This window comes from Triticum urartu, chromosome 6 (genome assembly GCF_003073215.2).
Source record: "Triticum urartu cultivar G1812 chromosome 6, Tu2.1, whole genome shotgun sequence".
Lineage (NCBI taxonomy): Eukaryota > Viridiplantae > Streptophyta > Magnoliopsida > Poales > Poaceae > Triticum > Triticum urartu.
The window spans coordinates 572362541-572433586 of NC_053027.1; the positions used below are offsets into that span (position 1 = coordinate 572362541).

The following is a 71046-nucleotide window of genomic DNA, read 5'->3' on the forward strand; positions in this document are numbered from 1 at the left end:
GGCAAGTTTGTGCTTTGATGAACCATCTCAGATGATATTTCTTATTCTAGCAAAATGATATTTCATGCAGTACTATTGGCAATCTAGACGACTTGGACATTATGTTGCAATAGGTGTTTTTTTCATGAGCGGTCCCAAAAACATTTTTGATGAGGTAGGAGGGGGGAGACAATGATATAAATTGTTTTTAAAATAAAATCAGGAGATTTTCATATGTTTTCTAAAATTGTGAACATATTTTATTGAATTTCTAGAAATTTAGTAGGTGCATGGCCTGCACACGTGTCCACGCCTGGTTTTCTGTCATTCTGCCCAGCATATGTATTTTATATTTTGTGTCTGCATATAACTGTTTTTTAGGATACAATATTTTTTTGTTGCGGTTGTGCTTTTCTACAAGTATTATTTTTTAGAAGCTTCTACAACTTAGTCGCACTGATGCGCAAAAAAAAACTTAGTCGCACTGGCATTTTTGAGGGCTTTTTTTCGAGAATCAATTTTTTTTGAGGGGGTAGGTAGTCGCATTGGCATTTTTGAGGGCTTTTTTTCGAGAATCAAATTTTTTTTTTGAGGGGGTAGGTAGTCGCACTGGCATGATACGCTACAATGTTGGCACTGAAATTCCACCTTCCTGCCCAAATAAGGATTCTTTTGTTAAAGTGGTTGGGCCTCCACCTTCCAGTCCAGTTACAGATCCAGGCAGAAACCCGTGCAGTTACAAATTCCATCTTCCGGCCCAAATAAGGATCTCTCTCTCTTGCCGGTAAAATATTCTTCAGCAAAAAGAGTATCAAAATAAAATAAAATAAGAAAAATAATTTGGAGATGGGAGGTATCGATCCCCCTGCCTTTTATAAGCCGTATAAATGCTCTACCATTTGAGCTACATCCCCATTGATATCAATCACATTAATTAGAGAAATTAGTAATGATTAATAAATACGGAGTATATATATACGGAAACTAAATAGCCTCCAAAAAAGCTGTCTTTGGACTTTCAGATGATCACTCTATGGGTTGAAGCATTAACCGGCAATGTTGAAGGAGACAAGCAGCATCACGCTGGTTACGGCTGCGAGCCAGACCGTACCGTACCACGGCCATATTTGAAGCACCGTAGGCAAAGAAAAAGGGCTCCCAAATCAGCTCCCGGGCAACATAGACACACCCCCCACACATGAAACAAGCAAAGTTGACATGGTTTCAGAAGAAATAAAAATGTTCACCGGCATGGGCCCCGCATCGGCTCAGCCCGGGGTGAGGCCGCCAATTCCGACCTCGATGGCCGCCGCGGGATGTGGTGCGCCTCCGCCGAGGCCTCCGTCTACTTCGGCCGTGGGGCGTGGAGCTGCACCGCCAAGGCCGCCGGTGCATGATGGTCCTAGACCGGTTGGCCATGATGGGGTTCGGCCGGGGGTTCAGGCAACCCATGCCGGTGTGCAGCCTCGTGCAGCGCCACCGCCTCATCACATCACGAGGCCGAAGCATAATCGATCGGGTCCGACGCAGATGAGACATGACAACGTGACTGCCGAGTCATTGGATCCGCCCCGAGGACAGTGGGGAGATGATGGTTATGATGTGTATGGAAAAGGCCAAAACCGAGGGTCGTCATCTACGGGAGGTGGACGCGGATACGCCTGGCAAAGTGATGGTTCGGATGAGAGACCTTTCCTTGGTCCGGCGGGTAGCTTCGTTGAAGGGACTTCGGGCCCGAACAACCGGCAGAGAGGTGGTTTCCGTGGCCATCGTGGTGGCCGTGGTGGTGGACGGGGTGGCGGTCGTGGTCGGTTTCGCAAGCCGCCCCCAACACCGGTCGTGGTTGACCAGGCCTCTTCGGATATGGCTATTGATCATGTGCAGTCGACTGTGTTGCCTAGCCAGCCGATGGAGGTGGTGACGGCTTTGGACAATGTGGAGGTCCCTATTACTGGTGGAGATGCCGAGGTAGGGGACATGGCTGAGTCTGAGAGGGCATCTAAATGGGCTCGTAAGAAAGAAAAGATGTTATGCTATCGATGTGGTGAGAAAGGCCACTTTATTGCAGAATGTGTAGCGGAACTATGTAGCTTGTGTGGCAAGAATACTCATGTTATGCTGGACTGCCCGGTTATGCGTGATCAGGCTCCTGTGCTCACGATGTATGGAGTATATTGTGCCGAACTCACTTTCTTTGAGTCCCCGGCGGCGAGGGATATTACTGTTGTGGCTCAGAGTATGACTACTGGCATTGTGAAAGCCACCCGAGAGGTGGTGTCTGAGGCTCAAATTGTGCGGAGACTTCAGGAACTGGTTCCCGGTGAATTTCAGTGGGAGCTTATTCGGATCGAGGACAATGTCTTTAGGGTTGATTTCCCAACGGTGGACGACTTACAGAAGCTGCTGAGTTTCGGGTTATGCAGGCTGCCTGGTACTAAGTGTATCCTGGAGTTCCACGAGTGGAAAAAGGAGGAGCCTAAGGGCAAACCGCTCACACAGGTGTGGATGCGGTTTTCAGGGGACCCATCTGAGGCTCTAACCGATGCTCGAGTTGTGGCGAGTTTGGGTATGCTGGTGGGTAAGACTGAGGAAGTGGACATGGCTTTTACCCGCGCACATGGGGTGGCCCGGATCTTAGTGGGTGTTCTGGACATTGATTTTATCCCGAACATGGTTAACTGGTTTTATCGGGGAGAGGTGTTTCCTCTCGAGATAGAGTTTGAGGATGTCGAGTTGTTTGCCGATGTGGGTTCTGGGGCTGATATGGACATGCACGAGGGGGATGGTGATGCCGGTGCTCGTGAGGACCCGACTGAGGAGGCAAGACGAGAGAGGGCCAATGGGACTAGTACGGCTGCTCAGTTACCCGGTGATGGTTCTGGAGTCGAACCTGCATCGGCCCCGACGGTACCGATGAGTACATTGCGTGTTGGGTCCTTCGAGCCATCTTCAGCGCCTCCTAGGCTTTGGAGTGACAGGGTTGAGTCTATTGATTGCTTTGAGTGTATGCTTCCTCCTTTGGAGTTTGATGTGGTGGCTAGTCCTGGGATGGTTACGGAGGTGGAGCCTCAGGTGGGTTCGCTTCCTACTACTATGGCTTCGACTAGGGATATTATGACAGGCTCGGAGGTGCTCTCTGGGGAGGGGAGTCTAGGGCAGGTGGCCCCGGCTTCTCCTTCTCGTGGTCTGCTGCAGGTCACACCGGTGAGGCCGGCGTTGGTCGGCCGTGGGGGAGGTAGCCTAGCCTCCTCTCCCACTGCGACGCCGGGACCGGTCGACTTGGCCAGTGCCGGGGTAGCGAGCCCGAGGCAGGAGGCCTCGGCTCCTGCTTCTCCGGTTGGAGCGGTGGTTCTCGCGCCGGCGGCTGCGCTGGGGGTAGAGCTGGGGCAGGTGGCCGTGGCTCTCCCCTCCTCCCCGGTAGTCGGGCGGACTGCTTCTCCTACGAGTTCCTCATCTGCGGTCAGGAGGACCGCACTGTCGACGACTTCCACGCTTCGCTCTGAGCCGGTGGGCGGGGCAGGAGGAGGGACTGGGCAGGTGGCCCCAGTCGTCCCGTCTCTTGTCCTACCCGCCGGGCACTTGTCCGAGGGCATTGGGAGCCCGCGGCCTCCTCATTCGCGAGAGGAGGTTATTGCCTTTGGCGGGGTCCCAGACCCGGTCTTGACGGGGAGACAGATGAGTGCTCGCGTTATGGACCTTCCGGAGGTGGACGATATGCAGCAGCGGTGCGCTATGAGGGCGGCCAAGCTTCAAGATGCTGCGATATCTTCTGGTATGTCCGTTAACATATCTAATTCTTTATTGCATTATGCTCCTGAGGAGATTATTAATAATGCAAACCAGTTAGGAGTTTCACTAGGCGCTACTGATAATGAAATTTCCAATTCGGTGAATGATATGTTAGATTTAGAGGCGGAGCGGGCCTTAGAGACTATTCGTTATCTTGCTGCGGTCAAACCCATGAACGATGGGGAAATTGATGCGTTAGGGGTTAGAGTGCTAAATAACCTATGTGCGGATCTAGCACCTTCTAATCAGGAGTCTGAGGGCGATGATGAGCCCTTAGATGATGTAGCTGTCGGTTCCGTTCAGCCCGGTTATGAGGACCGGGTGACGGAGCCCACTAAACCTAAGCGTAAGTGGAAACGAAAGATTTATCCTGACTCTGTAGTGCGTAGGAGTGCTAGGATTCGGACTGCTAAAAAATTCCATGATGAACTATGAAAGGAATCTTTTGGAATAGCAGAGGTCTGAAGGACTTGGCTAAAAGAAGATTTCTTGCTGAAGCTTCTCTGGAACATCGGTTAGATTTTATTGCTTTGTCGGAAACTGGTAGGGAGAATTTTGCGCCGCAATTTCTTTCCTCTCTTGTGGGTGGTATTGATTTCGACTGGCATTGTCTCCCGCCACGAGGTAGATCGGGAGGTATCTTACTAGGTGTGAGGTGCGATTCCCTTCAAGTCCGGAGTGTAGTAATGGGTGACTTCGCGGTAAAGTTTCGAGTTAGGTCTAAAGTTGATGGGTTCAACTGGGCTTTGGTAGCGGTCTATGGTGCCGCCCAACCCGAGCTTAAACCGGAGTTTTTGGAGGATCTTGTTCAGATCTGTGGGTCCGAACAGCTGCCGATTTTGGTCGGGGGTGATTTCAATATCATTAGGAGGAGAGAGGAGAAAAATAATGATAACTTTGACGTCAGGTGGTCGTTTATGTTCAAACCCATTATTGAAAGCTTAGATCTAAGGGAGATAGAGCTTTCTGGTAGAAAGTTTACCTGGGCTAATGCTCTGCCAAACCCGACGTATGAAAAGCTTGATCGGGTTCTCGCCAGCGTGGAGTGGGAACAAAAGTTCCCTCTTGTTACGGTGCAAGCTCTCACGCGGGGAATCTCCGATCACACACCATTGTTCGTTGACTCAGGGGAGCCGAACCATATGGGAAACAAAAACACCTTCTCATTTGAGATGGCCTGGTTCGAACGCGAGGGGTTCTTAGACATCATAGCCAGGGAGTGGGCCAAGGGTGTTGGAGGAAGGACGGCGGTCGAGCGCTGGCAGAATAAAATTAGGCATTTGAGAAGTTTCTTACGGGGTTGGGCTAAGCACCTCAGTGGGGTGTATAAGATTGAGAAGGATAGGCTCCTCTCTCTTGTACAGGCCTTGGACGTAAAAGCCGAATCCGCGATATTGCTGCCCGCCGAGCTCCAGGTTAAAAATGAGGCGGAGAAGAGACTGAAAGAACTTCTCCGAGAAGAAGAATTGAAGTGGGCTTTGCGTGCCAAGGTCCGCAAAGTAGTCCAAGGGGATGCGAACACTCAATTCTTTCACCTCATTGCTAATGGTAAGCACAGAAAGAAGCGGATCTTTCAGCTAGAGCAGGATGAGGGTACTATTTTAGGTCAGGATAATCTCAAAACCTATATTACCGAATACTATAGACAGTTATTTGGACCGCCGGAGGACAATTGTGTGTCCCTCGATGAGTCCAGGATCGAGGACGTGCCTCAATTGTCTGCTGCTGATAATGATATCCCGGTTGCCCCGTTCTCAGAAAAGGAGGTGTTAGATGCTATTGCACAGATGAAAAATAATAAGCCTCCCGGTCCGGATGGGTTCCCGGCTGAGTTCTATAAAAAGTGTTGGCATATTATTAAGGGGGATTTACTACCGATGTTTCATGATTTATTCTCTGGACAGCTTCATTTATTTCACTTGAATTTTGGAACTATCACATTGCTCCCGAAGAAAACGGATGCTGTGAGGATTGAGTAGTTCAGGCCGATCTGCCTCCTCAATGTTAGTTTCAAAATCTTCACCAAGGTCGGGACTAATAGGCTCACACAGATTACGCAGTCTGTGGTGCAGCAATCCCAAACTGCTTTCATGTCGGACAGGAACATCCTTGAAGGGGTGGTTGTTCTTCATGAAACGCTCCATGAAATCCATTCCAAAAAATTAGATGGAGTAATTTTTAAGGTGGATTTCGAAAAAGCGTACGATAAGGTTAAGTGGCCATTCCTCCAACAGGCACTGCGTATGAAAGGTTTTGATGAAGCCTGGCGCCGACAGGTCGAGTCCTTTACGCAAAAAGGGAGTGTGGGAATTAAAGTGAATGACGACATAGGTCATTACTTCCAGACACATAAAGGCCTAAGACAAGGAGATCCGATGTCCCCTATCCTGTTTAACATTGTGGTGGATATGTTAGCAATTTTGATAGGAAGGGCTAAGGACAATGGTCAAGTGGGTGGGTTGGTACCTCATCTTGTTGAGGGAGGTGTTTCCATCCTTCAGTACGCCGATGATACAATCATCTTTATGGAGCATGATTTGGCCAAGGCGAGAAATATGAAGCTAGTGTTATGCCTATTTGAACAATTGACCGGGTTAAAGATTAACTTTCATAAGAGCGAGTTGTTCTACTTTGGTAGAGCCAAAGACGACCAGGAGTCTTACAGGCAATTGTTTGGGTGCGAGTTGGGGAGTTTACCCTTCTCTTACCTTGGTATTCCGATTCACCATCGTAGGCTTACAAACAGAGAATGGAAGTGCATCGAGGATCGATTTGAGAAAAAACTGAGCTGTTGGAAGGGTAAGCTCATGTCATACGGAGGCCGCTTGATATTGATTAATTCGGTGCTCATGAGTATGCCTATGTTTCTCTTATCTTTCTTTGAGGTCCCAGTTGGTGTTAGGAAACGACTGGACTTCTATCGGTCGCGTTTCTTTTGGCAGGGTGATGAACTTAAAATAAAATACCGGCTTGCTAAATGGGACATCATCTGTAGACCGAAAGACCAAGGGGGTCTTGGTATTGAAAATCTTGAAGTTAAGAACAGATGCCTTCTTAGTAAGTGGTTGTGGAAGCTGTCTTCCGGGACTGAGGCCATGTGGGCGCAGATCCTCCGCAACAAGTACCTCCAGACTAAAACATTGTCCCAGGTCGCAGTCAGGCCGACTGATTCGCCTTTCTGGAAAGGACTAATGAAAGTCAAACAATCTATGTTCAATAGGACGAGATTTGTTATTGGAAACGGTACAAGTACACGTTTCTGGGAGGATACTTGGCTTGGTGAATCACCTTTAGCCATTCAATATCCGTCTTTATATCGGATTGCTCAACGACATGAGGTGTTCGTGGCAACGGTATTCCAATCTGTCCCCCTTAATATTCAGTTTCGACGGTCGCTAGCGGGCAATCGTTGGGAAGAATGGCTCCATCTAGTTAGGAGACTGATGGTGGTTCAACTTTCTCACCAACCCGATATATTGCGCTGGAAGTTGACTAGCTCTGGAGTATTTACAGTTAAATCAATGTATATTGATGTTATTAATTCGAATGCTATTCCAACTTCCAAGTATGTTTGGGCTGTCAAAGTTCCTTTAAAAATTAAAGTGTTTATGTGGTTTGTCCATAAACAAGTTATTTTAACAAAGGACAACTTGATTAAACGCAATTGGACAGGACCTACTAGGTGTAGTTTCTGTGATCAGGATGAGACGATTAAGCATTTATTCTTTGATTGCCCGTTGGCCAAAGTTCTTTGGCGGACGGTCCATATTGCTTTTAATATTACTCCACCGACTTCGGTCAATGCTTTATTTGGGACATGGCTTAATGGGGTTGAGCCTGCATTAGCAAGACATATTCGGGTTGGAGTTTGCGCTTTGTTATGGACTATCTGGAATTGCAGAAATGATTTGGTTTTTAACAGAACATCACGGATTCATTTTTTGCAGGTTATTTTCCGAGCTACGGCACTGATCCGTTCGTGGTCGCTACTCACTCTGATGGAGGCCAGGGAGCATTTGGTTACTGGATCTATCCGTTGGGAGATGGTAGCTCGGGATATCTTCAACCGGTTTGGATGGCGGTCATGTAATAGGATAGGCAATTAGTTTCCCTATCTATTTTTAGCCAGCCTTTGTGTGAGCTGCATTTATCCTTTGCTTTTGTCTGGCTGGAGACTGTGGAACCTTGTTGGCACTTTTTGTTATTTGGTTAATAAGATGGCCGTATGCATCGTTCTGATGCAGAGGCCGGGGAGATCCCCTTTTCGAAAAGAAAAAAAATGGGCCCCGCATCGACGTTATTGTTGGCTTTCGGCTCCTCGGCATTCTCAGTGTCGCTCCTTGTCTCGGTGGATGACATTATGCCCTAGAACTCCTTGCTCATGAGCAGCGTGACCAGGAGGTCCATTAAGGTCTCCATCTCATTCTCGTTGAACTCATCCCGCCTGGCACCATGGTGGGGGCTGGATCCAGATGGGATCTGCCACCCATAGCCATTTGTCCTTTGCGCGTGAGTTGGCATATGGATTGACCGGCCTAACCATTGTGGTGCTACGGTACAACGGTTCTTCCCTCGCGGTGTATGGTTGAAGGCTTGAAGGTGCCCGCTTTCCGGCGGCATGGTGTCCCGAAAGCGGCGGTTTCTCTTTGCTATAAACCGAGGCAGCGGCTGTGGATGACGAGGCTGCACGGTTGGCTCGACGGCAAGCAGCATTGCAGTGTCGGTGGTGGCTCCTCTTTGCTATGCGGGTAGCAGGGGGAGGGGGAGCGGGTGATCTTGGTGTCATCATGGCTTCGCCTATGGCGGCTCCATGATCTGGATTTGGACGTCTTGTGCTGACGGCGTCCCTTCCCTCACGGTTTGGGTCAACAACCTTGGTTTCACGGGTGGCACTTGTAAGAGGGTCTAAGCAAAAGATCCAACCTTCGGTGCCAGCGCCGGCGACGACGAGACATGTGGGTGTCGCTTCCCACTTAAGGCGTTGTTGTGGGTCCCCTCATGGTCTTGGGCTCTGGGGTGAAAAACTTAGTCAACCCTCAACGGTAGCGTTTGGCGTCATCATCCCTCCTGAGGACGTCGTCGTACAGCCTCGGATCCTTTTGGTTGCAGTTGTCCAGCGGCTTTAGGTTTGCCTTATCCCTGGCATATGTAGCTTCCTTGACTCTGGCATATGGGGTGTCCCGATGATCTCCTATATTATAAACGGTCATTGCTATCTCATGGCAGGAGCGGTGCTCCACGTCTTGGAGCTAGGGGCAGTCTCAACGGCGAGTTGACCCCCTCCGGAGATGGCTCTGTGTGTTTAGCACTACGGTGTCCAGTGATTTCTCAAGGCGGCGCGGTTCTGGTCTTGTTCAGTAGTCTCGAGTGGCTCTTGTTAGTTGTGGTGTCTCATGTTTTCATGCCGCATTTGTGCCACTCACTTGGATGCCATTCTATTTTCTTTCGACCTACTTGTATGAGGATTTTCTCGCCACTTTGCACCGCCTCGAGCTCGTGCTTTAGATATATAATTCTAGACGAAAGCTTGTTTCAAAGAGTGAAGCTTGTCTCGCCGGGTAAGAGGGTGTTACAGCCACTGCCCATGGTCCTCTTGGCTAGTAAGATGGACCACGGGAGAATTGGCAATTCAGCCTGAAGGATTGACCCTCAGGACACCGGTGTGACTTAGTTTAATCTGAATTGAATCCAATGGCGGGCAAGGGAGGTACGTAGTGGCAACTGACCAGGACTTCCATTTAAGAGTGTATATATTGGAAAAAAAGAGTAATATTGATGTCGCAATTTTTTGGTAGGGACGGATTCAAAAACATTTTTGACGGATCAGTAGAACTGCATATGCGTTCTGAAATTTCTAGATATTAAATAGGTGCATGGCCCCGACATGGGTCCGCGCCTGGTATTCTTGCATTTTTTGCACAGGCATTCTTTATTTTCTTGCATAAGTTATTTTTCTTATGCATTTTAAACCGAAAACATTTTTACATAGGGCTTGTTGCGATCATCTTTCATAGTCTCATATGCATTTACATTGTGTTTTTGTATATCTGTATTATTGGTTGTTGCGGGGTTCTTTTTTTGAGAAACCTTTTTTAGGGGTTTTTGAGAAACTTGTAGACGTCAACCAATGTTGTGGTGAGCAACCTAAAAATAAACAAATCAAATTCCACCTTAGGTCGAATTACACTTTATTTTCGAAAGTGGACCAGCCTCCACCTTCAGCCCAGGTAAAGAAGGCAATTTTTTGGTAGGGACGGATTCAAAAACATTTTTGACGGATCAGTAGAACTGCATATGCGTTCTGAAATTTCTAGATATTAAATAGGTGCATGGCCCCGACATGGGTCCGCGCCTGGTATTCTTGCATTTTTTGCACAGGCATTCTTTATTTTCTTGCATAAGTTATTTTTCTTATGCATTTTAAACCGAAAACATTTTTACATAGGACTTGTTGCGATCATCTTTCATAGTCTCATATGCATTTACATTGTGTTTTTGTATATCTGTATTATTGGTTGTTGCGGGGTTCTTTTTTTGAGAAACCTTTTTTAGGGGTTTTTGAGAAACTTGTAGACGTCAACCAATGTTGTGGTGAGCAACCTAAAAATAAACAAATCAAATTCCACCTTAGGTCGAATTACACTTTATTTTCGAAAGTGGACCAGCCTCCACCTTCAGCCCAGGTAAAGAAGGCAATTTTTTGGTAGGGACGGATTCAAAAACATTTTTGACGGATCAGTAGAACTGCATATGCGTTCTGAAATTTCTAGATATTAAATAGGTGCATGGCCCCGACATGGGTCCGCGCCTGGTATTCTTGCATTTTTTGCACAGGCATTCTTTATTTTCTTGCATAAGTTATTTTTCTTATGCATTTTAAACCGAAAACATTTTTACATAGGACTTGTTGCGATCATCTTTCATAGTCTCATATGCATTTACATTGTGTTTTTGTATATCTGTATTATTGGTTGTTGCGGGGTTCTTTTTTTGAGAAACCTTTTTTAGGGGTTTTTGAGAAACTTGTAGACGTCAACCAATGTTGTGGTGAGCAACCTAAAAATAAACAAATCAAATTCCACCTTAGGTCGAATTACACTTTATTTTCGAAAGTGGACCAGCCTCCACCTTCAGCCCAGGTAAAGAAGGCAATTTTTTGGTAGGGACGGATTCAAAAACATTTTTGACGGATCAGTAGAACTGCATATGCGTTCTGAAATTTCTAGATATTAAATAGGTGCATGGCCCCGACATGGGTCCGCGCCTGGTATTTTGCATTTTTTGCACAGGCATTCTTTATTTTCTTGCATAAGTTGTTTTTCTTATGCATTTTAAGCCGAAAACATTTTTACATAGGACTTGTTGCGATCATCTTTCATAGTCTCATATGCATTTACATTGTGTTTTTGTATATCTGTATTATTGGTTGTTGCGGGGTTCTTTTTTTGAGAAACCTTTTTTAGGGGTTTTTGAGAAACTTGTAGATGTCAACCAATGTTGTGGTGAGCAACCTAAAAATAAACAAATCAAATTCCACCTTAGGTCGAATACACTTTATTTTCGAAAGTGGACCAGCCTCCACCTTCAGCCCAGGTAAAGAAGGCAATTTTTTGGTAGGGACGGATTCAAAAACATTTTTGACGGATCAGTAGAACTGCATATGCGTTCTGAAATTTCTAGATATTAAATAGGTGCATGGCCCCGACATGGGTCCGCGCCTGGTATTCCTGCATTTTTTGCACAGGCATTCTTTATTTTCTTGCATAAGTTATTTTTCTTATGCATTTTAAACTGAAAACATTTTTACATAGGACTTGTTGCGATCATCTTTCATAGTCTCATATGCATTTACATTGTGTTTTTGTATATCTGTATTATTGGTTGTTGCGGGTTCTTTTTTTGAGAAACCTTTTTTAGGGGTTTTTGAGAAACTTGTAGACGTCAACCAATGTTGTGGTGAGCAACCTAAAAATAAACAAATCAAATTCCACCTTAGGTCGAATTACACTTTATTTTCGAAAGTGGACCAGCCTCCACCTTCAGCCCAGGTAAAGAAGGCAATTTTGTGGTAGGGACGGATTCAAAAACATTTTTGACGGATCAGTAGAACTGCATATGCGTTCTGAAATTTCTAGATATTAAATAGGTGCATGGCCCCGACATGGGTCCGCGCCTGGTATTTTTGCATTTTTTGCACAGGCATTCTTTATTTTCTTGCATAAATTATTTTTCTTATGCATTTTAAACCGAAAACATTTTTACATAGGACTTGTTGCGTCATCTTTCATAGTCTCATATGCATTTACATTGTGTTTTTGTATATCTGTATTATTGGTTGGTGCGGGGTTCTTTTTTTGAGAAACCTTTTTTAGGGGTTTTTGAGAAACTTGTAGACGTCAACCAATGTTGTGGTGAGCAACCTAAAAATAAACAAATCAAATTCCACCTTAGGTCGAATTACACTTTATTTTCGAAAGTGGACCAGCCTCCACCTTCAGCCCAGGTAAAGAAGGCAATTTTTTGGTATTGACGGATTCAAAAACATTTTTGACGGATCAGTAGAACTGCATATGCGTTTCTGAAATTTCTAGATATTAAATAGGTGCATGGCCCCGACATGGGTCCGCGCCTGGTATTCTTGCATTTTTTGCACAGGCATTCTTTATTTTCTTGCATAAGTTATTTTTCTTATGCATTTTAAACCGAAAACATTTTTACATAGGACTTGTTGCGATCATCTTTCATAGTTCTCATATGCATTTACATTGTGTTTTTGTATATCTGTATTATTGGTTGTTGCGGTGTTCTTTTTTTGAGAAACCTTTTTTAGGGGTTTTTGAGAAACTTGTAGACGTCAACCAATGTTGTGGTGAGCAACCTAAAAATAAACAAATCAAATTCCACCTTAGGTCGAATTACACTTTATTTTCGAAAGTGGACCAGCCTCCACCTTCAGCCCAGGTAAAGAGCAATTTTTTGGTAGGACGGATTCAAAAAACATTTTTGACGGATCAGTAGAACTGCATATGCGTTCTGAATTTCTAGATATTAAATAGGTGCATGGCCCCGACATGGGTCCGCGCCTGGTATTTTTGCATTTTTTGCACAGGCATTCTTTATTTTCTTGCATAAATTGTTTTTCTTATGCATTTTAAACCGAAAACATTTTTACATAGGACTTGTTGCGATCATCTTTCATAGTCTCATATGCATTTACATTGTGTTTTTGTATATCTGTATTATTGGTTGTTGCGGGGTTCTTTTTTTGAGAAACCTTTTTTAGGGGTTTTTTGAGAAACTTGTAGACGTCAACCAATGTTGTGGTGAGCAACCTAAAAATAAACAAATCAAATTCCACCTTAGGTCGAATTACACTTTATTTTCGAAAGTGGACCAGCCTCCACCTTCAGCCCAGGTAAAGAAGGCAATTTTTTGGTAGGGACGGATTCAAAAACATTTTTGACGGATCAGTAGAACTGCATATGCGTTCTGAAATTTCTAGATATTAAATAGGTGCATGGCCCCGACATGGGTCCGCGCCTGGTATTCTTGCATTTTTTGCACAGGCATTCTTTATTTTCTTGCATAAGTTATTTTTCTTATGCATTTTAAACCGAAAACATTTTTACATAGGACTTGTTGCGATCATCTTTCATAGTCTCATATGCATTTACATTGTGTTTTTGTATATCTGTATTATTGGTTGTTGCGGGGTTCTTTTTTTGAGAAACCTTTTTTAGGGGTTTTTGAGAAACTTGTAGACGTCAACCAATGTTGTGGTGAGCAACCTAAAAATAAACAAATCAAATTCCACCTTAGGTCGAATTACACTTTATTTTCGAAAGTGGACCAGCCTCCACCTTCAGCCCAGGTAAAGAAGGCAATTTTTTGGTAGGGACGGATTCAAAAACATTTTTGACGGATCAGTAGAACTGCATATGCGTTCTGAAATTTCTAGATATTAAATAGGTGCATGGCCCCGACATGGGTCCGCGCCTGGTATTTTTGCATTTTTTGCACAGGCATTCTTTATTTTCTTGCATAAGTTGTTTTTCTTATGCATTTTAAGCCGAAAACATTTTTACATAGGACTTGTTGCGATCATCTTTCATAGTCTCATATGCATTTACATTGTGTTTTTGTATATCTGTATTATTGGTTGTTGCAGGGTTCTTTTTTTGAGAAACCTTTTTTAGGGGTTTTTGAGAAACTTGTAGACGTCAACCAATGTTGTGGTGAGCAACCTAAAAATAAACAAATCAAATTCCACCTTAGGTCGAATTACACTTTATTTTCGGAAGTGGACCAGCCTCCACCTTCAGCCCAGGTAAAGAAGGCAGAAGCCCAAGCTGCGTCTCAATACGTACTGTTTTTACTCTTTTTTTTAAGGTATAAAAATAATATCCTTAATAAAAGCAAGATGTAAAAAGTATATATTATTGGAGATGGGAGGTATCGACCCCCCTGCCTATTAAGATGCAACATAAGTGCTCTACCATTTGAGCTACATCCCCATTGACATCTGTTACATTAATCCAACGAATTAACAACTAATTAATTCTATTTAACAAATAATAACCAAGCATGCCCCAGTTACCAATCACGAATTACAGATGGTCTCTTTCTTCCATACAAAAAAAAAGATATACATAAACAAAAAACCAAAAAACAGTAAGCTCCAAAATGTTCATGCCATTTTCTGATTACTCTACTATAACAAGGAATATACAATTGTCAAAGCGATGCAAAAATTTCTCCTCCGTCGAACGAGTGCGAAAATCGCAAAAGGGTAGGCGCATCTTCGGTGGATCAAGTGTGATCAGAAGATAACCATTCTATGGGTTAAAGTAACCGGAGCCACCAATGTTGGAGGAGACGAGCAACATCACGCTGGTTATGGCAGCAAGCCATACCAGGGCCCTATCTGAGACACCAAAGGCAGACAAGAAAATCCTTCCAAATCAGCTCATGACACAGTAAATAACAAAGCCTCATGGGTCCGAAAAACATTAAAAAAAATTGTTTACCTTCAGGGTTACTAGACACTGGGCCCGTGGCTACGGCGATACCGGCGGGCACGGCGACATCACTGGCTTGCGATACCTCAGCCTTCTCGGCGCCTCTCGAGCTCTTGGTCTCAGCTGACGACACGATGCCCTGGAACTCCTCGCTCACGAGCAGCGCGGCCAGCAGGTCCATGAAGGTCTCCCTCTCGTTGCCGTTGAAATCGCCCCGCCTGGTGCCGTCGAGCTGGACAAAGTCTAGCGTGTCCTCGTCTGAGATGTAGCCCGTGGCGTACTCGGTTTTGACCGTCTCGTCTTCTTCGTCCTCGACGTAGGCTTTGTATGTGAGGCGGAGGAGGACCTCGCCGGATGACCGCTTTCCGAAGAAGCCCCACCCTCCGTATAACGTGACAATCTTGTCGGTGGGTACTGTGTCTTTGAGTGAGCTTAGATCAACCTGAAAAGAATATTTTTGAACAGTGAAATTCATCTCACTTTCAGTTATAAAACCATCTAGCTGAAATCATCCCAATCTCTGTGTGTCGAACCAGAAAGCAAATAAACAGACAGAGTGTGCAACAAAATAGTGAGAGTGGAGAAACAAAACTGTAGATGGTCAAATCATACCTCTCCAGTGCCAATAGTGATGTCGGTGAAACCAACCGTGTCCTTCACTTGAATACACAACTTTTGTTTGCGAGGGTTTACGACCAGCATATGAAAATCCTGTTTCATGTGGAGTGTTTATAAGCATGGCAATAGATATGGAAAATATTTCAGTTAGAGCAAGAGAGTGTGAAACAGAAGTTCGTCAGAGCTTTACTTGATTCCAGATTGGTTCTTCTGGCAGGCCAGTCACAGTTGTTTGGCTGTTCTTCTTGCTCTTTATGACTTGATCACCAAGAATCATGGCAACATATGGATCTGTCTTCCCTGCAAGTGAAATGAAGTGTCTCAAAGCTTTGTCAACACGAAACAGAGTCTTGTGACAAAAATGAACTGTTTTTAATGCCTCTTTTAGCCTATGTGTGATTGAATCAATGCATTTAATTTAATTAATTTAATTTAATTGATGCCGGCTTTTGAAAACAGATAGACTCAATAGAAATACAAACTCGACTGTGAAGAACCTTTCATCGGTATACCACTGCTTTAATATGGACCAGAGCACAAAATCCAAACCAGAAAAACCTAGGAGCACTATAAACTGGGCCAGAGCTAACTGTTTCAGCCTTTGAGGGGGTGGGAGGTGGGGAGTCTTTTTCAAACCCGGCTCAAGTGTTTGCCAAGGCCTATCATACTCTAAATGCGGAAATTTGTTAGAGCACTTTCTTGCCTGACACAACAAGGTACACCATTGGGTATACAGAAATGAATTGGACGTCAGCTCTAACCTAATAAAAAAAATGCTAAATCAGACACAAGTGGAAGCAGAGAGTCCTTACCGAACAAGACAAAGCTAAGCTTCCTAGCATCAACTAGTGTCACTGATAGCTCTCCGACAAAGTCCTTATTTCCATCTTGAACATCTTGAACTAAGTCACTTGCAACCCCTTGCATTATACCGCTTGCAACATTTTGAATTATGTCGCTTGCAACATCTCCTGCAACAGGTCCCATAGCTCTCCCCTTCTCAAAATCAAGGACAATCTTTTTTGGCCGGACAAAGAGACGTGGCAGGTCTTCCGTTAGAAGTTTCGTGAGAAATCTAGTAGCAGAAGTCATGGTGTAAGACCTTTGTATCAAACAGTACAACAAAAATGATATCTGAGCCTGAAAGCGTTAAATCTGGCATAACTGCAGAACTGTCCAGAAACATGATCAGGCAATGTAATGCTACTTCAATCAAGTATATTCACCACTGAATTCGAACACCATCTATCTTCTGGAAATTTGAACACCGACTGATAACAGATTCACAAATCTGTTATCCAATATTCATAAAGACAATAAATCATAGTAACTAGCTAAGTGCAAGCTTGGATAAAAAGTAACATTGATAGCTCAAACCAATTTACATTAAGTGTTTTATATGCTCTAATAAGTGCACAAGGATGGGTATTTAACCTCCTAGAACTAGACTAACAAGGAAGCAGCAGAGGGGAGGGGTGAGGGGGTCAGAGTGAATATGTAGTTGGGGACCTGAGTGCTGCACCAGTATACCATTTTCTAACAAAAAAGAATCGACACTATGTAATCATGATTCTGAAGAGACATTTTGGATGATAGGTCTTACATTGACAGAACAGGAATTGCTGGAGGAGGCGAGCACCATGTACATGCAAAGATTTTTTAGCACATTGTTAGATAAAAATCAAATCTATAGCTGGTCATTTCATCAAAGGGATACAGAAAAGGGTATGGGCTAGCAATCACCCAACAGAGTACAAGTAAGAGCTTATGAATAGCAAATATCTCTCCGTCCACTATTATAGACGCATTTTAGTGTGTCTGTTCATTCATTTCAGTCTTTATGTAGTCTATCCAAAGTGTGTCTGTTCATTCATTTCAGTCTTTATGTAGTCTATCCAAAGTGTGTCTGTTCATTCATTTCAGTCTTTATGTAGTCTATCCAAAACATCTTATACTCCCCCCGTCCCAAAATAAGTGTCTCAACCTTAGTACTTTAGTACAAAGTTGAGACACTTATTTTGGGACCGAGGGGGCATTTGTGAACAGAGTAAAACACAATATAACTGTCTCTGGCAGTAGAAAGTGTAACATATTGTCATTGTTTTGGATGCAGAAACTCACAAAATTAAGACCTAGAAAATCTACAGTATCCTCTCATTTTCTTTCAACCATCTCAATGCCAGCGGGAATACATATGCCTAGAAGAGAGGCGGTAATAGAGCTTCCATTAAAAAAAAACAGAGAAGAGAGGTATGTGTAGGAAGTATCTTCAGTTCACTTGGTCTAACATGTACATGTCCCGCACCCCAATCTTAAGAAGTAACTGAATAATCCAAAATTGTCGAATTCTAATACCTACTGCCTATGTTGCATTCAATAAGTCAAATTTGTTAAGAGGTAGCACGAAATTAGGTATAAGTTGCAAATGGGAACAATAAGTTTGAATAAGCATTTGCATACCCATAAGATTGAAGAGACGGAACAGTGACAGCTCAAACTTTATCTTCGGAAGCGACACAAATGCCCAAGACACAGCTCCCACCCATGGTTCTGTCGGAATAAGCCTCAACTTAACCCACAACTCCCCATCGATATCAAAATCTCGAACCCAGACCGGCACGACGATTGGCACGGCACTGAACTTCAAGGAGAGGGCCAATGCCATGCGTGCATCACCAGCATAACGGATGCCGATTTGGTACCTGAAATACACAATGAGGTTAACTAATTCTAACTTATTTTCTCTACCAAAGGGTAACACTAAGACAAACACAATTCTCGCAGCAATGACTAACAGAAAGACCCACATCATAGTAATATGAATCAAGTACATGAGGCAGTCTGCTTCCACATCTGTAAAGCTATCACACAGTTGCTTATTGATCTTAACTGATATATTGCACATAGACTAATTATTATATCAGACTAATATACACCCTGTTTCCCTAAATAAAAAACTAAAACTATGATCATTATCATAAATCAACAGATTTCCCTATTCTGCTCCAATTGGTGCTGTCAATTACACTGAAAGTCTGAAACTGAATGGATAGTTTCTAACACCAATGTCTGCATGAACCTACCTACCATTGCTCTAGTGACAGTAAATTTTCCATCCAAATCAAGTACTACAGATTGAATTATGCTTAAGCACTCTCGGAGACACTAGCAAGAGGATACTCACTGCAGGTCGTTGGCCCGGCGTGAGGTCCGGCGCTCGACGTTCCTGACGGAGAGCGGCTCCTCGCCGAGGTGGAACTGCCGGATCTCAACGCGGTTGACATAATCCGGCTTCTGGAGGTTGTCGATGACGGGCTGGAGCAGGCCGACGATCCAGCCCTCGATGCCGGGGCGGTAGACCTTCCAGAGCTTGCCCAGCACCATGTTGACCCACTCCACGGACTCCTTGCGCTGCAGGTCCTTCTCCTCCAGGAAGAGCGAGAAGCCGGAGGTGGGCACCTGCGGCCAGGACCCGTTCACCCGGACCTCCCGCTCGGCGCGGCGGCGCCGGCGGAGGGTGAGCAGCTTGTCGAAGGCCGCGCCCACGAAGAAGAAGAGCGCGAAGAGGCCCAGCACGGACCGCGGGAGGGAGGGGAGCGGCGGCGGGGCCGGCAGCGGGTGGATGACGCCCAGCTGGGTCCGCAGCTTGGACACCAGCGGGTCCTCGCCTCCGGCGCGGTAGCCCCCCGCCGCGAAGGCCGGGGAGGGGCGCGCGGGGGAGGCGGGGGTTGGGGTGGAGGTGGGTGGTGGGGTCTGCTCGGGGGCGGGGAGGTTGTTGGCGGAGAGCGGTGCTGCCGCGCGCCGGGGCGGAAAGGCGGCGGCTTTGGGGACGGGGAGACATCGTCGGCGACGGCGGTGGCGGTGGGTGGGGAGAAAGGAGGAGGTGGGGGTTGGCGCGGGGCTAGAGAGGGAGAAGGGAGGAGGAGGCGGCGGGGTGCCGGCGGAGGGGGTCAGCATCGGGGTCCACCGACATCCGGCGAGCGAGGCGTGGGGCTCGCCGGAGAAGATATGGGAGGGGACGGAGAGGTTCAGAGCTAGTGGTGGATGCTGCTGCGGAGAGAAGCGGTCAGGCTTGCGCTTCCCCACTCCCTCTGCCTGTCCGCTATGCTGACCACTGAAGCAGCAAAACTTTCCTTTTTTTACTGGTAAAATAAAATTATTACTATCATCGTCTCTTCTTGGAACAAGATTGCAAGTTCTTTGGTAGATGCAAAATTTGCATTTCTGACACTACCTACTGCATTTGAGCAAAATGTTAAGGAGAATTTTCGTTTCCTAAAAGAATTTTCATCGTATCACACACAACTATAAACAGATAACATGGCAGATAAAAAGAATCTGCGAAAGTAGAGGGATTTACTGGGACAACAGATTAGGCTAGTTAGGATTGAGATGCAGAACTCATCGAAATACAAGGCCTATGAATTTGTTTGAAAATTTGGAGTATTTCGGGAAAATCAATAGGAGAACCTATTCTTTTAAGGATAAAACTACAACTTCTTGTAAAGACATAATGTACTTTGATGCATATTGATGTTTCATAAAAAGAGATGTATGTATGCATATAAAAAGAGATGGTTTGTTAAAAGTTGGTATCTACTACTGGGTAAGCAGGAGCTGAGCTGCTTAGCAACTCTAAGGTCATTGGCTTGTTTCGCCATCATAATTCATTTTTCATGACCCTCGTACTGATTAACAATGTTTACAGGCATACAAAAACCATCCGGAGGTCGAATGAGCCATACATGACGTCCACTAGAAGAGAAACTAAAAGGCAAGATAGACTATAAGCTTCCGAATTTGATGTTCTTCGTTTATAATGGAACACCAATCCATTATTGTGTACTTTAGCTTGAATATCAAAGCTGATATGACTATGCAAGCTCTTGCACGGCCCCTGCATGCTTTGAACGACCTTAAGACAATCTGAACCTATCATTTTGTTCCACAGGGAAAGATCGGGTGCTAGAGGGCTTCTCTGTGTGCCAATGCTTCAAGGGTTCTCGGGTGGGCGATGGTGTTGTAGACCATTGCTGATGCACCTTGGTACACGCCATCTTCTCCTCGTGATGCAACTGCATGTGTGTGTGCAGGCGATGTCGGGCATGCCGCCAATCTTAGATTGTTGGACAGGCCACCTGGAGAAGCCTAATAGTTGGCCCCACACAAGGGTTGTGCCCCTCTTCCAGCCTTCTGGCCTTCTGTTTGATGGGTTTCTCCCAGGGAGCGCGGCTATATGTCACTTATAACGATCCGGAAGGAGGTCTCACCTGAAGCAATTTTTGGCCTTCCCGTCACTATGGGCTGGTCTAGGTCAGTTTGTTATCTTCTCTGTTTTTTTTATTTGTTCATTTTTTGTGTGCATATTGTTGAAAATATTCCACAATGCATATATTCCAAGAAAATAAAAAACTTTAAAAATTTCAAAATCAGTGAGTTTTAAAAATGTTAATGCAGTGTAAAAAAATATTATTAAAACATGCTAAATATGTATAAAAAAATTCCCAGATTGTATGGAAAAAAAGTAGACATCAATACATATAATATAAAAATTGTTAGTCATCTATTTAAAAATGTTAAAAGTGTATAAAAATGTTCCTATTGTATACAAAAAATGCACGGTGTATCTGTAAAAATTAGAATTGTAATGAAACAACACAAAAGGAAAAAAAATCGATAAAGAAAATGGTAGAGAAAACGTGAATGAAACAAAGAAAAACGAGAAAAATAAAAAATGTATACCGAAAAAACGAAGGAAAAAAGGAAAGATGAAAAATGAAGAAAACACGAAGCAAACCATGAAATAGGTGGGAGCAGAAAAACGGTGTTACAGAAATCGGTCGGCCTAGTAGAGTGCTCGCCAGAGGACGCAACTTTTACTTGAGCTATATGTCGCTTAATGCGACATGGAAGAAGGGCTCGCCTCTAGCCTCTACACGTATGGTCCGGCTCAATTAGCGTGTTTTTCTCTCGGTCGCCGTGTCCGGTCTATGTGGTTTCGCCGGGTCTATTGTTTTCCTCGGTTTCCTTCTTTTCATTTTCCAGTTTTTTTTACTGTCATTGTTTTTTCGGATTTATTTGGATCTTTTTCTTTGTTTGTTTCTTTTTTCTTATTTATTATTTCCTGAAATGTCTATATTTTCATAAGTGCATTTTGGTCGTACTCATTTAATCTTATCAAAAACATGGTTTTTTTGTAAAAAAAACTTCCAATCTATTCATTTTCAATCATGATAGTATAACGAAGAATAGAAATAATAAAAATTACATCTAGATCTGTAGTCCACCTAGGTACAACTACTAGGACTGAAGCGAGTCGAAGGCACGCCGCCATCATCGCCTAATGTTCTTGAAAAATATATGTTTTCATGTCTACTTTTTTCATACACATTGAATTCGTATACATCTAAACATTTTTTTATATATGTTTCACATTTTTAAATACATGATTTCACAATCTCTTAAATGCTTGTTTGGAACATTTTTTCGAATAGGAGTTAAACATATTTTCAAATACATGTTGACACTTTCTTCTGTATGATACGAAACATTTTTATGAACTATGCGAATATTACACCTGAACTTTTTTTCCTAAATATACCATACTTTGTTTGAATGGTACGAAACAATATTTTGAATTACAATTTTTTTGTTTCATTGTATAACATTTAATTTAATTGTCATGTACATATCTGAACTTTTTTTAAATGTTTGTACATTTGTTATTTGGAGAAACATTTTCTAAAAATGGGATGAACATTTTACACTGCATTTACTATTTTTTTTCATAATATATGTATCTTCTTAAAAATATATAAACAAAAGACAAAAATATGTGTGACGTTAGCGTAACGAGACCATGTTGTAATTGAAGAGGCTTACTACCAGCTAGCTGCAGGCGACTAGGGCTTCTGCCTTTCGTCAGCGACACCACCGACTACCTCGTCTTGTGTGGCCATGGGGCATGGTGGATCTCGGCCCTTACCAACGAGAGGGCTCAATTGTTATATGTTTCTTTGAGTTTTGCTAGCGTTTGTGTCCTTCTCAGAAATACGATTCGACGGCGGCTCCCTGAAGATGGAATAAGGTTCTCTCCCGCCTAGGCCCATTCTGGTGATGTGTCTTGCATTTGTTGGACGGCGGGTGGAGGTGTGTCTCCGACCGACCCCACATGATTCGGTTGGTGGTTGTCTTTGGTGGATCTCGAATCAAATCTTCGTTCATCTACGTCAGAGTGTCTTCAGGTTGGATCCTTCCGATCTACACTTCTCTTCATCGGCGATGGTTGTCGTTCTAGTGTGTTAGTCCTATGGAGCCTTAGAATGACTACTTCCCGACTGTTTACGGCAGCCCTTTATCACATCGCCCTTTATAAAACCCAAGCCTCCACCGTGTATATAAGAGGAGGCTAATTAATGGGGGCTCTCAATCCCATCTACTCTCCCGTAGAACTACTCCTGGTAGCCATCTCATCCATATCATTGTAACCCCTAGCATGCGCCCCACCATGAATAACAACAGGAAGTAGCTAGGATGCAGGGTATTACTTTTTGTAGGCCTGAATCGGACTAACTTGTGCGTGCAGGCTCTGTCCTGGTACTTCCGGCCATGCAAGGCACCCTACTGAGGAATCTGACGTTTTTTGCTTTGTTAATAAGCATCATGCAGCACTTGAGCTAGTTCTAGAGACAAGACCAGGAATCAATTTTTACAGTTTATAACTCTACATGTGCATATGAGTTTTCCTCTGAATCACATATTCAAGAACCATGTCAGTTATAGCATAGAGTATAAACATTTAATTATAAACATGAAAATAAATAATATACTAATTATTGCCTCTAGGGCATTTTCCAACGCATAGGTGGTGGGGTTGTAGTGGTCTAGTGGAAGAATGACCGCGTCGTCACAAGAGCAGGAGCATGCGGAGGCGGGGCATGGCTGTGGAGAAGGAGCCGACCTCGAGCACTCACGACCAGCTCCAAGCCCTTCGTCGCTAGCTTGGTGTTGGATCTGAGAGAGCTGCTACGGCGGTGGTCCGACAGGGAGGAACACGAGGCGGCAGCCAGAAGAGCAGGGGCGCTAGCGGCGTGGGAGAACTGACGCGGCAGGGAGGACGTTCGTGAGATTGTCCGTGAGAGGTGTGCATGTGAGGGGAGGTATAGCAGTTTCCATTTTTGCGGGATTACATGGTTGCCGAATGAACCTTTTAGTCCGCTCACTGATGGCAGAGTTTTTGTCCGCCCCTCAAATTGGTAAACGTACTTTTGGTAATGGTTAGTCGTTATCTTGATGGTTAGATCCAAATAAGTGAGTCTGATCGTGAGGCTCTAATTGCTTCGGTTTATTATGTATACTTTGATGAAATGCGGTTAGAGAAGATAATGTTTAGTCTAATACAGTAGCAGAGATCGATACAACGTGCGTGTCTCTCGATGGATGGAGATGTACGTTTTTCCACACACACACACACAAAAAAAACCGTTCGTGCAATCGTTCAGCGCCTAGGCTAGCGAGTACAGTAGTATACGGTCGGTAAAAAAAAGGAAAGACAATGCCTTCGATCGATCGCTCGTGCCTGCTTTTATTAGGAAGGCAAATACCGAATACGTTTCATAGTATCAGGGTAGTTTTCTTTTCCTATACTAATATAAATAGCTATGTACCCCGTGGAAACTCCAGATCCATCAAACCCTAATACCCCTGGCGGCGACTAGGGTTTGGGTGGATCTTCGACGGCGGCCGCTGAATCCATCGGCGGCCGCAACGAAAAGCTTGTGGACGATGGCGACATCAACCACCGGCAAAGGATGGAAACGGAGCGGTGCCCTTTCCCCTCGTTCCGCGCGGACGCAGATGGAAGAGGCACTCGGGAAGCTGGACATCACCGAGGAGGAGGCGACACCTCTGGTGATCGACGACGCCAACGATGATGCTCCGGCAAAGTGGCTACTTGCAGGGAAGGTGTTGCATCGTAATCTCCTCCATATCCAAACGATCTGCAACGCTCTCCGCCCTGCATGGGGAAACCCTAGGGGGCTAGAATTCCGGCCCCTAGGAGAGAACATGTTCGCTGCTGAGTTCGACTCCAAACGAGATCGGGACCGCGTCTGGGAAGGCGCACCTTAGCATATCAGAAAAACGCGGTGATCCTGGAGTACTTTGAAGAGCACATGCAGCCGTCCGAGCTCAAGTTCGATCGGTTGCAGTCTGGGTGAGGGTAGTTAATCTACCTTACAACCTGAGGAATAACACAAGGGGCTTGGCGATAGCGCGCCAGATCGACAAACACGCCACCATCGCCCAGATTGATCCAGTGGGGGGTTTCCTAAGAGCAAGAGTCACCATTGATGTGCTTAAACCCCTCCGCAGATGGATTGTCATTGAATCTACCAAGAGAGATCAAGTGGACTGCTATGATATCGAGTATGAACAGATACCCCACTTCTGTTTCTCTTGTGGACGACTAGGCCATGCCGATCTCTTCTGTCCCACCCCAGGGACAAGGGATGCGAATGGCGATCTCCCTTTCAAGGCAAGCCTTAGGGCGCCTGAGGACCGGAAGAAAGGTTTTTCTGGTGAGAACTCGACGAAGGAGAAACCAGAGACGCAACGCAGCACGCGAGAGTCACGCTCGTCAAGTTCCAAGCAGAAAGAGGGGGTTGAGGTTACCTCTCCTGTCAAAAATCCTACTATGAACAAAAGGAAAGGAGTGCCGCAGAACCAAGTCTATCGGAAGGTGGTGACAGCTCCCCTGGCTATCAAGGAGAAAGGGGAAGGGCTTGAAAATGAGGATGTTCTTCGGGGAGTGGCTCCAGAGGGAGAGACGGAGGATTTGGGAACTGTTTTTGTAGAGAGAGAATCAAAAAAGAAGAAACCGACACCACCGTCGTCGGAAACATCGGCAACGACTGCTAGTCAGCGCTGCCCGTCGCAATGAGCACTATCAGTTGGAACTGTCGAGGGCTTGGGAACCCTCAGACAGTTCGAGAGCTTCGCAAGATTGTGAAGCAAGAAGGACCCGCCCTTCTGTCCGTAATGGAAACAAAGATTAAGGGCAAAAGAGTGGAAGACCTGAAATTCACTTTAGGCTTCTCTGGTTGTTTCGCCGTCGATAGCGACGGGCTTAGTGGAGGCATCGGACTGTTTTGGTCTAGAGATGTTGATGTTACTATGAAGAATTTCAGTCCATCACATATTGATGTATCTGTCAAACAGGATAATAAAACTTGGCGTTTCACCGGTTTCTATGGAGCGCCACGAGTGGAGAATTGGCATCAGAGTTGGCGTTTTCTTCGCACGCTTTTTGCTGTCCCGCATGATGCATGGATCTGCATGGGAGATTTTAATGAAACAATGCAAGGGGACGAGCACTTCAGTGTTAATGCGCGGCCGGAATACCAGATGAGGGCGTTTCGGGACGCGGTTGACGACTGTTCCTTCCAAGATTTGGGATGGAGAGGTATACCCTATACATGGGATAACAGACAGCCGGGGCTCGCGAATGTGAAAGCCCGGTTGGATCGTGCGCTTGCCAATGCGGGGTTTCTGAATTTATTTCAGTCCACCTCCGTCAAGCATGTGAGCAGTGTGGAGTCTGACCATTGTTTTATAGTAGCCGAGCTCAGAACAAGTTTGACCAATAGTTGGCCTCGAGCAAAACATAGCTTCAGATATGAAGACGTGTGGCAATCTCACAGCCAGTACGATCAGCTCGTACGCAATTTGTGGCAAGTTGGTGCTGGTCAGAGAGGGTTACAAGGTGTTGTTGAAGCACTGGGGACAGTGCAAAAAGATCTGGGAGCCTGGGGTGAGCGAGAATTTGGAAATCTCCAAAAGAAAGTCCGCAGCCTTCAAAAATGCCTAGACCGTTTAAGGAGCGTCTCGATGGACCGAGGGCCTACAGAGGAGGAGCTCGTTGTAGCATCGCCACTGCGAGAAGCCATGCGACAAGAGGAGATCTGGTTTAAGCAAAGGTCGCGAGTGCTTTGGTTACGGGTGGGAGACCGCAATACCGGCTATTTCCAAGCTCAAGCCGCCCACCGTAAGAGGATTAATCGTATCACTTCTTTGGAAAACTCACAAGGCCAAATTTTGCAAGATCCGGAGGAGGTGAAGGAGGAAATCAGCAACTTTTATCACGCCTTGTATCAGACTCAAGGCTTCCACCCCATGGATGAGTTATTGAATTGTGTGCAACCCAGCGTTACCATGCAAATGAACGATCATATCAACAAACCTTATGTGGCGGCTGAAGTAAAAAAGGCTCTGTTTGACATGGCGCCATCTAAGGCCCCGGGGGTTGATGGGTTCACAGCGGGGTTTTACCAACGGCATTGGGAGGTCCTAGGTGAGGACATCACAGTGGCCGTGCTGCAGTTCCTGAACGGATGAGAGCTACCTTTGGGACTGAACGACACTTCCATTACATTGATCCCCAAGGTACGACATCCGCAAAAAATTTGTCAGTTCAGGCCGATTGCTCTTTGCCCTGTTCTCTATAAGATTGCAGTCAAAGCTATTGCAAATAAAGTTCGAGGGATATTGGACGAGGTGATTGGAGAGGAACAAAGCGCCTTTGTCCCGGGTCGGTTGATCACAGATAACATACTGGTGGCGTACGAAAGTATTCATGCTATCAAGAGGCGAAAGAAGGGCAAAAACGCATGTTGCGCGGCGAAGCTCGACATGCTCAAAGCATACGATAGAGTGGAATGGCATTATCTCGAGGCAATGCTCCTCAGGCTGGGCTTCGGTGATAACTTTGTTCGTTTGATCATGAAGTGTGTGACTTCGGTCCGGTTCACGATCAAGGTAAATGGAGATCTTCTCCCTTATTTTACTCCTTCGAGGGGGCTTCGTCAAGGATGCCCCATGTCACCATATCTGTTCTTAATATGTGCTCAAGGCCTTACCTCCCTCCTGAATAATTTTGGCGGTGCGTACGTGGACAGAGGCATTAGGGTGAGTATCCATGCTCCTTGGGTTAATCATCTATTATTTGCTGACGACAGCTTGATCTTCCTCAGTGCAAAATCTCAAAGCACAGAGAGGCTCAATGAGATTCTCCGGATTTACGCTGAATGTTCTAAACAGGCAGTGAACCGGGAGAAAAGTTCGATCTACTTCAGTGCCAATACGGGACAACCCCTACGACAGAGTCTGGAACAATCTCTTGTGGAAGCTTTCTCTGAACGTTACTTGGGCCTCCCGACAGCGATTGGAAAAATCACCAGTGGGACTTTCGAACACATGGTGGATAGATGCCGCGATAAAATGTGGGGCTGGTCAGAGCAAAACATGGCCTGTGCGGCTAGGGAGGTTCTTCTCAAGACGGTGGTCCAGTCGATCCCCACCTTCAGCATGAGCTGTTTCCTCTTGACGAAGAAAGTTTGCAAATTGATCACTTCCTGCATGGCAAAGTACTGGTGGGGCAGTTCGATCGACAAGCGCTCGTTACACTGGCTATCTTGGGACAAACTCGAGGTGCCTAAAGTTAAGGGTGGCATGGGTTTCTGCAACATGCAGTTCTTCAACCTCGCAATCCTTGGGAAACACGGCTGGCGTCTTCTTACTAGACCGGATTCTCTGTGTGCTAGGGTTCTGAAAGGAAAATATTACCCTCACACTGATTTCCTCAATGCAACAGTTCCGGCCAGAGCTTCGGCAACCTGGAAGGCAATTGTGGCAGGACGAGATGCACTACAGGTTGGTCTCATTCGCCGAGTTGGCGATGGCTCAACTATCTCAACATGGACAGACAGTTGGATTCCGAATACAACCACGCTGAAACCTACGGGGCGCATTGGCACTGCGCCGCTTACTAGAGTCTCAGATCTCATTGATGAATACACAGGTAACTGGAATGAACAAATTGTTCGTCAAAATTTCTTGCACCCGGATACGGTAGCCATCCTAAACATACCACTTAATCCGGCGGGTGGCGATGATACTTTGGCCTGGGCTTTGGAGAAGACGGGCATCTACACTGTAAAATCGGCGTATCGTTCTCTTATGACTCGCAACGAGCGTGGCTCTCTAGAGGAAGGGGCGATTACAGAAACTTCATCTGCTAACAAACAGTTGTGGATTGCCCTTTGGCGACTACGAGTCGTTCCCAAAGTCCGAGTATTCTGGTGGAGAGTTCTTCGAGGGATATTACCTGACTCAACTACCTTACGCTATCGCCATATCAAGCAGTTGGGTCTGTGTGATGTTTGCAAAGCTCAGGATGAAGACATGTTGCATGCACTAATCCATTGCAACCATGCAAAGGCTTTCTGGGTGGCTGCGAGGGACAGATTTCAGCTCTCTCTCCCACGATTGCACCACGACACGTGGGCACGGGATATTCTGCTTGATCCTATGTTCATTGATGAAGACAGATGCAAGATAATTACTATCATGCATAGCATATGGACGTCACGGAACAACTGGACTCATGATCGCGATGGTTACACCCCTGTACAAGCGTTGAAGTGGGTTCATGAGACTTTGGCGATCCTGGAACTTCCTCCGTTGGGAAGGAAAACGAGGGCGGGTCAGTGCTGGAGGCCACCTGAGGCGGGTTGGGTCACTATAAACACCAACGGCGCACTTAATGTTGAGGAAATGAGGGGGGGGGGGGGGGGGGGGGGGGGGGGGGGGGGGGGGAGCGGGAGGTGTGGCGAGATCACACATCGCGTTCCTTGTGCCTGGTGCAAGCCTTTGTTTGGCATAACAGACCCCTTCATAGCGGAGTTGCTTGCTCTTCGAGACGGGATGATCTTTGCGCAACTTCGTGGCTTCTCACATGTGATCATGGAGATTGACTGCTTGGAGCTAGTTGATCTATAGAAATCACGCGGCAACACCAGATCAGTTGCAGCGTCTATCTTGAGTGAATTGGAGGAAATTGGTGCTTCCTTTGCTTCTTTATATGTTACGCATGTCAGTAGGGAGGCTAATGTGCCAGCTCATCAGTGTGCTCGCCTAGCCAGCACACTGGATGGCACGGAGAGTTGGCTTGATGCAAGCCCTGATTTTTTGGTTTCCTGCATGCGGGCGGATTGTAACACTATGATCTTAAGCTAATAAAGTTTCTGAATTTGACCAAAAAAAACTCCAGATCCATCAAATCGCCGTACGTACGTGGCCAGCTTCATGTGTAGTACATAGCTCTTTAATCGATCTCGAGAAAAAACGCGCATCCTATACCTCGTCGGAAATTAAGCGACGAGTCGGGAAGCTTCGCCAACGGTTTCCATGGCGGCGCAGGAGATTGCCCAATTTTCCAGCCGCCATGGAAGCCAAGATCAGCTTGTTGTCGCCTCTGATGCCACCGTTCCGGTAACTTACGACACCTCCGTAAATTTTGTCCTTCAGTTTTGGTACTAATCCAGCTACAAAAGTCTCAGCCATCATCGCCCATAATTTAATTCATTCATTAGATTCAAATTTGAATTTGCTTGGTTAATCTGCAGCCGCTGCCCCACAAACCGGATCTTCAGATCTACGTCGGCACCGCTTTTGCAGTAATGGTATCTTATGTACTGTTGCTTATGATCAGTATAAATTACATCCAAATAGCTGCGATCCCGGCTACTAGTCTCAGCCATCGCCCATAATTTAACTAGGCCATACTAGTTGGATCTAGCACCAGTCATGCATGCATGCTATTGAAACATGCAGTATCTTGCACGAGAACCAGGAAAATCCTAATGTTAGTGTTTGGCACATGTGTTATTTGGCCAAGCAATTCCACAGTTAATAAAGTACTCCCTCTGTCCCAAAATATAAGAACGTTTCTAACACTATACTAGTGTCAAAAACGTTCTTATATTATGGGACGGAGGGAGTACCAATCCAGCTAGAAGCCCCAGTAGTATTGCCATCGCCCATAATCTCATACCTCTAAATTTGTTTGGTTTACAGCTGCTGCACCTGCACCCTGTCGGCACTAGTTTTGCAGTACTGGCAGCTTATGCGCTGTTGCTTATGATCAGTACATACTACATCCAAATAGCTGCGATCCCGGCTATCATACTCGTTTTCGGTGTTTTGTGGGGCAATTTCTGGGTCAAGGGAAGACTTCAGCATAGAAACAACAACAATATTAATGGAACTGCTAATAACGAGGGGAGTGGCAGCGGATGCTGCTACCCACGGTACTACTGTCGTATTGTTTGCAGCTAATCCAGCTCGCCTGTGCACAAGCGACCAGCGGACAACAAAGTGACAATTTCCTTTTCTCTCACTTCCTCCTCTTCCTGAGCTCCGCGCTTGGTGCGCTGGCCGTGATGATCGCTGCGCTGCCCATCAGAGCCAATCAATGTGTGGCGCAGGGGCAGCAGCTGATTCACAGGATCTTCATTGTGGTTTTTATGATAGCAGTGCGCATGATGGCTACAGAATGGATGATGGTGGAGGTCATGCCACTGGTTTGCATGCCGGAGTTTATTGCATCACTTGTGTGGCTCACTGGTGATTTTGATCACGCCAGATGTATGGTGCTCATCGACAAGGTAACATCACGCAGATCAACAGTCACCTTTCTCACTGCAGCAGTGGCTCTGTTAGCGTTCATGTTTGCATTTGAGAACGAGATGGTACTTGCTAGTTACTGGTGCAGAAGAATCCTGTACTCCTGTACCTTGTCAGGGCTTCTATCCTGCTTGTGCGTGTGGATGATCCTGCAGTGGCGGCCGGATATCTCTGCTGATGTGTCCCTTGACTGGCCGAGCGTTAGTGCGATCATTTCCATAAGGATCCTTGAGTTCTCGGCAGTCATTTGCTTTGCTATGTCAGCTGTGCTTCTCTTCATTGGGTTCCTCTTGAATTACTCAATTCTGTAGATCTAAGTTTGCTATGTAAGCATGCATGGCTACCTTGTATGGTGGCCTCGGGACAAAGATCGACCATAAGGGCATCTCCAGCCGCGTCCCCAGGAAGGCCTCCTCAGACCTTTTTTTCGCGCCGGCGTCGAAAAAACGGCCCGGTCGCGCCCCCAGGAGCCCGATTTTCGCCGGCTTGGGCCGAAAACAGCGCCGGCGGACCCAGGCCGAACCCGGCACGCTGGGGGGCGCCCGGGGGCGCCGGGGCGAACTGTTTTGGCACGAAACAGCCGCGGGCCCGCCGCGTCAGCGACTCTACCCTCTTCTCGCCCCTTCGTCGTCCTCATCGCCTCGTTTCCCGCAGCGAATCAATGCCAAAGCAGCCGCGCTGCCGCGCCGGTCAGCCTACGCCATTGGTGCTCACGGGCGACGCAGGGAAGGCCGGATGACGCGCGTCCCTCACCCTCCCTCGCCCGCCACGCGTGCTCACGGCGGCTCGCACACGGGGCGGCGCCTCGGGCTATATAAGACGCGCCACAGCGCACTCGGCGACTCGTGCTCTCTCGCCGTCGTCGTTCCTCCCTCTCCTCTCTCGCCGTCGTCGTTCCTCCCTCTCCTCTCTCTCGCCGTCTCCAGAACCCATGGCCGAGCGCTTCCCAGGCGACGGCGCGGCGGCGAACGGCTTCGGCCGCCGCCATCTCCACGAGAACGAGGCTCGCCTCCTTTTCGAGGCCGAGTACCCGGTCCCGCCGGACATGCGGGTGCCCGGGGCTTGGAGGATCAGCGCCGGCGGCGTGCCGGTGTCACCACCACCCACCGGGGCGGCGCGGCGTGCGGAGATCGCACGTATCCGCGCGTCCCTGCCGCGGGCGGCGAGGGAGGGGCCACGGTACGTCCCCGACAGCCCGCTCTGGGAACCCGGCGGAGTACGAGGAGATAGCCCGGCGCGGCATCTCCGACGAGGACGCCCTGCGGTGGGCGCGGGACGACTACCTCCGCGACGAGATGGTCCGGCAGCGCCGGGCCCTGGAGGAGATCGCTGCCCGCAAGAGTGGGTGCGAGGACGAGCACGGCGTCGTGGTCCTCGACAGCGACGACGACGACGACGCCCCCGGACCGTCCAACCCGCCGCGCCAACCGGGGGAGGGATGAAGCAGGGACGGCGGAGGCGCAGGCGGGGGCGGCGACGACGACGACGACGGCGGTGACTACACGCGGTTCTACAGCCTCCTCGGCATGTAAACCGCGTGGGCGGGCGGCGAGGGAGACGGCGGGGTAGCCCGCGCAAGTTTTTTTTCTTTTTTTGTAAAATATGTTTAAGTTTGAACGAACTTGCCGATGTTTGCGTTAAATTTCAGTCGTGTTTGTGCCGTATTTGAATTTTTTAAAAACACGTGGGCGCCGCGACTGGGGGGCATCACACCCCCAATGCGTAGTTTTGCGCCGGCGCGCCCCCAGGGGGTGATTTTTTGCCCCTCCTGGGGGGCCAACGGTTGGAGATGCCCTAACTCTAGTGTTTGTAAGCATGCATGGCTGCCTCGTGACAAAGATTGACCTTAACTGTAGTGTTTTGCACTGTATCTTCTAATATTTTTATAACTACAATTGTAGTGTGGTTACTGATCTGGATTGTTGATTGTAGATAGGAGGCTACCTTTGAATCTCATTACCAGAAGGGAATGCAAACATTTATGCTTGTTATCAACGAGAACATCAGAATATTTCGTATATGAAAGGTGATTGAAGATGCTATGTTTTTTGTGTGTAGTGATGACATGTTCTTATATTTGGGATGGCCAAAGTACTGCTACATATAGCAGGGGCTGCGTCATTTATCGGCTGATTAGTCATTTTGTTAATTAATATAAGCAGCGGCAGGTGAAGGGATTATGGATGCCACGATACGAATTAGTGCTTGAAGATGGGACCTATGCTCCTGCCATTGAAAAATATATTTCAAAATGTCAAAAAATTCAGAACACAAATTTGACGCGTATGGCTGAACTGCTAAAGAAAACCTCATCACTGTATGTGTGCACGCCAGGTTTCATGAAAATCCGACATTTTATACGTCTTATGCAAAAAAGACAAAAATATATCTCCTGAAAAGCCTATTTTAACACTAAATTTTCTTCTTTTTACATATGACATGAAAGTTGTCGGTTTTCCGCGAAACGAGTGTGTGCATGTAGAATGTTGAGATGCACTTGGGAATCATTTTATCAGAATTTTGTGACATTTCAAAATATATTTAAAACACATTTTAAAAAACAGAAGCATATGCTCCCATGTGCCAAAACGCCTCTCTCCATAGTCGTCCTTTCGCAAGGGGGACACCTTGAGTAGGCCGGCCCATTAGCAGCACAGCGAACCGAGCGGGCGATGCACTGCACTGTAGGGATCGACTGAGGCACCGTAGTGTTAGCCTTCCTCCCCCCCCCCCCCCCCCCCCCCCCCCCCCCCCCACACACACCAAAAAAAGACTGATGCACTGTAGCAAATGTTTCTAGCCGTCTGGCCGGCTAAGCGCTTGCCGGTCGCACGCATGCGCGACGCGTGTCCTGCATAACCACCCCAACTTATCATCTCCCTCTGTCGCTTCCCATCTTTACATTGTCTCTTCCACACACATTGCATCCTCGATCCCCAGTCTTTTCTTCTTCTCCCAGCGTAGCCACGCAGACCTCACACTCACCTCCTCGCGACCTCGCCTGCATGTTTTCGTCCCATCTCCTTTTCTTCCCTAGGGAGTCGGAGTTATTACGGGGGCAAGAGTCTCGAGCCGCCGCCGGGCAACGCGGCACACATCCCCTCTCCATTGCCCCTGGATTCCTCTCTGGTGAGCTGGCTGCCGCCCCCGCACCATCTCCTCGACCAATTCCCCTCGCCGGTCATGGCCACACGAGAAAAGTCGGACGTGTGTGCTCACCGTCAGCTTTTTAGGGCTGCGTGTTGCAACCAGTGAGCGGCCGTGCTACAACCGGTGACCGAGTTTGCTGTGACCAAGGGGGTCGCCAGGCTGGAAAGCTGCTGCAACTGACTGCAAATTTTGCTGGATCCAGAAGCCGGATTTGCTGGTACTGGTGACCAGGCCTCTTTTTTGCTGGGATCGACTGTACATTTTATTGGATCCGGTGATCTGGTTTGCTGCATCCGCGGGTACCCACGACCTACGACGATGATGACCGTGTGCCTCGACATCTTTTTGCTGCAGCCGACACGACGACTTTTGCTTCAAGCGGCAATGGCGAAGAGGTGCAACTAGTCAGTGGGGGAAGCTACGACGGTGACTGCGAGCTGCGGCATGTTTTTTTTTTTTTTGCTGGAAATGGTGTCTCCAAGTGATTCAACCAGCACACCGGATGCAGCTACAGATGCCGGCGGCTACCCACGATACTGACCAGGGGTGGTGCCGGCGAGGTCCGTTTGAATGTGGACACCGCGACGAGCGGCGATCAGAAAAAGTCGTATATGAAATGTTTTCTGCTGTTTAGTTCGATGCACTACTGCAGTGTTCTTTTTCGTTTCTACTGTAGTTTTTTGTTCCGGTTTTTAATTTCTTTCCTTTTCCTTTATCATTGTATAGTTTTGCTTTTTTATTTGTCCTTTTTAAACTACAGAATGAACAATTTACTAAACAGGTGAACATCTTCCTTATACGCTATGAATATTTCTATTAAACATGATGAGCATTTTTTCCTATATGATGAACTTTTTTAACATGGCAAACTTTTTGTAATACATGCTGCAATTGTTTTAAATACAGGAAACATTATAAAAACACATATATTTTTTAGTATTTTAGAAATCCAATTATTTCCAAAAAATGAAAAAAGGAAAATGAATAAACCAAAAAAAATCGCTACAGAACCCAACCTAACACGGTACCGGGGCCACCCAGTCGGAGGTTTAGCGTGTACTGACGCAAAAGCAAAGGGTGGTCAATTATGGGTCGTGGCTCAGTAGGACTCATTGTGTAACATTCCATGCGGTTGGGAAGGTTCCGTTTCCTTTTCTCTGTTTTTCTGTATTTGCTTTTGTTTTTTCTTAGATTTTCATCAGTTTTTATTTATTTTTATTTTTTATGTATGTTTCTTTCACTCCTCTTCTTCTTCTTCCCCTTTCTAATTTTTTAATATATGTATATATTTTTACAAATACATGTCAAAGATTTTCTTATACATGTTAACTTCTTTAGATTCATGTCGAAATGATTCGCTTCAACCGACCGATCTTGTGCAAGCACCCGCCGCCTACATGTCTTTCAGATGGGCTCTTAATCAGATGGTCGGGAGCCAACCCCTCTGTGTCTACGTTCTGCAACTGGTCCATTATTTCAGAAAGGGGTTCTGCAACTAGCCCCTTGCTGCAAACCGACCAAGGACTAGATCCTGCAACACAACCTATGTTACATAAAAAACCCCGCAACAAGACTCATGTTGCAAAAAAAAAAAAAATTCACAACACGACCCGTATTGTAAAAAAATAAATCCGGCAACACTACCTATATTGGAAAAAGAACCCTGCAACATAACCTCTATTGGAAATGTCTCCGCAGCCAATACATTTGTTGCAAAGTGAGAGATGTTTGGCTAATTCATTGTGTCAAATCCGATGGCTCATGAGGCGGCAGATCCTTTAATAAGATCCACCGGTCGACGCGTAGCAACCCCTTTTTCAATATATGTTAATTTTTTAGATACATGACAAAATTTTCAATTACACGCTTAATATTATTTTGACACATGTTGAATTTTTCAAATACATGATGAACATTTTTTTAAACACAATGATTTAAAAAAAAGACACAACGAATCATTTTGAGATACATGTTGGACATTTATCTAATACACGCTGAACATTGTTTTGAACACGTTGAACTTTTCAAATGCAGGGCGAGTATTTTAATGTAAATGATGATCATTTTCTCATGCACGATGACCATTTTTGAAGTCCATAATGTACAATTCTTTAAAATATCATGATCATTTTTGAAATGGGACAAACATTTTCTTTAACGTGCCAACAGTTTCAATGATAAGAATATTTTTCTAAATGTATGAATATTATTTGCCAAATTTCATGGAACTCAAAAAACTAGTGGAAAATAATTTAAAAAAACCAGTAGTAATAATAACCTGGAAACATTTTTGAGGAAAAAAAATGCGCAGAACCAAACTAATGGTGTACACAGTGTAGTGGGCCGGCGCATCTCCTCCCGTAGGCCATATACATCACCGCTCAAACTCCGCCGGCTCATCACCGCTCGAGCTCCGCCGCCGGTGGCCGGGATCCACGGCCGGCTGTGGCTGACCCGTCCGTACTCACCTGGCACCTCCGCTGGCAACGCGTGTGCTGTACCCACCGGTCGCGCGCCAGCTTCATCCTCCCTCGAGCCCCGCCGCCGGCCGCCCGCCAGCTTCCTCCTCCCTCGACCCCCGCCACCGGGCGCACCGCGGAGTCCTGCCTCTGGAAGCACGACCAAATTTGCCTTGATCTCTGCCACGGGGCGCGCCCAAGCCGCAGCGCCTGCAGGTTGCGTCGACACCGTGCACGCCAAGTGTTCGTGGTAATGCCTCTTCGTCAGAAATGCAAAATTTCGTTTCGATGTTGCTCCGTACGTGGCATAGGTAGTAAAGTGGTTGAAGCACTGTTTTGTCCTAGTGATTCGTATGCTTATTTGGTTGCATATATCCATGGAGTTGTTAGTGTCGTCCTGCCCTAGCTGCTATATCATGTTGCTGTATGTGCCTGGGATCCCCAATTTGATTCATATCCCTATCTATGTATCTATCTTATTCTTGCTAGCTATTTGTCTGTCTGTATCAACTCTCTTGTGTTGGTTGCACTTGCACCTAAGTTATGCCCATTTATGTTATCCATGCCATTGAACTATCCATCATCCATGTATTACATACCAAGTTATCTATCTATGTTAGCCATCATCCATGTATCTATCTATGTCATCACTACTCCAAAACTAAGTTGTGTTTGCTCATCAATTAATTCTTTGTTGCCATGTAAATTCTCAGTGGGTGTTTGGTCTCCTAATTACTTGAGTCTGCTTCAGGCCATGTTTCTCTGCTTGCTTTCTGTCTGAGTTATAATTGTTTGCAGAATGTTTCGTCAGAGTCCTGACTCTTTTCTTTTCTTATAAAGAAGCAAACAAATGTTGTTTACTTGACGAGATTGAGTGCTTGGACTTTGAATTTTCTGGACCAGCTTAATAACTTTTGAAAGATAGTTGCTAAGAAAAGAATTATAGCACCAGCCTGTTTATTTAATGGTGCATTATTGTTCTACTGAAGTATCATGGTTTTGTCAACTTAACCTGTATAGGTTACTAGTTACCATGGTCTTGCATGATTTTTCTGTTTGCTACTATTGAGATGTCATTGCTGCCCATTCATTAACTGGGGTGATTCCTTTACTCAAATCTGCAATGTATGTTTGGTATCTAAATTCAGTCCTTTGGTCTCTTAATAACAATAAAAATTCTCTGTTGAGCCTTGCATGATTTTATAGCCTACCAATACAAGTAACCTATTGTATCATTATCCAGGTCAGAATCTTTAATGAGCTGTGAATATTGATATTTTTCCTGCAGATGCAGTCAAGATTCTTCATGAGCCTGTGATATCCAAAATCTCTTCACTTCCCTGGAGCAGTCAGAGGCCAAGCATTGACTGACACTTTGGGGTTAGCCTTCTTTCTACTCTATCACGTTGCCCTAGATGCTATACCAGGACATATTCTCCTTCCTTCCTTCATTACAAAGCATTCTTCAGCTCATTGTACTTCCATTTTAATCGATCAAGTAAACAATAAATATTTGACGGGCAACTTACTACTCACTGATTAACTTGGGTTTTTGGCTGGCAATTTACTACGCACTGTTTAAAAAGTAGGGCTGTAGCGGACTACTTGCGGTATGCCTGCCCAAAGGCCTCTATGTCAGCTTTAATCAGGGCTATTACCCCCTCAACCGAGATAGCCTCATTTTTGAAGATGCATCTGTTTCTCTCTTTCCAGAGATTCCAGGCAATGTACATGACAGTCATGACCTGAGATCTCGTTGTGCGATTCTTGGTGTATCTTGAGGTTTTGCAACACCAGTTGGAGATAGAGGTAGCAGTCGTAGCAGCATCCGCGTGCTAGGTAGCGAGAGCACACCAAACCTGCTTGGCAAAAGCGCAGAGCAGCGTCAAGTGAACTGCACTTTCACCAACCTGATCGCACATAGGACACAACGCAGCGTGTGGCCACCCCCTGTCCCTTAATCTGTCTGCCGTCCAAAGCCTCTTTTGGAGATGCAGCCAAATGAAAAGCACACTTTTCCTTAGTTTTCACAGACCTAATCTTGTGCGGTCTAGGATCCTTCATCTTCCCCAGGAATTGGGTGTTGTAGGCAGAACCAGGAGAGTAGCAGTTATTAGCTGTGAGACCCAGGTGAGTGGTGAGAACAAACACTCTTATCCTCATGAAAGAGTTGTTAAATTGCGCCTCAGAATTTATTCTCGGATGGCCTCTCATCCATCTGTTATTCGTCATCCCATTCGGACTGAGAGGTTTTTGTGGGCAGATAGCTTGTATAGTATAGCTCTGGCTCAAGGTTTTTGTGCGCGCCAGTTATCAACCAATTGTAATTCCAGAAGGAAGCACAGGCACCGTCGTTGTTGTTGATAGTGGTGCAAACAGCAAGGCAATTCAGAGTTTTTCTCTAAGCATCTCCAAGACATGTTGTGGCTGTAGCTGTATGCATAACCTGATTTTGAGTTTCTTGTTACTACAGTAGTTCCTTAAATCTTTGGAACTGAACATACGTCACAGATGCGCAGCTACTACTCTGATTAAGTACTTGCACATGAAGATTGTTAATAATAAATCTATTTCTGATCTGTGTTTGAAATAAGCCCCAACTCAATGGACCTGGCTTAGCCCTTACCTTCTCAAGATTGTGCTGTTCTTTTGAACCACCTATTTTGCATTATGTTCATAAGTACTCCCTTCATCCCAAAATAAGTGTCTTAAACTTAGTACAACTTTGTACTTAAGTTAGTACAAAGTTGAGACACCTATTTTGGGATGGAGGGAGTAGTTGCTTGTTATATGCATTGTAATTATTTTATCACAAGGTGACAAGCTTTGAACCTGACCACCAAGTGAAAAATTTCATTTTTATGTTACTGTAAGGATCATCTGACATTTCAAGTACTAATCGCTCTCAGATTGAGCTTCTTTTTGCGATGGCGAGGAGATCTAGCAGGAAGACAAAATTGCAGACTGTTCTCACCGACCTCCCTGATGCACTCATCGTCGAGATCCTGTCACGGCTGCCACTTAAGTTGCTGTGCTGCTGCAAGTGTGTCGACACGCACTGGTACTGCCTCATCTCCCATCCCGAACACCTCAAGAAGCTCCCACAGACCCTCTCCGGCTTCTTCTTTGACACTGAAGACATAGGGCGCTGTCCCAAAGTAGCTCGGCACTTTGCCAATATCGGTGAACCACCTCAGATTGATCCCAGTTTCCCCTTCTTGCCGCCTGAGTTTGAGCTTGTCAGGCTGGAAGACTGTTGTGATGGCCTTCTCCTGTGCTGCTCTTCTCAGCATCCGTTCCGCCGTTTAGTTTGCAATCCTGCTACAGAGAGATGGGTCGTGTTACCCGCGTTGCCAGCTGACTCCAGTTGTGTAGCTCAGGAAGACACCTTTCATTTGGTTTTCGACCGTGATGTTTCCTCCCATTTCCATGTGTTTCAGATTGTGTTGAAAGATTGGCGGCGGGTGGCGGGCATAAATATATACTCCTCGGGAACTGGGTCATGGAACTTCATGGAAAGTGGGTGGGACTCTGATTCCACAATTTGTGGCAGATGTGTGTTTCATCAAGGGATGCTGCATTTTGTCAGCGCTCAGTCTACAGTAGTGTCGGTAGATGTGGAGGGGAAGAAATGGAGGGCAATTTCAGTGCCAGAAGGAGTGGAAAGGTCTGAGCTTGGTTTTCTTGCTCGGTCCCAAGGGCACTTGCATTACATGGTGCACACAGGGATTCGTCAAGAAGTTTCCATCTGGTGTCTTGAGAAGCATGATTCGGATGAATGGACGCTGAAGCACCGTGTGAGCAATAACAAGTTGCTGAACGCGAGAGGTAAAGTCTACTACTATGAATACTATATCATCTCGTGTCATCCAGATCGTAGTTTGATTTGCTACGCTAATCATCGAGACAAGACATTGATGGCGTATGACACTGATCGCGAGGAGGCTCGCGTTCTCTGCACTTTTGGGCGAGGCGATTTGGTATCATGTTTTCCCTATGTTCCGCTGTTCAGCGATTCGAGTGTTCCCCTGAGTAGCTAGTTGCTCCTCGGTCTTGTAAACAAACGATTTGCAGCCGTGTAATGCTTCAAGTGCTAGCTGTGTAATGGGATGATTGAGAGACTCTCCATTGATGAGCTCTACTTGTTAACTCAGAACTTCTATGTACGCACTGCTACCTGCAGAATTATATACTATGTAGTTTTGTTTATCGTTGCATGCAGCTCGTATATGCACATGACAGAATTGCTTATCTTTGGTACTCCTTCCTTTCATTTATATAGGGCCTAATGCGTTTTTCGAGGCTAACTTTGACCAAATGTTAGAGCAATAATATATGACATGCAACTTACACAAAGCACATCATCAAATTCGTATGTGAAAAGAGCTTTCAATGATATAATTTTCACATTATGCATGTCATGTACTATTAATTTTTATCAATAGTCAAAGGCGGTCTTGAAAAACGCATTAGGCCCTATATAGATGGAAGGAGGAAGTATATATGAGTATGGATCCTTTGGGTGCCAATAGTTGTTGGCTGAAAGGTAAATGAGTACTCTATTATATATTGTATATGTAGTTAAATGAGTAGAACTGAATAAGCACATGCGTGGAAACAAGCAGAAAGGGCATGCCAACTGAAACACTGAAAAATGGACATCCGTTGCAGACTGCTGTCCTCTTAACACTGAAAAATGGACATCCATTGCAGAGAGTAGCTAGCTAACGACAATCTTATACTATATAGCAATCTTATACTGAAGGAGAAAATCTGCAAGCATATATAACATCATGGAAGTCTTCGAGAAAACGAGAAGATCTCATGAATGGATTGTTTTAAGTTCAGGGTACTGCAACTGAGCTACCTTGATGCCTAGTTTGCGGAAGAACTCGCTCAAGGAAATAACTAACCAAGAACTAAATGGCTTCATCCAGTTTGAACAATCTCTAACTGGAGGATGAAGCGTGCTACAGCTACTTCGGGAGTAGCTGATTCTGATTCACGTACATATATCAACTGCGAGTACAGTGCATGTAGTTAAACTGAATCTACAGTGAAACTTTTGTACAAATGCTCGGTCTCCTAGGGATATAAATCAAAACCTGGCGCAGCACTGCATTACTTCATCATGTGTACAGAGTGATTACACCCTTCACCGAGTTCTTGATGATTGCTAGTTATTTCCAAGACCAACAGCATCATCATCATCATGGAGAGAGAGAGAGAGTGTGTCTGGATATGTCAGCCAGAACACAAAAAATTTCATCCTGTGCTGAAGCATCTGGGAAACATCAAGTTTCAACAGTGATATATAGGCATATAGCAAACATAAACGTAACTGTAAAACACCATAAGCATAACTTTATACAGATCGTTGAGAAAACGAGAAGAGCCCCTGTTTAAATTCATTAATTTCGTAATGTTCTGTTTTTTCCGTTAAAAAGGGGAGAGAATTTTGTGGATCAATAACAGCTGAAGACCAACTGAACATACGCACAGAGCGCAAAAACACGTAGTTCACACATCACAGCGAAAGACTGTCTGAAACAAGGCAGAACGCTACAGCTTCTGCTGAAGACATACGGTGCAGCATATTGGTGTGTGCATGTAAAAGGAGCAGGAGCAGGAGCAGCAACCAACAACTCTGATGTACTTCCAAATTAATCAGGGTAAAATTGTCCTCCGGAGAGATCTGGCAATGCATTAACTGCCTACTCGTCCTTGTCGATCTTCCAGGACGGATTGTGGTGATTTCGATGCACAACACCTTGGCGATCTTCGAGGACAATTGGTGGCGGTTTCGATGCCCAAATCCATCGGCGTCATCTTCGTCCATTTTCAACATCACCAAGATATATCACTGAAAAAAGGAGGAAGGAAAATAACAATCCGGACACTATTACACTTCGCATGTTAAATACTAGCTTTCTCGAACGGCAGTAGGGTAATAGCCGATTTCAAAACAGCAGCAGTGCTTGCATCTCAGTAACAATGAAGCAGCTGCAGAGCAGGGCAAGGCATAGTTGATCCCCTCCCACGAACCACTCATCATGAAAACAAGCAGAAACGGCAAGTCAACTGAAAAGTGTGTATCTGAAAACTCTGAAAGTTGTTTTCAGAGCCGGATGAGGAGCAGGAGCCTGCAACACTCTCATGCTTGGTGATGTTCCTGTTTTTTGGCTTGGTGACATAATGCTTATGCAGTGTCCAATGCAGCGGCACCTCTTTAGCCCATTCAACAAGAGAGTGTTGTGTTGGTGTCCATTATCAGCAAGGACCCAATCTGCTACTGAATTTGGTACAAGTGCCCATTCACAAGTTGACGAGTGATGGAGCCGCATTCACTGAATTCGGGATGGGTCCGAATTCTCTGAAAATTAAGTCGACGGCCCAGCGCCACGGCAGAGATGCAGAGGACCTGCCAGCTGCTTAATTAAGCTAGAACTTGTTCACACATGCTCGGCTCCATTGATGTTTGCGAGGCGCCCCTAGTTTTATTAGACGCAATCATCGCAGACTGCTACGGAAGCATCTGGACAGTAGCTAGCAACAGTCATCTGCCAATACAAATTAATTGGTGATCGGTGACATAAAAATTCAACAACAATATATATTGAACTGTATAAGACTGTCATCATATATAACAGAATCCAAATCATCGACAAAACAGGGAGAGCTCATCGAGTGTTTAGTTCAGAAACATATAACAGGGGCACTGAGCTTCCTTGAAATTTAGTTTCTTCAGAAATAACTCACCAAGAATGCAATGGCATTAACCAATTTAAACAACTGTCAGCACTGATCACTAATTGAAGGCGGTTTACCCATTTAGAAAGAGCACACATTTAATTTCTGAATGACAACTCTGAACTGGAACTGTCGACTGCAGGAATTAATCTGCTCTCAAGCTGCTTGCCAACAGCATCAATCAGCCACAACACTCACCTGTCCAATCGGCTACTACTGATTTGGGTACCACTGCAAATGATTAAAAGATGGATTGCGTCAAGATTTAGTTGACAGTAATGGGAAGAAGTAGAGCGTGTCAAGTGCTTATTCCCATTGTAACAGGGGCACAGAAGTTTGCTTGATGCAAGGAAAAATGTATTATCAACACAGATGACTGAATATTACAGAAAATGCAACTAATCGAACAACCTAACAGCCCATGAGGCAGCACAGTGCAGTCTTAACCAATTTTACAATTTTGTATCACACCGACTCCACAGTGCATTATCTGACGGAGAGGATACAACGCTATGGTGTACCATAAAAAAGAGAATAACTGAGCCAAACACTCTTAAACTTCAGAATCGCCTGGCCATGCTGCTCTTTAAAAAGAATAGACTAGGGTGGTTGGGATGTCTGCTGGCTGCTCTCTCCATGGCACTCTTCACGGCTTCAACAATGCCATCATCACCCTTAAACCAAATGCATTCGACACTGGTGAGGCAAGGGAGGTTCTCAATTCCAAAGCCGAGAGTGTTAGCTTCAACCATGCGAAACCCAATAAGGTCGAGTTTTTCAAGCTTTGGCATGGACCCTGTCCCAAACATCAGATCTACTGGTTTAGAATATGCATCATAAATAAAAATCTTCAAGAATCGGAACCCAACTCCACCAGTGATTCTGAGCTTTCCGTTTGACTCTGTTTTTCCCACCAGATACAGAACGAGCAGACTGGGTAAAGCCCCAAGGGTGCAGAGGTCGCCCTGCTTGAGCACCTCAACAGAAAGGCATAGCCGTTGGAGATTTCTGAGGGAGCCCATACATGTCGAAACCTGCCAGGAGGCCGGAAGACCACTGATAGTAAGGTCCTTGAGGGTAGGCAGGCACAAAGATTCCTCATGTAAGAGGTTGCCCCATCCATAAATAGTCAGGGAGCCGAGATTCTGGGTGCCTAGCTTACACAGGGAGGAGACAAGAGCTTTCTCGTGCTCCTCCCCAACCATATTTCTATCCTCAGTGTCAGGATCAACTTCAAAATCAAGGTGAATCCGCAGATTCCTCAAATTCATTAGTTGACCAAGGCCGCACAGGAAGTCTAATGGCTGAATGGAGGCATCGACATCTTTCAACGTCTCTAATGCTTGCATCTTTGCAATCCCATCAGGAAATTTAACATGACCCTCAACAAGTAGATGCATCAATTTTCTGAGATTAACAACTGATGCAGGCAATTCCCTTACATGAGTGCGTCTTAGGTCAAGAATCTCTAAGCACCCTAAACGCCCGATTTGTTCCGGGAGCTTGCTTATTCTTGTACCTTGGAGGTTCAGGTACCTCAGCTGGAACAACCTCACTATATTTTCAAGATGATGATCTTCCCATTCGAAGCAACCCATCAAGTCAAGAACATGTAGATGTCTGAACTCCTCCAAAGAAGGGATTTCCAACAGACCCCTAACCATAGTAAGTGATCGGACATGGGAAAACACGAGATCTTCTATCAATACTGCTGAATTTCCTTTCTCGACACCTTGTACACAGAGTCGACGAACAACTTTGCTTTTGCTCCTAATTGTCAGAGTGGGAACCCCAAGTATAGTAACAAAGTTCTCTTCTATAGACTTGGATATGACGAAATCAAGAATTGTGTCATGAACTCGACAACTCTTCACTTCGCGATAGATATCTGACTCCCCAGGTTGGATCAAACCCCTATTGAGTAGTTCATTGAAACACTTTTCTCCAAACTCGTATGCCGTGTATCTTCCTTCTCTATGAATGAATCCTTCAGCAACCCATCTTCTTATCAGTCCCTCCTTCTCAATAGTAGAACCTTCAAGATATACACTCAGATATAAGAGACATGTTTTTAGATAAAGAGGCAGATCAAAGTAACTAAGCGACAATATCTTCATCATTCCTTCGACATTAGGATTTCTTTCAAGTGCACGACCAATTGACTCTTTCACTTGATTCCATAGCTCTTCTGTTTTTTCTATGTTAGCCAACAAGCCAGATATAGCAATGATCGCCAAAGGTAACCCATGGCATTTTTCCAATATCTGCTCACAAATTTCTTGAAGGTATGAAGGGCAATCTTCATCAGACTTGAATAACCTTCTGTGAAATAACTGTCTTGAGTGCACCATATCAAGAGCCCTTATATTGTAAATACGGCCATTGAATGATGAACAACATGAATGAGCGACATTGTTTATACGGGTAGTCGTGATTATTCTACCGGTAGAGTTTGTAGCAGGGAATGCACACTTAATAATATCCCAGGTATCCATGTCCCATATATCGTCAACAACAACAAAGTACCTGTACATGGACAAATAAATATTAGTATATCTGTAAAATAATGTGTGCTGCGTAGACAAACAAAGAATAAATGAAACACGTTAACATTGACAAAATGAAAAGGATAAGCACACGAGTGCTAAAAGGGCATATGTTACATAATTAATTCGTTTTGCATGTCCATCTTAGTTGGCGAATTACAGAGAGCAAGGGGGATAAGCAATTGTTTAAACAAGAGGCATGACCACACAAAAGATCAAGACTGGACAATTATGTTGAAAGACAAGAGATGGATAAAATGATGTATTGTATTCTGTATAATTATACGTAGGCTTCGATCAGGTGGTCATGAGCAACAAAGCAAGAATCTGGGTGTTGACCGAAAGATCCAGTGATCTAAAATGAAAACAGAGTAAATTACATATATAATATATATAGAAAAATTTATGTTTTCCCTCCTAGACTACTGATTTGGGCATGCTTTTCCATTAAAAAATTAGGCTCACTTAACCTAGTAAACTATAGTTTCTTTTTTTTGGATGGCTACATCGCCGGTGATGTATGGCTGTGTAGGGCAACAATAGTGGCTGTTGCCTTGTGGGTCTCAACGGAGCTGGTCTCAATAGAGCAGTGTGGCGTTTGGTTGGCGGGACGAGAGAGAAGAGGAAGAAGAGTGTATCAAAGCATGATGCATCTGGTCTGAACAAAAAAGGGACCCAGAGAAGGGAGAGGTGGAGGTGGAAAAAGGTGATGTGTGTGACAACTTTCATGTGAAAACCAGGGTAACATGGATCTGGATGCCACCCTTGCAAAACCGGCCATGAGGTAAAGTGCATAGAAAATTATAGTTCAGGATGTTAAGGGATCTCAAGGAGAATTAGAAAGAAAACTGAGCCAAGTTAGTACTGTGAGAAAATGTAGTGTTATGGGGTCCTGACACAAACTTATGCCATATAATTACACAATAAAGGGAGTAACAATGTGTCAATGTATTGAAGTCGTAGAATATCAAAATAAAATGACAAATCATGAACGGAAGCTCCATATATTGTCTTCTTTTTCAGAACATCAACACAGTCTCTATTACAAACATTTGACCATTACTTTTTCTAACAACATACAGAGAACTGTGAACATAGAATTATGGAACTTTTTAACAAATTCCACTAGTATAATCTTCCTATGACATATCTAAGTAACTATTTTATACATTCAAAGATGACAAGTAGAAATGAAAATAATAATAAAGATAGAATGTACCTTTTGTCTGCTAGGAAATAAGTGATCTTGTTGATGAGTTGTTGTATACTCCCCACTTCCGTACAACCATAATCTTTCTTAGCCACTTCACTTAGAATGGTTCTCAAGATATTGGTCATGTCTGGATTTCGTGAAACTGAGACGAAAGCCCAACACTCGTATTGTCCTTTGAGCTCTTGATACACTTGGTTTGCAAGAGTTGTTTTGCCCATACCTCCAGATCCAACGATGGAGACAATCTTCAGTTGTTGTTGTTGTTGTTGCTCTGAAGCACGAACATCCTCTTCTGTTAACAGCTTGATTATCTCAGCCTTGGGCTTATCGATTCCGACGAGCTTCGATGCATGCTCAAATATAGCAAGAGCTCTAGGATCAACAGTCGCATTGACCGTCTTGGAGAAGGTCTCACGACCCTTGTACCTTGCATTCCTCTCACCCACCTCTTTGATTTGTTTCTTCAGATCTTGGATCTCCTTGCCAATCCGACGACGAGCCTTCATCTTCCCCAACTTCCCTAGTGAGTTCTTGATCTTCTCAATGAAGCCATCTGGCTTTTCGTCCTTGTCACCGATGCTTTGCATGAAGTCATCGATGGCATCCTCCATGTCATAGGACAGCTCCCGCACCTCATTCATCCACACTTTATCCTGCACATCAGGATCCTCCTCCTCCGACATCTTGAGGAGAAAAGCCTCCATGGCGGCGAGCTCATTAGTGAGGGACTTGATCTCCTTGCGAACTGTTTTGAAACGCTTGTACTCATTGCCGAGCAGAGTGGTCAGCTTCCCTATGACAGGTTTGAGGACCCCCGTCGCCACGCTCACGAGAGCTGCCTCCATGGCCATGCTAGCTCAGAGCTTGGACAGTCAACTGTGCGTGAAGGACAGGTTGCTGAATGCACTAACAGTTAACAGGTGCTGCCAATTGACAACCTGAAAAAAGAAGAGGATGGATTAGTACACTGAACATCTAGGTAAAGATCGCTCACATGGAACCTGAATTTTTAGTTGTGTCCAAGACGCAGGGAGAAGGGCTCATACCTGATTTGTCGTGCAGACCAGCGCCGCAGTTCGCTCGATTCGCAGTGCAAGTGGACAGTGGATTTGATTTATTCTCCGTGTCGTCGATCTGAACCCTGAAAGAAGATAGATCAACAGAGGTGAGCCCGACCATTGCTGCACCAAAAATGGCCATGCTATCTCAGAGCTCGGCCAGTCAAAAATGTGTGTGGAGGTCAGGTTGCAAAATGCACCGACAGTAAAGAGCTAGCTACAAATTGACAACCTGAAAAAGAGGAGGAATTATAACACTGAAGAGCTAGTTACAAATCTCTCCCGTGGAAGCTGAGTTTATATTGGTTCATACCTGAATGTGGTGCAACTCAGAGCCAAGCGCGCTGACGGTGAACAGTGGAATATTTCCTCTTCTCTGCGTCGTTGATCTGGACCTGAAAGCGGATGGATTCAGGGAGGTGAGCCCGACCATTGCTGCACCACACGAGCTACAGAGCGTCCTCAGTGGCGACGGCGGCATCGGAGGAAGTCGAAGCAGGGAGCGACTGGGAGGGGACGGTGCCGTACCTCAAAGGATGGATCCAGCCGCGGCGTGAACTGGGCTGTGGCAGTCGCCTCGCCAGGCGAGGAGAAGGGGGGTGGGAGCTCTGGCGCCGGCGACGCGAGAGGGTCCGCGTGCCAGCCTGCCAGGTGAAGAGTGGATTAATTATTTCCTCGGCGTCGTCGATCTGGACCTGAAAGACGATGGATTAACAGAGGTAAGCGCAACGGTCGCTGCAACGAGCGAGCTACGGACCGACTCCGTGCCGGCCGGGGGCAATGCGCGCCGGCGCCGGCGGCTTCATACGTACCTAGCTCGCACACAATGGATCTGCCGCGCCGCAGTGGCGGATTGAGGTGACCGTGGCGGCTGGCCGGCGAGGAGAGGCTCGGACGCCGGCGACGCGTGCACGGCGAGACGAGGGCGAGGTGCACGAGAGTGGCAGCAGTGGAAGTGGAGAAGGGGATGGATGGATCTTCTCGGCAACGCGTAAACAATGACCGAGCACGAGCAGGAAGGGTCGTCTCCAAGTCGTCGTCGTCGTCTGGCCCATCTCTTCCTCTGTTCCGTGGGCCCAAAACCACGTGGCCTAGCAGGGTGTGTCGGCTCTCTCATGCGCAAATAAAAAAAGAAACAGTTTTAAAATATTTTTTGCGCACCATCATCTTTTGCATCTAATTTATAGAGTACCAATTGTTTTCAAAAAGAACAAGAAATAGCTACCCCAAATCAACTTCACCTGAAGCAAGAAGTTTCTAGTTTTATGGAGCCAGATGCGGATCAGTTCAATAATATTGTTGCACAGTATAATTCAACAATGGGTACTCATTGCTTCTGCCGTTGCCGATGGCGCAGATCAATTGTGCGGGTGCATTCATCAAACTTGCGCGTACGTGAAGCGAATGTGCGCGTGTGTGTGTTGCGTCAGCGCTGAAACAATCGATAGAGGATGCCCTTGTGGCCTCCTCAGCTTCCAAAATTACCAATTATTGAGAAAAAAACAAGAAACAGCTACCCCTAATCAACTTAACCTGAAGCAACAAGTTTCTAGTTCTGTGGAGCAACATGCGGATCAGTTCATCGGTATTGTTGCACAGTATAATTTAACAATGGGTACTCACCGTTTCTTCCGTCACCAACGACGCTGATCGGTTGTGCGGATGCCCTCATCGAACTTGCAGCTACATGAAGCGTGTGTCTCTGTGTGTGTGTTTTTTTTAGACAAACAAACTGTTTCCCAAAGTGTGGATTGGCCAGCTAATACATGGCTTTATTAACGCTTTAACATGCAATGTTTCTGGCCTTCAAGCCTTAAGCACACACACTTAGGGGGGGGGGGGGGGGGGGGGAGGCTAATTGGCCCTAAATCTACCGTGGATAGCCCCTAATTTATTGGGGGCCATGGCACCCTACCTCTGCCCCGGCGATTCTTATTTGGCGTGTGGGTCACCGGATAGCAACATAATACCCTCTCCATACACTACGTCCTAATTACGTGCCCACCCATACTGGCTTTTTCCTCGCGGTTCTAGAACCTTCTCTAACCGGTTTTTTTATTCTGCTTATTTGCGTGATTTTTTTTCATAATTTTTTTATTTTCTTCTATTATTTTTCTTCTTTATTTTTCCTTTTAAATTCATGCACATTTTTTGAAAATTCTGATCCTTTTCAAACCTGCAAACAATTTTTGCAGTTCATGATCCATTTTTGAATTCACAAAATAAAAATCAAAGTTTGTGAAACACTTTTTCTATGCAGAATTTCTTTCTGAATTTGCAAACAACTACTGAATTTGCACATTCTTCAAAATTCGTGAATGTTTTTTGAATTCACTAACATTTTTTTCCAATCTAAGAACAATTTTCGAAATACGTGAACATTTTTTGCAAACTTGCGAACATTGTTTTGAAAGTTGTGAACATTGTTTAAACTCATGAGCATTTTTTGAAATTCATGGATTTTTTTGAATCGTAAACATTTTTTGAATTAAAGAACATTTTGTGAATACATGATCATTTCTTCCACCAATATTTTTGGAGCTACAAACATATTTGTATCGGTGAACATTTTAAGATTTTCCGAACCGTTTTTCAGAAAACAGGAATATTTTTAGAATTTGTGAACATGTTTTCTTTTTCACAAACATTTTTTGAATACATGACCATTTTTTTTTCAAAATACACAATTTGTTTTGAAAATTGGAACTTTTTTAAATCCTGAATTGTTTTGAGGAATAAAAACTGAAAAGGAAAACAAAATGCATAAAGCAAAAAAAAATGATAAAACTGGTGCATCTCGCAAAGCACATAGACCGGCCCAGAAGGGCACCCCAGCTGTGCGCTTGCGCGTCACCCCGCGTGCTGTGCGTGAAATAGGAGCTCCCCTCTACCCCTGCATGTGGCTTCCTGGCTTTAGTTGTGGTTTTGTGGTTTCATGTCGTTTTCCAACGTGTGTTCCTATGGATTTCGTAGCGGTTCGAGTTTCACTCGAGCTATAAGCGTATTCTGAATGGGTTTTAGTGAGTTTCGATGTGTGTTCCTTATCCCATATATTCTCTAAAAATTCATCCCCACTATATGTAGTTCTTTCAACATGTAGTCTTTCACCTCACCCGGTGTGCCATGTTAGCATTCACTAGTACTATTTTTCCAGCCATACACCACATACACTATCTTTAATTCTAACAACATGCACTCTCCCACCTTACCAAGTCATGAATATGTGCCACATCATATTAGTCACATAATTATCCACATTATGCATCTTAAACAAACTCATGTCATTAGCATGCCATCTTATTCGTGTGGTATGAAAAAAGGGAAACACTTCCTATCATACGTCCGATAGGAAGCTTTTCATCAGACCACTTGTGCACCGTTGGTGCATCTTTAATCCCACAGTCGATGTATCACTTGACTTGTAATCATGTTAATTAACTGCCTAGTTTACACGCCTGGGCCTTAATCCCTCACCTGAGTTAATCTTGCATGCCAACCCAACCACCTCACCGGCTAACCCCATCTCATGCGAGTAAATCTCGCCTCCACGACCCATCCACCTCTAGCCATCTCGCATCCACACGGGCGAGTTCATCCCGGAGTCGCAAGCTCACTCGCCGTCCTACTCGGCTAGTCTGCCACCATCCTGCTCCGCCCCTGCGCCCCGTCTGCTCCACTTCGCCTGTGGGGTGTCCCGTCTGCGTCTACTATGGCCCAATATATCCAAACATCTATGGATCGACAGGGGCGGTTTCATCACAGGAGACTCCAGCCATTGACACGAATGACTGAATATTCGAGTAAGGTTGTGAATCAAAGAATTATTTGCAGTTTCTTATTCCAAATTTGATGTGGAGGACAAGTCTGGAAATAAAATCAATTGGTCCCCACATCATGATGTACAAATCTTCAAAGTTTTTTTTGCTGCCTCCCGGATATCTTAAAACAATCTGTTATTGGATATTCTCTGTTCCCTTTCAAATATCTTGAAACAATCTGCTATTGTAAATTTATTCATTTAGGCTGCATGTGTGGTCTAATTTTTTGTTATTGTGGGCTACATACTCTTCAATTAGATGATGCAATCGATTAGAAAATGGTATGTTTCACATGCATGCTAGTTTCCAAAATCAAAATTCTTGGCTTCCATTGTGTGTCATGTATGCCATCACAACACCAAATTCTTGCTTCGTTTTAATCATGCTTCTACCTTTTATGTCTCTCTTGTGCTTCTGTAACACTAAATTTATGGTTATAAGATTGTAACTGTTTTTATTTTACAAGCAGGTTGCTTCACCACTAACAGGGCGTGCTTCAACCACCAACTATGTTGCTTCCTTGAATTGGATAATAAAACCGTTTGAAAAATGATATGCTTTCTATGCATGCCTGTTTGCAAAACCAATTTTTGTACTTTCATTGTGTGTGATATATGTTGTAACAACATGAAATTGGTCTTTAGTGTCGACCATGCTTCCTAGTTGGATGTCTTGTGTATGTTTCTATAACACCGAAGTTGTGCATCATATATTGTAATTGTGTGCTTCTTTTGTCGTACAAGCATGTTGCTTGAAGCCTTGAACTACTATCGATGTGTGCTTTCAACCAAGAGGACTGCTATACACACGACACTTCAAGGACAATATCAGCACGACACTCCATATCACACCATCCATTCAAAACGCCAATGTAAAGGAAGTTGTTGGATTAGGCATCGGCCAAGGATCGTGCAAGCACAAGTCGTCCCTGAAGTAATTTCGTTCAACCAATACCTATGTGCTTCAACTACTCCCAACACTGCTTCTTTGATTGAAATGTGTTTCTTGTATATACATTTGGTTTCATTTGATTCAAGACATGCTTCTTTGTATCCAGCACAATCCGAAAGATGTTGCGGTGATGTCGAGTGCGCTAAGGCCAAGACATTGCTACCTTGTAGGATCACAATGCATGTGAGATTGTCGATGACCAGTCCGTTCAGCATGACGGTGGTGGATTGCTAAAGTGAAAATAGTAATTTTATAGTGTGTCTAAAAGAGTTGTAATGTTCTGTACTTTTGTTGTACTTTCAGACAATTTCTTTTACGAAGCAAATATTTCCGTATTACCAAAAAATATATCCCGTTACACCGAAATGTTATTATAGTATAAATATTACTCTCATCCACAAGACAATGTTTCCGCCGTGTCATAAACATAATGCTTCCATCGGAAAAAAATCATGACAGATAGACATGTTGCCGTTGCCAACAAAAACATGTAAGACGAGATATGATCTCCCTGACGAATACCTCATGAAGGTTTAAACTCGTCCAATTTCTTCCCACTGGACAAAACTGAAAAAGAGACTGAGCTAACTAAGTCCATAAAAACAGTAACCCATCTTTCAGAGAAATCCAACTTGAGCATGACGGCCCTCAAATAATTCCACTCAACCCTGTCATATGCCTTCATCATATCAAGAAGTGGCGGAGCTAGAACAGATCTTCAGGGGGCCAAACACAAATTATGCATGTTTGGGGGGGGGGGGCAAAGGCTCTATTTTCTCTATTCTAAGCATGCTCTAAAAAAAATTCTTCTTGTTTTTTTTACCAAGGACGAGGGAGCCACAGCCCCTGCAGGGCTGAACATAGCTCCATCCCTGATATCAATTTTAAGTGCACAGTGACAGTGTTTGACTGCCTTGCTACGCTTCATGAAGTGCAAACATTCATATGCAACAATAATGTTATCAGTTATAAGGCGACCAGAGATAAAGGACAACTGTTCTGCTGAGATGATATAGGGAAGCACCACTTTCAAACCGAAAAGGAACTAAAAAGAACATGTCTCTACAGTAATCCAAACCGATCTGCTACACCTAACCCGGACAAAGTCGGTACAGTGCATGGTAATGGGTCAGCCTAGTCGGAGGCCTGCCCTGTGTGAAGCATTGGGCATGTAACGCAAAATGCATCACATGTGAGGTCTCGCTTCAAGGAGGCGTTCCCTATTTGACGCTCATTGGGCATGGGCACAAGAAAGTTCTTGATCGGTTTTGGGAATCTTATAGAAAATTCTGGTTTGGTTTTTCATATTTTCCTTGAAGAACTTTTTTTGATTTGTTTTCATTTTTAATTTAATTTTCTAAATAAATCAGAAAATATTTGGAAAATTCAAAATTTCTTTACGGTTTTATAGAAATGATAACTAGAATTAAAAAATAATCTGTGTTTGTAAGGAACGTTAAAACTTATCAAAAAATGTTTGCCTTTTAAGAAAATTTCAAAACAAATTAATAGATCTTTGCATTTTTTAAGGATGTTTAAATTTTTGGAAAACAATTCATGTCTTCAAAAATTGTAAAAGAAAACTGAAGAAATAATGTTTTGGAAAAATATTCAAAACTTGAAAAAATATTCGTGTTTCCAAAAACTAATGTTCAAGAATTTGAAAAGGTAACCATGTTTAAAAGAAATGTACATAAATTAAAAAAAAATCATGTTTTTAAATCACACTTTTTGATAAATGTTCTAAAAAATAAATGAAAAAAGTAGGAGCCGCTGCAGTACCAGCTCGGTGCAGTACGAAGTCTTACTACATGGGCCGGCCTAGTCGGGCGTGCCCTGAGGGAAATGCCGCCAATTGGATGCAGGACGCGCCATATAGGAGCTCCCCTATGATGTGCTAAAAAAAAGGAGCTCCCCTTTGAATACAGGGCGCAGCGATTCTCTCCCCAACGGAAGTGTCTCCGACCCGACATCAGCCAGGGCACCAAAAAAAAAAAATCATCTGCTACTGAAGCGTAAGGAGAGCTGAAGTGCAAATCATGTGTGGTTTCCTCGAAATTTAACACTGACATATAGCCAGTGTATAGTAAACTCTAAGCATATATAGTGCAGCATTCAAACCTCACGAAGGTTCATCAATTTTTTTTATTCATGAAAATGGTCCCTTTTCAGCTTGCCAAAGAACTTGCTGACTGAAATTACCAGGAAACTATACATGACTAAACTAATTAAGGACGACAGAAGGGGAAGGAAAATTATATACCCTAGGTTGTCCAGGACCGGTGTTAACAAGACGAATTGTTACCAATAGAAAGTGTATATTTAGTCCCTTGTGTACTGAGCGAGTTGAATTTTAGCCCTGTACTCTGTTTCTACACAAGTGTGCTACTGCCATTATAAAGTCGTAGCTTGTACAGTGCGTTTCCCCCCTCAATAAAATATGAATAAATAGGTATATTTTTCAAACACTTTTGACATGCTAAATGTGATGCCCTCGCCACCCTATAAATTAAATTTACCGGTAAAGGAGAAAAGTAATTTAATTAATTTAACTTTTGATTGCAGTAGGATAAGTGAAGAAAACCAAAATCCTACCCATTGGGGAACACATGTGGATGTGGGAGCAAGAGGGTAAACAGGCAAGTCTTATGTGATCTCATTAGGCTCATACTAGTTGAACTGAAATTAATAACGGCGATTCAAACCAATGACTGTATTCCTCTAGTACACATAAAAACTAAGCATTCAGACCAATGACTCTGTTCATCTAATACTACCGAACAACTGGTACAGCAGGCAGTTGCTCCGATGAAGTTTTTTGTGCTTGGAAAAGGAGGGTAAGACACGCGCGACTCGCTCCCGTGCGACACGCTTCCGTGCGACGCACGTCTCTCATATGAGGCTCGATTTCGCTGCGAATACGTGCCGGATCTAGGCGCGGCGCTGCTGATTTTTCGACCTGGTTCAATTCGCCGGCGAGGTCGTCGTCTGGAGCTCGCCGACGTTGATGGAGTGGTGGTGGACACGCGAAGTTGGCCCGACGGAGATGCGGTCAAGGTGGGCGAAATGGTGGAATTCCCATGTCACCTGGCACGTGTCGCGGTGGATGACCGGTGGGGCGCCCCCAGGGCGGTTCCCGAGGGGAGTAATGGCGATGAGAGAGGAGGAGGGGGGGGGAGGGAGAAGTTATTTGCCCGACGCACCGGCTCTTCGTCACTTCCTCCGCTCCTTCCCCGCATCCAGATCTCATCCAGAGCAACCGCTGCGGCGCGACCCACCCAGAGTTAGGGTTCGATGACGACGCGCGAGCAGCAGATTTGGGCCCTGGCTGCCGGGGACGAGGTGATGATGGGGAGACTCCAGGAGCTCGACTGCTGGTTTCCGACGGCGAAGGCCCTCAACGACGCGTCGGAGTTGGTGCGGGACAAGCTCAGGGGAGAGGAGATCCTCCGGTGCTTCCCCAACTACGAGCGCCAGCCGGCGATGGGGGTGCTTCTCTGGGCGATGTTGGAGGCGGAATCGATGGATCCGGCGCAGAGGGAGAAGTGGAAGCTGTTCCGCTCCCTTCGCTATCGCCTGATTCAGCCAAGGGCGCCGCCGCCGATGCAGCCGCAGGAGCCACCACGGGCGGTGGTGATGGGGATCCCGGCCCCCGGGTCCAGGTGGCTGCCTATCGAGATCGAAGAGGGCGAAGTGACGGCGGTGACTACAAGGCGCAGGGCGAGAGCACCAGCAACACCGACCATGCTCCCCCCGCTTCCCAAGGCGCTCCCCGCGCCTCCTTGCCCTCCGCTGCCAGTAGGGTGTTCGCCGGCTGGTAGCCGCTTCTGGTTACTAGCCGGTGAAGGATCCGAGGAGGTGGAGGGAGGGGGGCCCTCTGTCTTCTACTCAGGTATGTTCCCCAACCCCAAATACCTAGTTTCTACTGCTTCAATTGAGGTAGATGATACTAGATTGAGGAAGAAGATGAGGAACAAGGGATTCCGTGGTGATCGTAGGGAGAAAAATGGGTTCAAATCCCAAACCGCAGATGACTGCGATAGAATTTCTGCAGAGGCTAACAGTCTGAATAATATAACCCATACTGATAAGATTGGGGGGGGGGAGAATTAGGGAAACAGCTTGTAGAAATAATGGTATTGATGCAAAGATTGTTTCTAATTACATGGGAAAAAACACAAATCATCCTATTCCCGTTTGGTATGAAGAAGATGAGATCGATTTTGGAGAAATGGTCATATGTAAAACCCCAGTTGGGGCCTTTTGTGCCCCAGGAGAGGAGAAAAGGGAAAAAACGAGGAAAAAGTGGTTCTGAGACCCCTGATTATTTTTGGGGGCTCAGTGGGGGAGGATTTGAATATGGACTTGAAAGTTGACCTGGCCTAGTGGAAGCCCAGTGGGCCTGATAGTAACATGGCCCAGGAAGAAGTGGTGGGTCTGGCAGGTATAAAGGCTAGTGAGAGGGAGGAGGGTGAGCAACTTCATTGTGTAGGGTTCCCCCCCTCTCCTCCCACGCCGCCGCCAGTAGACAGAATGGAAGGGAATTTTGGGAGGGGATTTGGAGGTCCTAGATTCAATCGTGGAGGAGTGGGGGGTTTTGCTAGAGGGAGATCTAACTACAGTAACAGAGGGGGTGGATGGAATGGAGGAAGATTCAACACAAGTGATCGTTTTGGCAGCTCTGGGAGAGGAGGTGGCAGATTTGGGGTTGAATTCAGAGGGGGCAGAGGGAATGAAGGTGGAGAGGGGAGCATCGAGGTGGAAAAAGAAGAGAGTTTGATTTGGCAAGCTAAGACATGGAAAAAAGAAGCGGTGGAAGCCAGGATGGAGAAGGCAAGTAATGAAGGAGAGAACTCTGGAATAGACCAAGGAATTGAGGAAGATCTGACGATTCAGAAAGAGCAAAATGGACAGCAACAGCTTCTGACTTCCCTTCTATCTCAGTTAGTTCAAGGTCTGCGGGGTGGTGAAAAAGAGATCTTAGAAGGGTTGGTTGGGAAGCCCCCGGAGACCCAGACTAGCAGAGACAGCATTAGGAGAGAAGAGAGTAGGGGAGATCAGGTTCAGAAAGCTGACAAGAGAGGTGATTATGATTCAGGTATGGGGCTGAAAAATCAGGGGGGCAAGGGCAATTGGCAAATAAATTTGGATGAAGGCAAGAAAGGGATGGAAAGGTTCAACAAACAAGTTTGTGGTAAATGCAAAGACACCAGACATGCTACCAGAGATTGCAGAGTGGGACACTGTCTGATTTGTGGAAGAGAGAACCATATCACTAGTGAATGCAATTTGTTGAAGCAGATGAAGCCAATTCCCAAGTATGTTGGATATGCTGCCAAGGGGCTGGGGATCCTGCTGGTTCAGAGTTACAAGGATGTGCTGGTAGCTGAACATACAAACCCCTTAGGTATGGTGATCATCAGAGAAGGGAACATTAATGAGACTGAACTCATAAAAGCCATGGGGGAGATGTTTGACTGGGGATGGCAATGGAGAGTCAAAGAATTTGGGAAAAATGGTTTCATGATGAGATTTCCTAACAAGGAAAAACTAGTGGAGCTGGCTAAGTTCAATGATTTCAACTTGCTTGGGACAGGGGTGGTCATCAAAGTGCAACCCTGGTCCCTAGACCACCAAGCCATTGGGAAGTTACATACTGTTTGGATCAAGCTAAACAAGGTGCCAGATTGTTTCAGACACTTCTTGGGCATGTGTGAAGTGGCTGCTGCAGTGGGCCCTATACTAGAAGTGGATATGGATACAGTCAATGAAGAAAAAGTGAGAGTTAAATGTGGGCTCAGAGATGTAGAAAAAACTCCACCACATGTGGAAATTACTGCCCCTGATCTTCTCATGTTTAGGATTGGGGTGGAAGTGGAAAAGGTTGTGGAAATTGGATGGTATAAAGAGGATAAGAGGAAAAATGAAAACACAAATGATCCAGAGGAGGAGGATAGAGATACTGAAAACAGAAAGAGATCCAGAGTGGAAGATGCTGACCACAGAGGCATTACACTGGGATGTTTGTCTCTCAAACAGAGTGAGGAAGTGGATGGAAAACTAACAAAAATGAAGCTGCAATTAGAAGAAAATATGATGCAATGGCAAGATGAGGCATATTCTGAAAAGAGAAAGTGGCAAAAAGAAAGTGATATCATGTTTAGCAAGATCAAAAATTTGGAAGAAGATAAAGCCAGACACAATGCATTGTGGGCTAAGGCTGAGCAAAGAATTAAGGATTTGGAAAGCAATCAACAAGTGATGCAGGGAAAAATCAATCAACAACAGGAAGAGATCCAAAAGTTAATTCAAGAGGCTGTTAACAGAGAACAATATGAAATGAAGCTGGCCAATATGGACCTGGAAGACTATGAGAAGGAAAACCAACAAAAGAAAGGAGAGTCTGAGTCTGGGAAATACAATGAACCCACTGATTATAATGCCAGCCAGGAATCAATTGGGACATTGGGAGAGAGGATGATTGACCTGCATGGAGCTGAGATTACAAATCAGGAGGAGGAAGAAAAAGAAGTTGAACTTAAAAGAAGTCTCAGGAACAAAGGGAAGGAAGATCAGAAAATAGAGGATATGGCTAAGATCAGAGCTGAAGAAAGAGATAACTATGGTAAGGATACTGGCGCTAACTTTGTTAACTCTTCCTTACTGCAAATTAGTTCCATGGTAGGGATTGACTTGGGGTGCTCTATAGACATGATTGAGAGAAATATGGATATTATCAATAAAATGGAGAAAGTTAGAAGAGATTTATATTTTCAAAATATTAAGAGAGAGAAGGAGAATGAAAATGAAAATGAGAAGGCAAGAGAGAATATAGAAAAAGGTAGGGACACACCAGTATACATTAATACTGGAGATGTGGATTTGGATGAACTATGTTCTGATTTGGAACACTCTGATGCTGAGATTGAAGAACAACAATATAAAAAACTCAGAGAGATGCTCTCTGGGAAAAAAGGGGCATAAGAGGCTCACCAGCATTAAGCTGTGTGAAGCAGTCGGTGGGGATTGGAGTGCTAAGGAGAAAAAGAGGGAAGAAGACTAATTAGTCTCTAACCTATAAACATTTAGACTAAGGGAGATTTGAATAGAAGATAAAAATAGCAGAAATTTACTAATTAGTAGCTAATCAAAAATGAGGGGGGTTTTTTGGAATGTGAGGGGTATAGGTCAAGACCATAAAAAGAGATATATAAGAGAGATGATCATGGAATACAAGTTAGATTTTGTTGGGATTTCAGAAACAATCAAACGATACTTCACCAAAAATGAATTGCACAACCTATGTGGGGGTAAAAGCTATCAATGGAGCTGGAATCCCCCAAGAGGAATGTCAGGAGGAATCCTACTTGGCATTAATAGGGAGATGTTCGATGTAGAACACATTGAGAATGGGCAGTATTTCATAAGAATGCTATTGTTTGACAAAAAAATGAAAATGCATTGGAATCTAGTTGCTGTATATGGGGATGCACAGAAGGAAGGGAAGGCTGATTTTCTTGCTGAGTTAGCTAGACTATATCATGACAATCCACTGCCTTGTTTGGTGGGAGGAGACTTTAACATCATTAGGAATGATAAAGAAAAAAACAAACCCATGTTGAATGAACAGTGGTCTTTTATGTTCAATGCCATAATAGAACAAGCTGGTTTGAGGGAGCTACCTTTAAATGGGAGGCAATATACTTGGGCTAATAACCAGGATGACCCCACTTATGAGAAGTTGGACAGAGTGTTGATGTGCCCTGCATGGGAGGAAAGGTATCCTTTGACTATCCTTCAAGCCTTTGCTAGGGAAATCTCTGACCATACTCATCTATACTTAGATACAGGGGAGTCACAAACAACAAACTATACATTCAGATATGAAAATGCCTGGTTCCTGAGGGAAGGATTTAAAGAATTAATATATAAGACTTGGAATGAGAGATATCGAGGGAATGTGTTGGATAGATGGCAATTAAGAATGAGGAATCTAAGAAGAAAAGCCAAAGGTTGGAATAAAAACATGGATGCTTGGTATAGGAAACTCAAAGTAGAAATTGTCAATAAATTAGATGGAATAGATAAAAGAGCTGAGAGAATGGGCTTAACTGCTGCAGATAGAATTGAGCAGAAAGAGCTTAGAGAGCAACTGAAAAGAATTATGACACAAGAAGAAATAAAATGGATACAGAGATATAAGGATAAGGAGATTAAAGATGGGGATGGGAACACTAGATACTACCATGCAAAGGTGAATGGGAGGAGAAGGAAGAACAGAATAATTTCCTTGGAACAAGAAGAAGGGAATATAGAGGGTGACAAGAACCTGATGGACTACATTACTAAATTTTACAAAGATTTGTTTGGACACCCCGAAGAATCTAACATATCCTTGGGGGAGATGGTTATGGAAAAGATAAAACCACAAGAGATAGAAGATTTGTTGTCCCCGTTTTCCCTTGATGAGATACATCATGTAGTTTTTGGCATGAAAAGAAACAAAAGTCCAGGGCCTGATGGGTTCCCTGCTGACTTCTACCAAGACTTCTGGGATTTGGTTAAATGGGATCTGAAAGCTCTAGTGGATGGTTTTGCTAAAGGGGAAATTAACATAGCCAGACTTAATTATGGCATCATTACACTGATCCCCAAGACCAATGATGCCAAGCAAATTCAAAAATTTAGGCCTATTTGCCTACTAAATGTGAGTTTCAAGATTGTTACAAAAATTTTGATGAACAGACTGACCAAGTGTGTTTCCCCTGTTATTTCCAAAACACAAACTGCATTTATCAAGGGGAGGTACATTATGGAAGGGGTGGTTATTTTGCATGAAGCTTTGAATTCATTTCATAGAGATAAAGAAGATGCTTTGGTTTTCAAGGTTGATTTTGAAAAAGCATATGATAAAATCAAATGGCCCTTTGTTATGCAAATGCTAAGATTGAAAGGTTTTCCAGATAAGTGGTGTTACTGGGTTATGGAGACTATGAGATGGGGGCATGTAGGAATTAAAGTCAATGATGATATAGGGCCTTACTTCAAAACTTACAAAGGCTTGAGGCAAGGAGATGCTATGTCACCACTACTTTTTGATGTAGCTGCTGATGCCCTAGCTATTTTAATGAATAATGCCCTGGAACATCATATTGTCAAGGGGGTCTTGAGTGAAAATGGCAATAAAGGAGTTAACATGTTACAATATGCTGATGACACCATCTTTCTAATTAAAGATGATTTGGAAAGTGTGAGAAATCTTAAATTCATATTAGGGGCCTTTGAACAAATGTCAGGACTTAAAATAAACTTCCATAAAAGTGAACTGATGCTATTTGGGAAAGCTAAAGAAAAACAATTGATTTATCAGGAATTACTGACTTGCAAAATGGGAGATATGCCCATCAAATACCTAGGTATGCCTGTGTCTGAGACCAGGATTAGAAATGCACACTGGAATTGTGTAACTGATAAGATTGAAAAAAGATGTGGATGCTGGCAGGGAAAGCTACTAGGCTCTATAGCTGGTAGGATTACCCTGGTTCAAGCCTGTTTGACTAATATTCCTCTGTTCATGATGCCATTCTATGCCATCCCTAAAAAAATTATTAAGAAAGCTGATTTCTTCAGGGCAAGGCTGGTTTGGCAAGAAGATGAGAATGTTAGAAAATATCATTTGGTGAACTGGAAAGAATACTGTCTACCCAAAGAGATGGGGGGCCTAGGAATTCTTAATTGGAAATGATGAACATAGCTTTGTTGGCCAAATGGTTCTGGAAAATGGAGACAGAGAGAGGGATTTGGCAAGACATTCTGAAAAGAAAGTATAAAACAGAGAAATGCTTAGCTCTAACAGAGAAAAAACCTGGTGACTCCCAGTTTTGGAGTAACCTGATGAAAATAAAGAATATTTTAATTTACGAAAAAAGAACTTGGGGATGGGAAAAATACTAGATTTTGGGAAGACACTTGGGTAGATGACAAGCCTTTGAAAGATGCTTATCCTAGAATTTATGATATATGCTTTGACCACAAGATTACTGTGGAAGAGGCCATTCATAAAGGATGGGGGGGGGGGATTTAGGTTTAGGAGGACCTTATATGGGGAAACTCTGGATTTGTGGAATGCTCTTAAAAGAAGATGTGAAAATATAAAAATGAAGGGAGGGGAGGATAGGATTACTTGGACCCTCACTGCTGATGGAAAATTTTCTGTGAGATCCTTATATAAGAAAATGATTACAATTGGGTTGAAATTCCCACAGAAATACCTGTGGAAAATCAAAGTTCCTGCCAAAATCAAAGTCTTTCTGTGGCTGATTAATAAGAAAAGCATTTTAACTAGGGATGTCCTGCTCAGAAAAGGGTGGAAAGGGGGAAAGGAATGTGTGCTTTGTGGAAAGGATGAATCAATTGATCATCTGCTTTTTGCCTGTTCTGTGGCTTCCCTGTTATGGAGCCTGGTTAAGTGTGTTTGTGGCCTTAAGACCACTCCTGCAAATACTAAAGAATGTTTTGGGGAGTGGATTAACAAATTTAGCAAAGAAGACAAGAAAGTGGTAATGGTTGGGGCTTCTGCCTTATTCTGGGCAATTTGGAAAAGTAGAAACGCTGTAATATTTGAGAATAAGAGGATAAATGATCCTTTATATATAATCAAACTAATGAGTCGATGGTTGGTTGATTGGTCCATATTGCAGATAAAGGAGCCATCAAGAAAAATGCTGGAGCTGGGAGCAAGAGTGCTAGAACGGGCAGCAAGTGAGGTATACATAGCTGGACAGGGGTGGCGGATCAACGTGGCAAGGCTACCCGGCTGATGACATCCTCGACGCGGCTGCTGCAGTTCTTAGTTTCTTTGTTTCTCTGGCTTAGTTAGATCGCTTTTATTTTGCCGTCGCCTTGTTGGTTCTATAAGACTTTATGTGCTGGGTCTTGGTACCCTGTTGCTGTGTTCGTAAATGTTGAGGCCTGTGTGGGCCTGTTGGTGATATGCTGATACTGGTAGTTTTTTGTGTTAGGTCCTGCTATGTAGCTCTGGAATGCTTTGTTACTCTATGGCGTGGTTTTCAGTAATGAAAATCGGAAGGGGGCGAGCCCTTCTTTGATCAAAAAAAGAGGGTAAGACCCCTAGCCACTGCATCACAATGATGCACACAGCCAAATTTATTAAACAGGTTCAGTAACAATGAATACGTCCGGGTATCATAGTTCAGAGCGGGGATGAGCCCGTTTATAAAACAGCCATTTATACATCGGATGAAAGGAATGGGTAATCAGTGTATCCAACAACTGGATCGGAGATGTAGAAAGTATCTCTGTTGTACTTGTTTAGAGGAGCATCGATCTCAAACCTCCGAGGCAAGTCAGGATTAGACAAGAACAAACGCCCGTATGCAACCAGATCAGCATAGCCACCGGAGACAGCTGCATTTCCATCCTCCCTGTTGTAGCCACCGGCTACGATAAACGTTCCCTTGAAAGCATCCCGCATGGCGCCAAGGCTATTTGGAGTTTCAACCTTGTCAACGAACGTTATCATCCATGGCTCGACCGTGTGACAGTAGAGGATCCCAATTTGGTTCAGCGCTTGTGCCATGTACAGGCCTAGAGCTCCCGGGTTGGAGTCTGACGATTCCCAGTAGTTTGCAAAGGGCGAGAGCCTCATCCCAACCTTATCAGCTCCGATTTCATCTACCACGGCTTGGACCACTTCTAGTCCAAACCGGCAACGATTCTCTAAGCTCCCGCCGTATTTGTCAGTGCGTCCATTGACTTGGTCCTTGAAGAACTGATCGATCAAATAGCCATGAGCCCCATGGATCTCAACACCATCAAATCCTGTAAACCATACAGAGTAATGAGGTTAGATTTCCCTTGCATAGGGATCTTGAATGTACACCATTTTTTTTGCTACTTCTCTTTATACTTTTTTGCAGGATGGGCAAGTGCTTTATGCTAAACTTAACATGTTACTAATATTTTGAGTGCTAATTGTGAGAGGGACATAGCTACCAGCTTCAATTGCATTTCTAGCAGCAACCCTGAAATCATTGATGACCATAGGGATCTCATCGGTCTCCAGTGGCCTAGGCGTTGAGAAATCAGCTACTATGTGATTATCTATCACCATAGGTTTCAATGGCTTATCGGTGCTCGATATCGGAGCTTGTCCATTAGGCTGATAAGCTGCATGCAGACATCAAACATGTGTTGGTATTATAAAAGAAATAAAAAGAGCCACACAGTATCAGTAAGTATATATAGGTCTTAGATCACATAACAAAAGTACTTTGTCAAGAAACTTCGTAGACAAGTATCCCCTCTGTAAACTAATATAAGATGCCTTTAGTGACCTAAAACGTCTTATATTAGTTTACAAAGAGAATAGTATACATCCATATGTACATGTGTACCTTTCCAGGATTTTTAAAAACTTTAAAGTTTGAATTTTGAAGATTTCAAATAAATGGCTACATGGAGCTCGAGCTCCATTTCCGGTGACATAGGGATCAAGCATTTCAGATTTAATAACACCAATATAATCTTGTTCGGTTAATTTGAAAAGAGGAAGACATCAGATTGGATTTCAAGTTTTTCTCTTTCGGTCCAATATTTTGTATGAAACATTCCTTTGGCCTTTTGGCCATTTCATCTTCTCTGTTTCAAATGAAAATTCATCGGTGAATTTTTTTTTTCATTGGTGAATATAACGGAAATGCCTAATGGATCACGAGCTCCATGGAGCCCTTTATTTGAAATCTTCAAAAAAATTAAGTTTCAAAAAATTCTAAGAAGTTATACATATATGGTTGTATACTACTTGTCTGTGAAGTTTCATGGTTAAAATACTTTTTATGTGACCTACAAATAAAATGACAAAATCGCATATTTCTAGCACATGTACTATTCACTATAAGATACTAAGAATACATGATTTTGTATTTTTGTACAGGCCCCATAAAAATGTATGTCGTGCTGAAATTTTACACAGATCTTATATACATATATAAGATTTTTTTTAAACTTAAAAAAATGATTTTTGAATGTTTGGAAAACGAAGGGCTCCATGGAGCTAGAGAGCAAAAATCCACTCTCTTATTAAACTTACTATGATTAGAGACTCTTCCGACATGCCAAATCTGACAGAAAAATATCCCTCCCTTGGCATGAACCCCATCTACGATAGGCTTCCATGCTTCCACCTGCTCTTTTGTCCAAATGCCAGGAGTATCTTTGTACCTTGCATGAACAAAGGAAACATTCCATCTTTAGAAATCATTGAACTGTGATAAAGAACAAGAAATTGAACATGACTACTGAGATCTCAAAAGGCAGAGTCCAATTAAGGATCTAGGGCACACACCCTTGGGCAGTGTCTGAGACTCCAGTGGCCTCGGCAATCAAGAGGCCTCCTTTGGTTGTTCTCTGCTGATAATACAGTATGGCATGGGGCTGAGGAACATTGCCATAGGATCGTGTCCTTGTAAGGGGTGCGAGAACTACCCTGGACAAAAAAGAAAGAAAGAGGAAACCTCTCAGGAACAAATGGACCATCATGTAAAAGGAGTTTTGCAATATTATGAAACACATTGTTCTCATACTCCAAAGAAAATTCACTAGACTCGATCCTGGTGCGTCAACATGTTCCACACAGTGCTCCCATGGCATGTGGGGTTGCATTAGATCATCTTTAATACGTGTTGTATAATAAGTCAGGACCACCTTTCTAAAATTGTACTCCAATAGGTGCCCTATCTGTAAAATTTGTTACTCAAAATATAGAACACCACCAGTTTGGAGCACCAACTCTTGCAAATATACAACACTTGGGCTGGTGGAGTAAAAAAAATTGCAGCCGCGCGGTGCCCAACTGCCACACGATCGGCTCCTCCGACGCCGTTGGCTATCCTGCCGCCTCCTCCCTCCCTCGCCTCCCCATGGAAGGCTCCTCCGACCATGCCGCCGACCCCGCCGGTCTGCCCAGAGTTACTAGTCTATAAGGAAGGGGAAAGTATCCAATGCTACGGACCTTTCCGGTGCTACCGTGCTGCACAACATTGCCAGCCAATAGATTCGTATCAGATGAACAGGGTCAGCGTGGAAGTATCCCCTTAGCTAATACTTAGAAACCACCCTGGGAAAGTGTGTTATTACAAAGGACAGTCCTTGGCCATGGCACATTCACAAATCACAACAGTACTCCTTAATCTATTCGTACGTCTCCTCATTCCAGGCTCTTCCCCATTATAGTTCATTCTACCAGATTGGTCTCCTCTAGAGACTAGAAAGGCGAGGAAAAACTACCGATCCCAGCAATCTATTTTTGGTTTGGTCCAAGTTGGTGTTTGTTTGTCCCCTGGATTCTCCTCCTCAATGTCCATATTATTTGAATACGGGCGACATAGATTTCGGCAGCTCTTGTAGCTGCTTCACTTGATGTGGTCTAATGACAGACCTCGAGGACTCGTCCAGGGCCAACACGGCTGTTTCTAGGTTCTTCCATTTTCAAAAAAAAAAATCTTCATAATATTTGTGTGCCATTGGTAATTATTCCCTTGCAGAAGGAGAAAATGGAGAAGTGGAGCATCTTCCATGGGGCTGTATAGAAAAGAACACCACGCATTGCATCATATCCATTCATTTCTACTCCGATGGCTGCCATTGCACTGTAGCATGGTAACATGGGAAGGTCAGTAGCACTGATATGCTGTCGTACCGAAGACAGTACAGCTCGTAGAAGGTCCCAAACAAAAGTAAAAATTTCACCCAAGGTTCAAGGATTTTGCCAAGGGGACACCAGATCGAGACGAAGAATTGGAACTTATCCCACATGGACGATTCAGCAGGGGATCGTAGCCGTCGCTGGGGACATGGCCGCTTGGTATCTCCATCTGATAGGAACGGGAGGGACGCAGGCACCTTAGCAGCCGAAGGAAAAGAGAAGTTGCATTTCGACAAGATGAGTGCGCGGGAAGGAAGAGAACCCCGGCTGAGTGCCAGTACCATAACACCACAATCACAGCTGAGGATGAGCTCCTCTTCCATCACCACGATGTCAAGAAGAAATTAAGTTGGATCTGGAAGGCCACCCACAGCCGGGGATGAAAATAGAGGTGCTGCCGTCCTCTCCCTCCAACACCACCATCGAGAAGAGGCCCGTTGGCGTCAATGGAAGGCCACCGACAGCCGGGGATGAAAATAGAGGAGCTGCCGTCCCGTCAGATCCACTCCTCTGCCTCCAACACCACCATCGAGCAGAGGCAGGTGCGTCGATGGAAGGCTACAAATAAGGATCAGCAAGAGTGGAAGAGCCTAAATATTACAGCGGACACAGCCTCCTCCCTCCCTCCCCAACTCCGGCCGGCGGAGGAGAGAGGGAGAAGACCGGCTGAACCACTCGGCCACACACACAGAGAACAAGGAGAGAGAGAGAGAGAGAGGAAAATGCAGACCGACCTGTGGGAGAGATGGAAGGCGCCCATCTTGTAGGGGGTGAGGAGAGGGACCGTGCTAGCCATACCATTACCACCCTGCTTGCTCATCTTCCTCCCTGATCTCTTCTTCTTTCTTTGGTTCACTCCTCTCTCCTATCTCGGCAGTCGGCACCACTCTTTTATGTTGTTTCACAACAGCAACACCACAGTGCCATTGTCCTCGCTGCAGTAATTGGATGTTGATCGAGCGGTCAGTAGTGCTTGCTTCTTCTTCATGTGTCTTGAGGGATATGAGCGCACGGCTGAGCCGCTGGCCAACGCTACGCCGTCTCTCATTACAAGCTCCACAAATGAATCCATCTATTATATTTTTCCTTGCATCTATCTACTAGCTACCTCTATATCAAAATATAAGGTGTTTTTGTAGGTTAAACTCGGAGGGAGTATACACCCAGCTCGCTCATAACATGTTAAATGGTTTGTTCAATACAGATGATCGATCCATATTTTGGCATGGTTCTTAACAATAACATTCACAAATGCGCTATGGTAGGAGAAAACTGTCATATATATATAGAACTTGGGTACTTCAGAGAAAACCAAACTCCATGTTTTTCTCTAGAACATTCAGTAAAATCTCTCAATATTCAGATGTTTTTCCTTCAAAAGGATTAGGGTCCACGTTCATCAGCTGCCTCTGAAGAATTTCGTGCTGTCAATTCAACTTGAACTCCGAACTGGAAAAAATAAGTATATGAGATTAAACCAAGTAAAGCACTCCACCTGAAGAATCACCCAACACTTCGATAGATCCTTACTGATGTTGATTCACCTTCAGTATACTGATGTTGATTTCTCTGAAGAATACTGATGTTGACTTCGATTGATCCTTACTGATGTTGATTCAAGTTCGGCAATAATCTACACAAAATACAATAAAAGAATGTTAAATTTGCAAATACATGTCGCTGAAGTCAACCTCCTACAAAAACTGCCAAAAAAAAGGTGCAAGGTAATTTAACAATGCGACAGAGCATAAAGCCATGCTGGAGCCAGTGGCGGAGCCAGCAGGGGCCCTGACCCGCCCCAAGATGTTGCTTTTGCTTGTATAGTTACAGTAAACAGTGATTTTTTTGGCCTTTTTCCATTAGCTGGCCCCTCTCTATCTCAACTTTTATGAAGTTCCCCGAGAAGGGCAGCCAACTTCTCCAATACAGGTTTTAGACAGCGGAACGCTTACCTAACGCTGCACTTGAGTGGCTAGAAATCCTTTGGGGTGCTAATCATGTGGAGGGTGTGTTGTATAGCCTATCTTCCTTGTGCAGAAAACGAGTGGATGGCATGAACCAAAGGAGAATGGAGAAAATTCTCAAGATTGTAGCATCCTGCCACTCTATCACGGATCAAGACCCAAACAGCAACTACAGCATCCACTCATCACTGAAAATGTTGAAACTGCGGAATATTGCTAGCTACTAGCTAGTGTAGAAGAATTGTTTGGTGCAAGACAACTGTATTCACCTCATGGCTGCCCATATATAACACGTACAGGGGTAGGTCCGTCCACGAATAGAACCCTTCTTACAGAGTACAAGCGGGACAACCAGGGGCGGAGTCAGGATTTGAACATGAGGGGGGCGAATAGTATTGTTGATGTAACTGATGAAATATCATATTAATATTAAGGCTCATGACAGGGTGCTGATAAAGCATAATATTATGGTTTGGAACTGAAAACATGATAATTCTCAGCAAAACGTTGGAGCTTGAAGTTGAAGCAATTGGTTTGAAAAAGTGTTTACCCCATTAGTTGGTATTGTCTTTTATCTCATCATTAACTACTATAAAAAGGTGCATAATTACTAGATTAATTTACTATTTATATGGAATATGTATTATGTTGATTGAGATCATAATTTACATTAAAAAATCTGCTCCTGTTCTTCCAAAATAATTGGATTTTTAGGTTTATTGTAAGTCAAATTTCCTCAAATTTGTAAAATCATATTTATTTAATTTCGTAGATCTCATCATAATATTTATAAATTTGATCAAATTTAACTTAGGATAAACTGAAACCATAATTATTTTAGGACGGTGGGAATAATATAATTAACCAATACATAAGCTAGTACTAGTATGTAGTGTACGTGCATCTATCGTGCTCACCGGCATCTACCCGTATTTGACCCGCCTGCATCTAGTCGTCCCCGTGCATCGACAACAGACTATAGATGAATGGACGGCGTTCTTGTCGTGGCGAGTAGCGGCAGCGGCGGCAAACGCCCTACCGGATATGCATCACACGCACGCACGCACGCACATATCAATTTCGATCGGATGGATTAGACATTGGCCCGTGGCTAAGCCAGCCACAACCACCGTACATGGGTTATTGGATTATGGGCTTCTCTATTTCGGTGATATTTTAGTTAATTGTTAACATATGGGCTAATGATGCAATTAGTTATGGCCATTAGGCACATACAGTACACAGTACCTAGTACAAATGGTTGAGGGGGGCGAGAGATTGGTAGGGGTCTGACCCCTGCTCGCCCCCCCCCCTCCCCCCCTGTCTCCGCCCCTGCGGGACAACTATATCGAATACACAAACGTGTACACACGGAATAAATACAATCATCTGTCAACATCTAGGACTATTGAGAAAGACGGCACATGCTTTTCAACAGCATTTCAGTACATAAATGTGACGGGGACATCACACAAAAAGTTGTGCA

The 71046-nt window shown here is 44.6% G+C and overlaps 4 protein-coding genes across 4 annotated transcripts; 1 reads left to right on the forward strand and 3 right to left on the reverse strand.

Annotated features, from left to right (window-relative positions):
• Positions 1-14311: 14311 nt before the first annotated feature.
• On the reverse strand, positions 14312-19504 carry LOC125515621 (extended synaptotagmin-1-like). Its single transcript, XM_048681132.1, has 8 exons — positions 18589-19504; positions 17865-18106; positions 17008-17026; positions 16217-16479; positions 15595-15704; positions 15399-15497; positions 14796-15228; positions 14312-14692 (listed from the first exon to the last, which is right to left on the reverse strand). The coding sequence occupies exons 1-8, from the start codon at positions 19359-19361 to the stop codon at positions 14604-14606; spliced, it is 2028 nt and encodes a 675-aa protein (XP_048537089.1). The 5' UTR covers positions 19362-19504; the 3' UTR covers positions 14312-14603.
• Positions 19505-36395: 16891 nt separating this feature from the next.
• LOC125515622 (putative F-box/kelch-repeat protein At3g17540) lies at positions 36396-40756 on the forward strand. Its single transcript, XM_048681133.1, has 3 exons — positions 36396-36785; positions 37824-37915; positions 39445-40756. The coding sequence occupies exon 3, from the start codon at positions 39463-39465 to the stop codon at positions 40573-40575; it is 1113 nt and encodes a 370-aa protein (XP_048537090.1). The 5' UTR covers positions 36396-36785; positions 37824-37915; positions 39445-39462; the 3' UTR covers positions 40576-40756.
• Positions 40757-43590: 2834 nt separating this feature from the next.
• On the reverse strand, positions 43591-49103 carry LOC125515623 (disease resistance protein RGA5-like). The gene is made up of 6 exons (XM_048681134.1): positions 48915-49103; positions 48631-48797; positions 48416-48497; positions 48091-48185; positions 47051-47982; positions 43591-45811 (listed from the first exon to the last, which is right to left on the reverse strand). The coding sequence occupies exons 5-6, from the start codon at positions 47893-47895 to the stop codon at positions 43846-43848; spliced, it is 2811 nt and encodes a 936-aa protein (XP_048537091.1). The 5' UTR covers positions 47896-47982; positions 48091-48185; positions 48416-48497; positions 48631-48797; positions 48915-49103; the 3' UTR covers positions 43591-43845.
• A 14951-nt stretch (positions 49104-64054) lies between these two features.
• On the reverse strand, positions 64055-68555 carry LOC125515624 (putative 12-oxophytodienoate reductase 11). Its single transcript, XM_048681135.1, has 5 exons — positions 68331-68555; positions 66238-66378; positions 65983-66113; positions 64887-65060; positions 64055-64712 (listed from the first exon to the last, which is right to left on the reverse strand). Exons 1-5 carry the CDS (start codon positions 68414-68416, stop codon positions 64120-64122), a joined length of 1125 nt encoding a protein of 374 aa, XP_048537092.1. The 5' UTR covers positions 68417-68555; the 3' UTR covers positions 64055-64119.
• Positions 68556-71046: the final 2491 nt, after the last annotated feature.

What these genes read in the sequence shown, in the direction of transcription:
- LOC125515621 (XM_048681132.1), bottom strand. Translation starts at nt 19,361, where the DNA reads ATGCTGACCCCCTCCGCCGGCACCCCGCCGCCTCCTCCTCCCTTCTCC. An exon ending in CGCCGGGCCAACGACCTGCA is followed by an intron (nt 18,107 to 18,588) that starts GTGAGTATCCTC and finishes TGTGTATTTCAG; the next exon opens with GTACCAAATCGGCATCCGTT. An exon ending in AGTGTCTAGTAACCCTGAAG is followed by an intron (nt 14,693 to 14,795) that starts GTAAACAATTTT and finishes TTGGTGTCTCAG; the next exon opens with ATAGGGCCCTGGTATGGCTT.
- LOC125515622 (XM_048681133.1), top strand. Translation starts at nt 39,463, where the DNA reads ATGGCGAGGAGATCTAGCAGGAAGACAAAATTGCAGACTGTTCTCACC.
- LOC125515623 (XM_048681134.1), bottom strand. Translation starts at nt 47,895, where the DNA reads ATGGCCATGGAGGCAGCTCTCGTGAGCGTGGCGACGGGGGTCCTCAAA. An exon ending in TATTTCCTAGCAGACAAAAG is followed by an intron (nt 45,812 to 47,050) that starts GTACATTCTATC and finishes GTCCATGTACAG; the next exon opens with GTACTTTGTTGTTGTTGACG.
- LOC125515624 (XM_048681135.1), bottom strand. Translation starts at nt 68,416, where the DNA reads ATGAGCAAGCAGGGTGGTAATGGTATGGCTAGCACGGTCCCTCTCCTC. An exon ending in GTCTCAGACACTGCCCAAGG is followed by an intron (nt 66,114 to 66,237) that starts GTGTGTGCCCTA and finishes TGTTCATGCAAG; the next exon opens with GTACAAAGATACTCCTGGCA. An exon ending in CGGAAGAGTCTCTAATCATA is followed by an intron (nt 65,061 to 65,982) that starts GTAAGTTTAATA and finishes GTCTGCATGCAG; the next exon opens with CTTATCAGCCTAATGGACAA.